Genomic DNA, 72,089 nt, shown 5'->3' on the forward strand with positions numbered 1-72,089 from the left:
AACCACCTATCAGGGCATACATAGATGACCTCACAGTCACCACAGAATCAGTCCCAGGCTGCCGGTGGATTCTGCAAGGACTCGAAAAGCTGGCGGAGTGGGCCCGGATGCGCTTGAAACCTGCCTAATCAAGATCGATGGTGCTGAGGAAAGAGAAGGTGTAGAACAAGATCCGGTTTAGCATCGCAGACACAGCCATCCCACCCATCACAAAAAAAAAAAACAGTCAAGAGCTTAGGCAAAGTTTTTGACAGCTCTTTAAGGGACACGACATCCATTCAGGCGACCTGCACTGAGTTGGATAGATGGCTGAAATCTGTGGACAAGTCTGGCCTACCTGGGAAGTTTAAAGCTTGAGTGTATCAGCATGGCACTCTTCCCAGAATCCTGTGGCCCCTCCTCGTCTATGCAGTTCCGATCTCGACAGTGAAAACTTTAGAGAGGAGGGTTAGCAACCACCTCAGGAGATGGCTGCGGCTGTCAAAGAGCCTGAGCAGTATCGCACTCTATGGACACCACAACAAACTGCAACTGCCGTTCTAATCCTTGGAGGAAGAATTCAAGGTAACAAGAGCCAGAGAAGTGCTACAGTATAGGGACTCAAGTGATCCAAAGTGAGGACTGGCAGGAAGTGGAGGGCAGAGGAAGCTGTTCAGGAGGCAGAGGCGAGGCTGTGTCACAGGAGGCTGGTGGGGGTGGTCACACGAGGCCGAGCTGGGCTAGGCTCCTTTCCAACTTCCCAAATGGATACCAGAGGGAAGGAAAGGCGTCGTGTTGTTCAGGAGGAGGTGAGAGCAGTAGTGGTGGAGATGAGAGCCTGCAAGGCAGTGGGAATGAAGCAACAGGGAGCTTGGACAAGATGGGAGAATGCGGTTGAGAGGAAAGTGACCTGGGCTGATCTTTGGAAAGCCGAACCACACCGCATCCAATTTCTCATCCATGCAGTGTACGATGTGCTTCCAAGCCCATGAAACCTGCACACATGGGGCAAGGCAGAGTCATCTGCGTGCCCACTGTGCTCCAAGAGAGGAACCCTGGAGCACATCCACAGCGGCTGCACAAGGGCACCTGATGAGGGAGGGTACAGGTGGAGGCATGATCAGGTCCTGAAGACCATCGCTGAAGCCACCAGCGCAGGAGTTGAGTGGGCGAAGCGGTCCCGACCCTCCAAGCAGACCATTGCCTTTGTCAGAGCTGGGGAGCAGCCAATACCCGCCAAAAGAACATCTGCAGGCCCTGACCTCCGCAAGGGACTGGCAGCTGTTGGTGGACCTCGAACGGCAACTGAAGTTACTCAACCATATCGTAGCCACCCTGCGACCAGACATTATCCAAGTGTCTGAGTCTACTAAGCAAGTGGTGCTGCTGGAGCTGACAGTCCTATGGGAAGATAGCTTGGAAGAGGCCTTTGAAAGGAAGCTCTCCAAGTATGCAGGACTGGTCAGCAACTGTCAGCAGGCTGGATGGAGAGCGGGGTGTCTCCCAGTGGAGGTTGGTTGTAGGGGATTCGCAGCCCGTTTCTTAGCTAGAGCCTTCAGCATTTTGGGCATCGAGGGAGAGAGGAAGAGGAGAGCCATCCACATTACCACCGATGCGGCAGAGAGGGCCTCAAGGTGGCTGTGGCTCAAAAGAGGGGACCCATGGAGTCATAAGTAGCTAACCATCTGGAAACAAGTTGGGATCTGATCAGCCCCGGCTGGGTCACCTGGAGGAGGCCGTATGATGTTGAAAGACCCGAAACACCCAATGATTCGAGGAACATCACTGAAGATGTGTCCAGAAGCATCAGTAGATGTCTGTACACAGCATGAATTTAATTTGTATATAACAGTGCCTCCAGTAGAGGGCGGGCGCTATGCAGATGAAGAGGCGACAGGAAGGTGATCAAAAAGACAAGAAATTTTGTAAATGCTGGAATTCCAAAGTAACATACACAAAACGCTGGAGGGTCTCAGCAGCAAATGGAATGAACAAATAATCGATGATACGGGCCGCGACTGATCAATAAAGTTAGGCAAATTAATAATACTGGACGGGTTATTGTGACCATCTTGTGACAGCTCATAAGACCAGAAGACATCGGGGCAGAATTAGGCCCATCGAGTCTGCTCCGCCATTCAATCATGGCTGATCCTTTTTTCCTATCTCCTCCTCAACCCCAGTTTCCGCCCTACTCCCTGTAACCTTTAATGCCATGTTCAATCAAGAACCTATCAATCTCTTTCTTAAATACACCCAACGAGCAGCCCTCCATTGCTGTATGTGGCAACAAATTCCAAAAATTCACCACCCTTTGGCGAAAGAATTTTTTTCGCATCTCCCTTTTGAACGGTCGCCCCTCTGTCTTGAGGCTGTATTCCCTTGTCCTAGACTCTCCCACCATGGGAAACATCGTTTCCAGATCTACTCTTAGGCCTTTCAACATTCGACAGCTTTCAATTAGATCGCCATTCATCCTTCTGCATTCCAGCGGGTACAGACCCAGAACTGCCAAACGTTCCTCGTATGATAAGCCTTTCATTACCGGAATCATCCTTGCTAATATTCTCTGGGCCCTCTCTAATGTCAACACATCTTTTCTAAGATGAGGGGCCCAAAACTGTTCACAATACTCAAGATGAGGCCTCACTAGTACTTTATAAAGCCTCAGCATCACATCCTTGCTCTTGTATTCTGGACCTCTTGAAATGAATGTTAACATAGCATTTGCCTTCCTCCTCACCGACTCTACCTGCAAGTTAACTTTAGGGTATTCTGCCCAAGGACTACCAAGTCCACCTGCTTCTCAGATTCCTGGATTTCATCCCCGTTTAGAAAATAGTTCCCACATTTATTTCCACAAGCAAAATGCTTGACCATGCATTTTTCAACATTGTATTTCATTTGCCACTTTCTTGCCCATTCTTCCAATCTGCCTAAATCCTTCTTAATCTTACCCGTTCCCTCAACGCTATCTGCCCTTCCACCAACCTTCGTATTATTTGCAATGTCATCTATTCCATCATCTAAATCATTTATACACAGCATAAAAAAGTAGTCCCATTACCGATCCCTCGGGAACACCACTAGTCACTGGCAGACAACCAGAAAGGGATCCTTTTATTGGCTCCTAGCAATCAGCCAATGCTCTAACCATGTTACTAACTTCCCTGTAACACCATGGGCTCTTAATTTGGTAAGCAGCCTCATGTGTGGCATCTTGTCAAAGGCCTTCTGAGCATCTACTGTATCTCCTTTAGCCATCTTACTTGTAATCTCCTCAAAGAATTCCAATAGGTTCGTCAAGCAGGATTTTCCCTGAAGGTGACTTTGTACTATCTTGTCCTCTGTCAACAAGTATTCCATCACTTCATCCTTACCAATTGACTGCTACATCTTCCCAACCACTGAGATCAGGCTAACTAGTCTATAATATCCTTTCTGCTGCATTCCTCCTTTAAGAACATAAGAATATAAGAAATAGGAGCAGGACCCCGGCCCACCGAGCCTGCCCTGCCATTCAATAAGATAATGTCTGATCTGTCCGTAAACTCAGCTCTATCTACCTCTCTTTTCCCCATAACCCTTAATTCCCTTACTATGTAAAAACCTATCTAACTGTATCTTAAATATATTTAGTGAAGAAGCCTCAGCTGCTTCTCTGGGCAGAGAATTCCACAGATTCACTACTCTCTGGGGAAAATAGTTTCTCCTCAGCTTCGTCCTAATTCTTCCATCCGAATCCTGAGGCAATGCACAATATGTCTAGTCTCACCGACCAATGCAAACAACTTTCCTATTTCTATCTTTATCCCTTTCAAAATTTTGTATGTTTCTATAAGATCCCCTCTCATTCTTCTGAAATCCAGAGAGTATAGTCCCAGGCGAGGCAATGTATCCTCATAGGTTAACCCCTTCATCCCTGGAATCAACCTGGTGATCCTCCTCCGCACTGGCTCCAAAGCCAGTATATCCGTCCTCAAGTATGGAGAACAGAACTGCACACAGTACTCCAGGTGTGGCCTCACTAGAACCCTGTATAGTTGCAGCATGACCTCCCTGCTGTTTAATTCAATCCCTCTCGCAATGAAGGCCAACATCACGTTTGCCTTCTCAATAACCTATTGTACTTGCAAGCCAACTTTTTGCGACTCATGAACAAGCACTCCCAAGTCTCTCTGCACAACAGCATGCTGCAATATTTCACCATTTAAATAATAATCTGCTCTTTTATTATTCTTTCCAAAGTGGATGATCTCGGATTTGCCAACATTGTATTCCATCTGCTAGACCTTCGCCCACTCACTTAACCTATCTATATCCCTCTGCAGACCCTCCACATCCTCTGCACAATTTGCTTTTCCACTCAGTTTAGTGTCATCAGCAAATTTTGTTCTACTACACCCAGTCCCCCTCTTTCAAATCATCAATATAAATGGTAAACAGCTGTGGGCCCAGCACCGACCCCTGTGGCACCCCACTCACCACCGACTGCCAACCGGACAAACATCCATTTATACCAACTGTCTGCCTTCTTTTGGTTAACCAATCCACCATCCATGACAATACGCTTCTCCCGACTCCATGCATCCATATCTTATTTATAAGTCTCTTGCGCGGCACCTTGTCGATCGCCTGTTCGCCTCTATCCACTGAATTCATTATGTCCTCAAAGAGCTCCAGTAGGGTTGTCAAACAGCATCTTCCCTTTCTGAATCCATGCCGCGTCTATCTAATGGAAACCACCTTTCTAACTGTTTAGCTATTTCTTCCTTAATGACAGCTTCAAGCATTTTCCCGACTACAAATGTTAAGCTAACTGGCCTATAGTTGCCCCTCTTTTGCCTACATCGTTTTAAAAAAAAGTGGGGTGACATTTGCTGTGTTGCAGTCCGCCAGACCTACCCAGAGTATAGAGAGTTTTGATAAATTATTACCAGCGCGTCTACTATAACCTCCACCAATTCTTTCAGCACCCAGGGATGCATCCCATCAGGACCAGGGGACTTATTTACCTTCAGGCCCTCTAGTTTGCTCATCACTATTTCTTTAGTGACAGTGATTTTATCTGAGTCCTTACCTCCCATTTCGTCCATAACATACTTATTTGGCATATTGGACGTGTCGTCCACCGTGAAGACCGACACAAAATAGTCGTTCAATGCCTCAGCTATTTTCTTGTCACCCAAAATCAATTTCCCCTTCTCTTCTCCAAGGGACGTACGTTGACTTTATCTACCCTCTTCCGCTTTATACGTTTATAACAACTTTTGCTATCTGTTTTTATATTTTGTGCTAATTCACTTTGATACTCCATCTTCCCTTTCCTTATTTCTCGTCTAGTTGTTCTCTTTCTTAAAGAGTGGAGTAACATTTGCAATTTTCCAGTTCTCTAGCACCATGCCAGAATCCAATCATTTCTAATGCCAGAACAATCTCTAAAGCTACCTCTTTCAGAACCCTAGGGTGCAGTTCCTCTCTCTGGGTGACCTATGCATCTTTAGGTCTTTCAGATTTTTGAGCTCCGTCCCCTTTGTGACAGTAACTGCACACACTTCTCTTCCTTAACACAGACTGACACAAACTACTCATTTAGTTCATCAGCCATTTTCTTGTCCCTCGTTATTGTTTCTCCTGTCTGATTTTCTAGTGGTTCTATAAGCCCACTCATTTCTCTTTTATTTATTTAAGATACTTGAAAAAAAACTTTTGCTCTTCACCTTGATATTATTTACTAGCTTGCTTTCATATATCATGGTTTCCCTTCTAATAATTAAAAAAAAATTGTTCTCTGGACGTTTTAAAAAAAAAAAGTTCGCAATCCTCTTTCTTCCGCCATTTCCTTTGCAGCCATCCCACCCTGCAAAAACTCATTTCAGGAAGGTAGCACCATCAATTTGCGGGAGACTGCCGGGAGAGGTGGGATGCCTGCAATAGAGTAGCTCCTTAGCAGCCAGCCAGCTAGTTTAAATAACGTTAGCTATGCTAATGACGAATGACACCTGTTAAACTCACCTCAACATGTCTTTTACATTTTAACCCACCATGGGCAATAGTAAAGTCACTGTTGCAAACAGTGCAGCTAGAAACACTGTCATTATTTTTGACCCCTATTAGGCAGGGGTACACTTTAGTGTAGTCTGGGGTGACGTACGTTTTATATATTTTTTGGAACACTCTGCCACTCTGACTTTTTTTTGAATTATCTCACTCTTGCTCTTGCTCTCGCTCTCTCTCTATCGCGCACTCTCTTGCTCTTGCTTTCTCGCTCTTGCTCTCGCTCTCTCGTGCTCTCTCACGCTTGCTTTCTCACTCTTACTCTCTCCTGCGCTTGCTTTCTCGCTCTTGCTCTCGCTCTCTCACGTTTGCTTTCTCGCTCTTGCTCTCGCTCTCTCTCGGTCTCTCGCGCTTGCTTTCTCGCTCTCTCTCTCTCTCGCGCGCGCGCTCGCTCTCGCTTTCTCTCTCGTGGTCGCTCTCACTCGCTCTCGCGCTTGCTTTCTTGCTCTTGCGCTCGCTCTCTTGCTCTCTCTCGCGCGTTCTCTCACATTCGCTCTCAAAAATATCAATTTCTGGGATATTGGACATAATTTGCTGGCATCGGGGAGCCACTATTAAAATGCAGGAGACTCCCGGAACTTCCGGGAGAGGTGGGATGTCTGACTTTGCTTTTAAAATAGCTTTGATTTCCCTTGTAAGCCATGGTTGTACTATTTTACCATTTGAGTATTTCTTCATTTTTGGAATGCACATGTCCTGCACCTTCCTCATTTTCCCCAGACACACACGCCATTGCTGCTCTGCTGACATCCCCTCCAGCATCTCCTTCCAATTTACTTAGGCCAACTACCATAACGTTGCCCTTTTGACTCGCCTTTTCTATTTCCCATTGCAACCTGTGGTCCACCTCCCAGCCACTGTTGGGAGGCCTGTATATAACTGCCATAAATATCTTCTTACCCCAGCAGTTTCTTAACTCAACCCACAAGAATTCATCATCTTCAGATCCCATGTCACCCCTTTCGACTGATTTGGTGCCATTCTTTACCAGTGGACCATACCACCCCATCTGCCTACCTTCCTATTCCTCCGATATAACGTGTAAGCTTGGACATTCAATTCTCAACTATAACTATTCTTCAGCCACAACATTATAATTAGAAAGCTGAAATATTGCAACATGATCATCCACCATATACAATGTGCGTTTAGATACAACACCTTGAGTTATATCTCCTACTAAGGAAACATCGTATAATTCCATTCACACTCCAGTTATCTCCAAGAGAAATAGAACACGCACCACCCCAACTCCACACATGCCAGTTATACGACTTGTTTACTTTTGCCATGAAATGCACTGAGTGGCCGGTTAACCTTCTGGCAGGTTATATGAATCTTGCAACAAATGGAAGGATACACCGCTCACGGAGGTCAGCATGGAAGTCCATCTCCGAACTTGTGTGAGAACAATGGAACTAACTACACCACTACCAGGCAAAAAAAAAAGGCTAATAACCCGACGATTTGCATTTCAGTGGTTTGAAGAAAGAGACTATAGAGCTGATAAATACTCTGGATTCATAAGTGGTGCTGTGAATTGACTGACAGAAAATGCGACACTCTATTAAATCAAGCAAGAACAGGAACCTACTTAACGGTTAGACAAATGTTTGTGATGAGAAGATTGCTAGCGTTGGTTATGATGCATATATTTTTTTTTATTGCACACCATGAAAATAATCAGAAGCTCAAGGAGATGGTAGCCTGGTTACATGAAATGGAAATTGTTTAACTAATACATTGCATGTTCTTTGGGAATGTAACTAAGTGAGTGGATAACAGGGAACAACTTGATGTGGTGTATTCTCAATTTTCGAGGGCGTTCCATATTTTCCAATATACTGACATATTGAAGATTGATTATAATGTGGAACACAAAGAGAGGAGATCATCGGATCTTTCTCAAGGTGATCGGCAGAATATTGCTTTATACTGCGTTGACCTGGATCCATATCAATGATTTGGCCGAATAGACCATGTCCCATAATTCTGTATTGTCTAACGACAGATAAATGGGAAAACCTCTTCTGCACCCTCTCCAAAGCCTGAAAATTTTTCTTTTAATGGGGTGACCAGAACTAAGTGAAAATTTTCGGAAGCAATGATACTATAATTTTCTAAATTTACTAACCCTAAACCTAACCCTAATATGACTTTCCGACTCCGAAACTTATTGTGTTGACTTATAAATGCAAGCATGCTTTATGCCATCTTTATTACCATAACAACTTATGCAACCAATTTCAGGGAGATATGGACAGATCTCAAGAGCCCTTTGAACATCTACACTGTTAACGGTCTTGGGATTAGTAGTGCGCCGCCCCTTTAAGATACATGTGTCAAAGCGAAACACCTCTCATTCAGTCAGATTAAACGTCATATTCTACAGAATTCTGACCTCACAAGCCACTTCATTATGAACTTCACCTTGACTGCTTCACTGCACTTTCTCTGTAATACTTTATTTTGTATCTTCTTATTATTTCCCTTGTATGCCGTAGATGTACTCTTGGGATGAATTAATCTGTACGCATAACACGTAAACGGAATTTTTCACTGCACCTCTGCAGATGTGATATTCGTAATTTGCAAACAAACACATTTATCAAATTACATCTGCAACAGATTGATATCCTCCCATATCATCTAGTAATCTTCTGCATTATGCATAGCATCACAAATATTTGCTTCGACTAAGAACTAACTAGCACACCCAATGAATCTACATTTTCATCTAGGTCACATATGATTTTTAATATGAATATAAATAAACAACCAAGTAATAAGTGTGTACTTGTGTATAAATGCATAAATAAATAAACCAATCTTTCTCTCTCTCTCTCTCTCTCTCTCTCTCTCTGTCATATATACTATAAAGAGAGAGAGAGAGATATTATGGTGTATACACACACACACACACACACACACACGGACATATACATATATAACAAAGGACGCATCACTTTCACCAATCATTTCCGTCAACTCCTCGAAAATCTCAATCAAGTTAGTATGACACAATTTGCCCCCCATATAACCATTCTGACTGTCCCTAATTCTAAATGCTCATGGACCATAATCCATAGAACTCTCTCCATTAGCTGACCTACCACTGACGTGAGCACCATTATTATATAGTTTCTACGGTTACCCCTGTTTCCCTTCTTGAAGAAAGAATAGCTCTCCATCCCAGAGAGAACACAGAGATCTTGGTGAAGACCCAATCAGGTTTGCCCAACCCGAGGATTGGTTAATCAACGGAAGACATAGAGTGTGTAGATTGACAGTGCTTTTTATTCCCAGAGTGGAAATGTCAAATAATGGAGGGTATAGGTTTAAGATGAGAGGGAGAAAGCACAACAGAGATGTAAGAGGCAATTGTAATCACAGAGAATGGCTGGAAATTCTGCAGGGCCTACGGCCTCTAACTCCTTTTTGTTCATTGAGTTGTTTTGTACGAATAAGTTCTTCTGGACGGACAGATAGAAGCAGGATTGGCTGTGATGGTATATAACGAAGAACATCTGAAAAATTATTCCTTGGCTAGCATTATTTTCTTATCAACAGCGTGCTGATCAGCTACAGTCATTATGGACATGGATAGGTTTAACGAGGTTCCAGCAGAATGACCAATTCTGTTTCTCGCAGTAGAAAATGGGACGAATTTTTAGAAACTGAAGTTGTTCCGAGATATTGGAGTGTTGTTGCTATTGATGGCAGTTGTCTTTCAGTTCTCAGCCATTGAACAATATTGATTAGCTGGTAAAACCAACATACAAATGAAAAAAAATAGAACGTAGAAAATAGCATATTACAGACCATTTTTGATACTTCTATCATTTCATAGTTCCTCTTTTTACTTGTCTTCATTTGTGGGTACAATGGATCTAATATTTTTTCATAACTGAATGGCATTATTTACAGTATCGAAGCCATCGTTAGTAGCAGTAGCGAGATTTTTAGGCCTCTTCCGTGGATCAATTGAAAAGCGTCGAGCTACAATGCTAGAATAATGGAGTAATAGCAATAGAATAACAGGTACTGCGGTAAATCTATGTTATTCCCCTTTATAAAATTGGCCAATATTCTTACAAATCATTCTAATTAACGTACTTGTCCAATTACACTTTAAGCGTTGATTGTGTACATCCCTCAAGCAAATCCTATGGCAGCTTATTACATATATGGACCACCCTCTGTGTGAAAAAGTTCCCTCGGGCACCTTTAACATCTTTCACCTCTCACTGTAAACATATACCAAACAATTCTTTATTCCATAATGGTGGGATGAAAACAGTGGATTTTGTCCCCATCTACTCCCTCATAAGACTTTGTGTGATAGACTCTCATTCTTCTATGCATCAGTAAAAATAGTCCTCTGAAGTCTTTTCACTTTAATATATATTCCCTGTGGCAGTGCAATCAAAGCTGAACACAAAGTTCCAGCCTTCCCGCCGACTCCTGGTGACAATCCCTTCTTCTCCGCCACCCCGGCTTTCCTCAATCCAGGCGGCTGGGCACACGATCGTCCAAAACATCAGGACAATGCAAATGTAGATAAGGTGAAACACAAGGCCAGATAAACCAGGGAATCCAAGATAGATGAACAAATAAACACTGAAACTTGAATACATTGGCATCGATAGGTCCTTCGTCTCCCTGCGGCAATGCTGGCCTTTCCATATTGACTCCATTCGCTGAACCCCAAATGCCTGCTGTTTCAGGTGCTCATCTAGTATCTCACAAATGTTGTAATACTGCCTGCTTTCATCATATCTACAGTTGGTACCTTCTGGACTCTTTCCGAACTCCTGCGTTTAAGCGACGATAGATCATACATTTGCATTTGCAAAGATTAGAAGGATAAGGTCCTATAGAGGCAACTGGTATTCCGAAAGAGTGGCAAACAGAGTCGACATGGGTGTGGTGGACAGAAGGACCCATTTCAAGATTGTAAACCATGAATGGAAAATAAATAATACATTGTTTATTCTTAGTGGAAAGTAGGAGGCTGAGGTGAATTTTATAGCAGTTTATTAAATCATGAGGGTAGTAACTAAAGTACTTCGGTTGAGTCTGTTCCTTCAAGAGGACCACAACCGTGTCGCGGTGTGGAGGCTTGCGTGCCTCAGTGACACGGAGAGCTCTGCTACCGGGAGTCAGGGCTTTTCGCTTTGGCTTTTGGTAATATCACCGGTAACAAACAGGCCAGACTAAGAGTCGTCCATGAATCCTCCAAGTACGGGGGTTTAGCTCAGGGCTAACGACCCTGAGTGGTCAAACAAAACTGTGACGTAAACAGAAATGACGAAGTTTTCTAATTCTGTGTGCGACATTGTTCCAGAGTCCTACCCGGGACTTGCTTGATGGGCAGTGAACCGAAACGAAGCTACTGACACGATGAAGGAAGCCATGATCGCAACCAGGGATAGATGGAAAACCTTCATTGCCGCCCAAGAACGCCAGCGACGTAATGGGCAAAAGAAGCAGCCGGAGTCAGTTAACTTTGGTCTAGGAGGCTAGAATTAAATGCATACGTTCAAGATGAGAGGTAGAAAAATCATTCAGTTTGAGGAGAAAAATGTTCACAAAACTGCTATTCGGTATTTGTAATGGGCGGACGATAGAGTATTTGGACGTGTAATTGAATAAGAATGGAGCAAAGAGATGCAAGTGCAATGAAGGCAGTTTGGATTAGTGCACATTGGCATCTTTGTCGGTATGGGAAATGGACGACGGGTCCGTTTCTGTGCAGCATAATTCGTGACTATCGTTGACGCTTTGATACCCTTAAAACCTACTATTTCTGAAGTGAACCTCGGCGATTTGGCCATTGACAACCGTATACGGCAAATATTCATCTCTATCTCTTTACCCTCATAATTGTGTACCATTCCACTGGGTCCCTCCTTCCCCGCCTTCTCCGCCCCAAGTAACACAGACTCAGTCTCCCCAGTCTCTCTACATCAGTCGAACGCTCCCTCCCGGGTAAAATCATTTTCTCCTTTGCACACTATCTAATTCAAACAGATCCTACCTATACTGTAGCAAAAGAACAATCCGTCAGCCATCTAATGTTTTGAATGATATTTCTGCTCCTACGCTTCAATACTCCATCTAACAAAGGCACCTAAGCAGCTGTCTTCCTTGACTCCTTATGTACCTGTCCTCTACCATCAGTAATCCTTGGATTTATGATCTTCTTCGGCACACGCTAATCGTTCTTTGCACATGTCATTACTCTCCCAATATGTATAACCGGATTTTCCACATCAATTTCAGTTCTGGTCATGTTACTACACGAAAGATGTGTATACTACAGACAGAGTGCAGAGGAGATTTACAAGGATGTGGCCTGGATTCGAGGGCGTACCTTATGAAAATAGGTTGAGGGTGCTTTGCCTTTTCTCTCTAGAGCGACGGAGGATAGGAAATGACCTGATAGAGGTGTATAAGATGATGAGGGTCATTGATAGTATTGATAGCCAGAGGGTTTTCCCAGGGCTGAAATGGCGAAACCCAATGGGCATAGTTTTAAGATGCTTGGAAATAGGTACCAAGGGGATGTCAGGGGTAAGATTTTCACACAGAGAGTGGTGGGTGCGAGGAACGCACTGCCGGCGGTGGTGGTGGAAGCGGATACAATAGGATTTTTTTTTAACAGCCTCTTAGATAGGAACACGGAGCTTGGAAAATAGAGGACTATGCGCTAAGGACATTCTAGGCAGTTTCCAGAGTAGGTTACATGGTCGTCACAACATTGTGGACGTAGGGCCTGTAATGTGCTGTAAATAACAATGTATCTTTATATCAATCAGGTTCATATCTCCTCACAGTACAGAAATAGGTAATTCGGTCCATCTGTATCTTTCGAATCAGAGCCACACTTACATCTTTGTCACCTTCTCTTCCTCATGGGCCAATTGACTCCACTTTTATCCTTCAGCCACCTAGAGGAAGGAGAACTTGCTTTGACCACTTTATTTGGCATGTTTTTGAGATGCAGAAGTCTTTGAGACGGCGATATCCAGGGAACTTATGCAACCTCAGGCAGAAAGTGTGAACTCGTGGTCAGGATTGAACCGCCAGCTGGAAACTTGAGGCAGCTGTGTCAAACTTACTTTGATTTTGCACATTCATACAGTATGGCCACAGGAATCTCCGAAGTCAAATGCTTTCACTGTGCTATCTCCAGCAAAGAAGAGTCCGAAATAAGCATCAGTTTCCAGTTTCATTACATGTGGGCGGCAAAGCGGCATACTGATTAGAGATATTTTCCCTTAATACCAATAACTGACGTTCAAATTGATCTCGGATTCTCTCCATATGGAATTTGTATGCTGTTCGTGAGCCCGGTTTAGTTTCATCCCACATCCCAAAGGATGTGGAATCCCAAATAAGCTCAATGTATTGCTCCATGTGCAGCCGAGTGCGTGGGTCTGGGAGAGGAGGGTGTTAATGAGAATTGGCCAAGTATAAAATATAAGCTTTATATAGGATTAGAGTAAATAGGTGAGTTGCGGTGGAGCAAAGGGCCTCTTTCCACGCCATGGAATTCTGTCATTCTACACAGAAGAACTATCTGCTACGCCATCGTGCATTTTGTGATCTCATCCTTTGCTGTATATACAGAGAAATGTTCAACGCAGAACACTTGAGTGTTTGCACAAATGAGCTCTTCAAAGATGGCGAGGTAATAGGGAGCTAAGAGGCACTGGTTTCTGGAGGCAATATGTTGTGCAGTCGATAGGATGCAGAAAAAAAATAAGGTACAACAGCTCCGGTTTTTGATCTCCCCAGATTAACACTTACATTGCTAGTTTCGACTGGCACGCCATGCAGAAAATACACAAATTGAGCATAACTTTGATTCAAAGTATTCCCCTTAAGTAAAAATGATCACAGTGAAAAATCATGGAATTCATAACATATATCTCTGAGTTGCAAATGACAAGGCGTGTCAAATCAGGCAATTTGAATGCAACCTCACAGGTCGCTTGTGAGGCGCCTCGATTGCTGTGTACAGTTGTGGTCACCAGGATAAGGAGTAAACTGGTGAAATTTCTCTAGTGGTTGCGCATAGAATTTCCAGCAGATTGCCTTCTGGGATTGCGGAAATTATTATGGAATCCCAGAATTACAGAGTCTGGGTTTTTAATCAATTGATTTTGGGAAATTGCAACGCTAAGTTTTGAAGGAAACATGTTCAGCGAAGATGTTGGTTACACAGTTGATAACTAAGATCGGCTGTTACATAGCACCATTCACGTCCTCTGCGAAGATCTCAAAGGAGCTTACAGCTATTAAGATCTGATCGGCATCACTTTAGCGAGGTAACGTTGATTGAAAAAAAATACAAAACTGTCCCATTACTTCGCAACACACATCCTTTCGTTGCCCAGACTGCTTTTCACAGTAATGCCAGTTTGAAATTTAATAATAAACACAGAAAAAGGGATCTTATGTATAAGACCTAACACAAGACTGCACTGCCTCCTCAAAAAAGACAGATTTTTTTTTAAAGCAACAGTTGGATGAGAAGCCTTATGACACCGAAACAAAAAAAAACAGATCATGTTTAAGTGTTAGGTCCCTTTGTGTTTGAGTATTATATCTTCTTTCTGCAGGGACCTGGGAAAAGGGCAGGGGTTAAGTCGAAGCAATATACGTTAGCGCTACTACTGCGGACGAACAGCTACCATTTTTGTTTCACATTATTAGATTACTTGATTACATATTTTAAATTATTTTTACTGCATTGAATTTATATTTCATTCTTTATATTTATAAATAAATGTAGGGGCTGCAGACAATTTAAAAATAGGTGTAGTGAAACATTTATAAATATTAATTTGATTCTAATGTTTTACCATTTGGAGAAGCTTGATTACATAAAGAAAATAATTAGTATCTATTTGGTAAAAATAAATTGTTTTTAAATAACTAGGGAGAATTTTTCCTTCATGAAAAAAAAATAATCTGTATTTCACAGAAATGAAACTGGGGAGAATGGTTCCTTCATGAAAAAAATAATAATCTGCGTTTCACAGAAATGGAATATAGCCATGTGATAATTAATTCCCTTTGGTTGTTGCTAAGAAGAGATAGGTTTGATATGTATAAAAACAGTTCTGTTGCAGGCTGACTTTTTAGTTAATCTTGAAAATATTTTGTTTTCTTGCTTATTGCAGCATCCGTCCGCAATATCCCTTGCCTTAACTGCTATCTCGCTTCTCTAGTTTCTATTCGAAGCTGATGAAACCGCAGTTTTTCCGTTTGTGCAAATAGACTCATTTTGCCAGAGCATTTGCTAAAACCGCACCTCCAATATATTTCCTGCTGCCGTTGGTTGTCATGTCAACCAGGCATCTGGTTCCACCAATCAAGGCGTAGCTCCTCTCTCCTTATCAGCACCCTGTTGATGTCGAAACCTGTTAACTCTATTGCTACCGGTTGGTTTTAAAGTAAGGTTTACAAGATATATTATCTTATTAGTCCATGAGCAGATCTAGGCCACAGAGACCGCAGTCTATTAAATTAGGCGAATGATTATAAAAATGTTTATTTAGCAAGTTAGTTATCCTTCATTTCGCATGTCTAAAACAGTATGCAATTGCATCATTTCTTAATTTTATAAGTAGGCAATTCTGTTTAGTTTGGATATTGGGGTCGATTTCTATAAACGTTTAGCTGGATAAAAATAATGGACAACCGGAAGGACTACCAGAGCAACATAAAATGACCTTTTAAAAGAAGAAGTGAAATATCCCGCAGTTTCTAGAAATTTGATACAAATACAGAACATGCTCAGAAAGTTCGGCAAATCAGGCAGTATCGCTGGAGACAGAAATAGTCAAGGTTTGGAAATGAAAAACATAGTGATGCAAGTTTGTTTTCAATAGGACAGACTGCCGAGGTTGATTAAAGGGATGTTTGTGTTACAACAAGTCGAAATGACTTGATGGTGGCTGTTGTCAGGACATGGCTTTGTGCGTGGTAGGTCAGGTTTGACCAATCTATTGGAGTTTTTCGAGGAGGTTACCAAGAAAGTGGATGAAGGGAAGGCAGTGGATGTTGTCTACATGAAATTCTGTAAGGCATTTGACAAGGTCCCGGATGGGAGGTTAGTTAGGAAAATTCAGTCGCTAGGTATACATGGAGAGGTAGTAACTTGGATTAGACATTGGCTCAATGGAAGAAGCCAGAGAGTGGTGGTAGAGAATTGCTTCTCAGAGTGGAGACCTGTGACTAGTGGTGTGCCACAGGGATCAGTGCTGGGTCCATTGTTATTTGCTATCTATATCAATGATCTGGATGATAATGTGGTAAATTGGATCGGTAAATTTGCTGATGATACAAAGATAGGAGGTATAATGCACAGTAAAGAAGGTTTTCAAAGCTTGCCGAGGGATTTGGACCAGCTGGAACAATGCAGATGGGGTTTAATACAGACAAGTGTGAGGTATCGCACTTTGGAAGGACAAACCAAGGTAGAACATACAGGGTAAATGGTAAGGCACTGAGGAGTGCAGTAGAACAGAGGGATTTGGGAATTCAGATACAAAATTCCCTAAAAGTGGCGTCACAGGTAGATAGGATCGTAAAGAGAGCTTTTGGTACATTGGCCTTTATTAATCAAAGTATTGAGTACAAGAGCTGTAATGTTATCATGAGGTTGTATACGGCATTGGTGAGGCCGAATCTGGAGTATTGTGTTCAGTTTTGGTCACCAAATTACCGGAAGAATATTAATAAGGTTGAAAGAGTGCAGAGAATGTTTACAAGGATGTTGCCGGGACTTGAGAAACTCAGTTACAGAGAAAAGTTGAATAGGTTAGGACTTTATCCCCTGGAGCGTAGAAGAATAAGGGGAGATTTGATAGAGGTATATAAAATTATGATGGGTATAGATAGAATGAATGCAAGAAGGCTTTTTCCACTGAGGCAAGGGGAGAAAAAAAAAAACAGAGGACATGGGTTAAGGGAAAATTTTAAAGGGTAAATTAGTGGGGGCTTTTTCACACAGATAATAGTGGGAGTGTGGAATGAGCTGCCAGACGAGGTGGTAAATACGGGTTCTTTTTAACGTTTAAGAAAATTTGGACAGATATATGGATGGGAGGTGTATGGAGGGATAGGGCCTTGTGCAGGTCAATGGGGCTAAGCAGAAAATGGTTCGGTACAGCCAAGAAGGACCAAAAGGCCTGTTTCTGTGCTGTAGTTTTTCTATGGTTTCTATGGTTTCTATTGTCAGGTCATTGGCTTGTGTAATGCGTTGGTTAATGGTAAACTGGTGGGATATATTTGTCGGGGAGGCTGATCCACATAGGATAAGATAGTAGGACCTGCTCAGCCAAACGTAGCGCCGGAGAGCGATACAGCATGGAAACTGGTCCTTCGGTCCACATAATTTACATCAACAAGTAACCATGCATTTACATCCATTAATTCCATTGTTATATTTTCCCCACATCATCGTCAGATCCCCCTCTCTTGGATTCAACTACTCGCCTAAGAAGGGCAATTTACTTCAGCTAATTAACCTTCCTTGGAAGTGGGAAGAGATTGGAACACTATTAAGAGAACCCTGTGGTCACAGGGAGAACGTGTAACCTCCGCGGAGACAGCACTAAGATCAAGATCGAAGCAAGATCTTCGGGGTGAGAGGTTCCATTGGTTAGAATTCGCCCATAGTAGCGGTAGGGTAAAAAAGCCAACGTGATGTGTCGAATATGAGAACTGCTGGAAAAACTCAGCAGATCGGGCAACGTCTATGGAAGAGAAACAATTAAAGTTGTTAAACTGGGGATATGGAATACATAAGAGATCTAGATGCTGGAACTTGGAGTAACAAACAAGCTGCAGGAGGACCAGAGCGGGTTGAAGAACACCTGTGGGAGAGGGGAATTGTTCGATGCACTCAAAACTGGGAGTAAGCGGGATGAGACAGAACTATCAGAATATAAGGCAAGCATAACAGGTTTAGAGAACCTTGCTTTTCGAAGGGTATTGAGGTCCTGATTAAGAAAAAGTTGGAGGTGCATAAAAGGTATAGGCAGAAAGGAGCAAATGTCGTGCTCGAAGAGTATAAGAAATACAAGAGAAGAACAGAAAGAAATCAGGAGGGCTAAAAGAAGGCATGATGTTTCTCTGGCAGACAATTTCAATGAGCACGGGCTCCTGCAGATATACTAAGAACTAAAGGACAGTAAGGGACAAAACTGGAAGATCAGAGTGGTCATCTATGCATGGAGCCCAAAGTTATGGGGGCGATCTTAAATTGACATTTTGCATCTGTATTTAATTTGGAAACCGATAGACAGTCTGTAGAATTGAGGCAAAACAACTGTGGATGCCGTATATATGTTCAGAAAGACCTTTGAAAATGTCCCGTAAATGAGGTTGGTCAATAAGGTTCATTTAAGCTGAAGTAGTAAAGTGCTTCAGACATTGGCTTCGAGGAAGAAGCCAGAGAGTGATCGTCGATAGTTTTCTTTATGACTGGAGCCCCGCGAATAGTGGTGTACAGCAGGTATCTGTGCACGGCAGTTGCTGTTTGTCAACAGTCAAAGATCGAGACAATAATGTAAAATGGATTAGAAAATATGGGGATGGCACCAGAATGGGGTATGGTGGACAGTGAGGAAGAATGTCAAAGCTCGCAGGAGTATATGGACCATCTCGAATATGGACTGAACTATGGTTTTGAACTGCGTGTGTGCACTTTGGGACGGTAAAGCAAGGCAGGACTTGCTCAGCGAACGGCAGGACTCTGAAAAGCGCAGTAGAACAGAGGGATATTGGAATACAGATCCAAAATTCTTCGGAAGTGGTCTCACAGTTAGACAGGGTGGTAAATACAGCCTTTGGCACATTGGGCTTCGTAAATCAAAGAATTGGGTGCACGAGTGGTGCTGTTATGTTGAAGTGCTATAAGACGTTAGTGAGGCCCAATTTGTAGTATTATATGCAATTTTGGTCACATTCCGATAGGGAAAGCCGTTAATAGGATTGAAAGAGTGCACAGAAAAGTTGCAAGGGTGTTGCCAAAAACCGAGTTAGAGAGATGTAGGTTGCGTAACTTTAAGCAGGCTTTCTCTACTGCGATCGGACAACACTACAGTTCATGAGTTAGGGGTAAAAGGTCAAACGTTCAGGAGAGCTTGACTCAGAGGTGCTGAAAATGACGAAGCAGCTGTCAGCAGAAGTGATAGATGCGGGATCGATTTTGAACATTTTAGAGAAATCTGTGTGGGTACATGGATAGGATGTTTATGGAGGCCTATGGTCCCTGTGCACGTCGATGGACTAGGCAGATTGGCAAACAAGTGAAAATCCGCCGATGCTGGAAATCAATGCAACACACACAAAATGCTGAAGTAACTCAGAAGACCAGGAAGGGTCTATGGAAAAGAGTAAACAGTCGACATTTCGGGCCAGGTGAAGGGTCTCCGCCTGAAAACTCGACTGTCCTGCTGAGTTCCTCCAACATTTTGTGTGCGTAGGCAGATTAATAATAGATGAAAAGAGTCAGAAAATGCAGGTAGAGTCAGGAAGGGAGAGTGGAAGGAGAAAGTAGAAGGTGTTAAGCTGGAACGCAAAAGGTAACAGTTCTGGAATGTGGTAATTAACGAAGGCATTCCCATCAGTCATTAAAGGAGAGATGAAACCAGTGCTAGACGGAGAAGAAGAAAAGTGAGACGGCGGTGACCTGTGATGTTGATACATGGACGGAACGAGTAAGAGACGGAGAGCTTCTAGACATAAGGAACGATGTCAGTTCATTGGAAAGTCTAGGGAATAAAAGGTGTATGAAATGAACCGAGTTTAGTTAGAGAATTCGCTGTCTTCAGAGTGTAGAAAAAGTTAAGTGGTGGTTTCATATCAAAATGCATAGAGTTCAATGGAAAAGGCAACTCATTGCCATTGAAAGTGCAGAACAGACTGAACAGCATTCAACAAGTGCTCAAAGTGCGTCATATAATTGGCATTCCCACTACTTATGTAGCGTACTTGTAGCGTTCCACATGGTAGGCTTATTCAGAAAGTCAGAAGGCATGGGATCCAGGGAAGTTTGGCCAGGTGGATTCAGAATTGGCTTGCCTGCAGAAGGCAGAGGATCGTGGTGGGGGGAGTACATTCAGATTGGAGGATTGTGACTAGAGGTGTCCCACAAGGATCTGTTCTGGGACCTCTACATTTCGTGATTCTTATTAACGACCTCAATGTTGGGGTATAAGGGTGGGTTGGTAAGTTTGCAGACGACACAAAGGTTAGTGGTGTTGTAGGTAGTGTAGAGGATTGTCAAAGGCGGCAGAGAGACATTGATAGGATGCAGAAGTGGACTGAGAAGTGGCAAATGGAGTTCAACCTGGAGAAGTGTGAGGTGGTGAACTTTGTAAGGACAAACTCCAAGGCAGAGTACAATGTAAATGGCAGGATACTTGGTAGTGTGGAGGAGCAGAGGGATCTGTGGGTACATGTCCACAGATCCCTGAAAGTTGCCTCACAGGTGGATAGGGTAGTTAAGAAAGCTTATGGGGTGTTAGCATTCATAAGTCGAAGGATAGAGTTTAAGAGTCGCGATGTAATGATGGAGCTCTATAAAACTCCGGTTAGGCCACACTCGGAGTACTGTGGCTAGTTCTGGTCGCCTCATTATAGGAAGGATGTGGAAGCATTGGAAAGGGTACAGAGGAGATTTACCAGGATGCTGCCTGGTTTAGAGAGTATGCATTATGATCAGAGATTAAGGGATCTGAGGCTTTACTCTTTGGAGAGAAGGAGGATGAGAGGAGACATGACAGAGGTGTACAAGATAATAAGAGGAATAGATAGAGTGGATAGCCAGCGCCTCTTCCCCAGGGCACCACTGCTCAATACAAGAGGACATGGCTTTAAGGTAAGGGGTGGAAAGTTCAATCGGGGATATTAGAGGAAGGCTTTTTACTCAGACAGTGGTTGGTGCGTGGAATGCACTGCCTGAGTCAGTGGTGGAGGCAGATACACTAGTGAAGTTTGAGAGACTACTAGACAGGGGTATATGGAGGAATTTAAGGTGGAGGCTCATATGGGAGTCAGGGTTTGAGGGTCGGCACAACATTGTGGGCCGATGGGCCTGTACTGTGCTGTACTATTCTATGTTCTATTTGTAGTGCGTACATCATTCATAGAATGGACTGCTATAAGTCCTCTCCATCAGACTCCCCATAACGTGCACCGTCCATCTCCCCGGAAGGCAGCCTCAACATGCGTACGAGGAGACCATCAATCCCAAGTACTCTGTCAAGCTACTCACCATCCCGATTGAAGCATATCTTTGATACGTCACCGTGGTTGGGTCAATATTCTGCAACCCCCCGCCCTATCCTGTAAAACTGGGACTGAGAACGCCGTTAGCGTCACCCTCATCATCCCATTAAGAGATCAGCATCCAACATTTCCAAGGGCTCCAACATGTCTCAATGTGTTGGAAGTATTACACAGTTCCCACGTCAATGACATTAATTCAGTTCAGTCCATTTTGAATAGAGATAAATGGAAATCAGGAATCATTAAAGATAGCATATTTATTCATAATCGCAAATAAAAGAACAGAGAACATATTATTACTGGACGCAGTCACTCAAAATATTGGAAGCACTCCTTTTTCCCTGAACAAAACGTTAAATACATATTTGATTTTCAGCTGTGTTGACGGTAAAAATAAAAGAGACAGGCAATATATTGACGGAGCTAATTCCTTAGAAAAAATTCTAAGCATTTACAAAATCAGAAATTGTTGTTCGGCATCCAGCAATTCGTTTAATTAGATAGAACGGCAGCATAGAAAGGAAATACGAGTGATTGCATAGATACGTTGAATGACATCACATTTCCCGCCTGATGTGTAACCCTAATTATGCTCATTCTTTGTCTGGTTGACGTAAGGAAAGGTTGAATGGCCTAATTCTACCCTTACGTCTAATGATCTTCTTGGAAATATCCCATTTTCTAGCCATCGTACAGGTAGCACAAGGCAAACCCTTTAAAGCTCCTGCAAATAACAATATCGCGATAATTTGTCCATACTTTCACTGCAATTCAGTGAAGAGTTTAATATTTAGCCTGATTTCTAAGGCAATGAGAGAAAGACATGTAGGACAATGCCAAAGGTGGGCTTGGTGGGATGGGAGTGGAAGATGAGCTTTAAGTGACCAGCAATTTCAAAACTCTGCTGCGGCCGAATTGAATGAAAGAGCATCCTTTGATCTATACGTTTCTATAACAATAATAAACAACATATAACTTGAAATATGAATGCACTGAGTCTAAAATACAAATGGCAACCCAGTTTCGTCTAGGAAAGAAAAAAGGCATGTTCATCTATGGTGCTTACGCGAGCATTTAATTTTCTTTGGTGAATATTTGACATAAGGCATTCAAGAAATAATACAAAGCTACTCCATCACTGCACTGCATAGAAATTAGACAGAGATATCACTTAGACGCTTTGGATAATATTGGATCAGTTATTTCAATATGCACATGCACGTGGCAAAGGGACAGTGTTCTGATGTGAAGTGTCCGGCACGGGGCTCCCAGCGGTTTGTGTCGAAGCACCAATCCATTCCAGCGGAAATAATTCTTATTTGAAATTTAAAAAAAAAACAACACTGGCGCCGATAACTAGAGGGGAAAGAGAGAAAGGATACAGCAAATTAAAAAAAAAGTTTAATTTCAACAATACAATAATTCTCCTCTTTATCTTGTTTAGTACCTTGGATTCCCAAGTGTCTAGTGTCCGGAAGGACAGTTTAGAAATCGCAATATTTGGGATCAAAAATGGCCATGAGCGTCTCTCGAGATTTCAACGCCATTCCAGGAAAGAAAGGAAGGACAGGGAACCCCAAATCTACTTTGACATGCTTTGCAGCCGCCCTTCAATTTTGCTGCCTGGCACATATACTCTGACTTGTGCTCATTGATAATTCACAAGGCACGCAAAGAAATTCCGAGTGCACGGAAATTAGCCTTTCAAACAATTCTGAGGTGATGCAATTTGGGAGGACATATCAGTGTAGGACTTACACAGTGAATGGTAAGGCACCAAGACGTGTGATAGTACAGAGGGATTGGGGAATACAAATTATAATTCCATGAAGGTGGCGTCACATATGGACACTTTATGAAGACAGATTTTGGCACATTGGCCTTCAGAAATAAAAGTATTGTCTATAGAGTTGGAATGCCACGCTACAGATGTATACGACGTTAGCAGGTATCACTCAGAGTACTATATGCAGTTACGGTCATCTACTTATAGGAGCAACATTAATAAGATTGCAAGTACTAAATGACATACCCGATTTTTATCGTTGGTACCAATCTCTATAGCCAGGGAATCATCACTGCATCTAACCTTTGAAGCCTCATTATAATGTTTCACGTTTCAGTAAGACAACTCCACATATCCCTTTTTTCTAGAGAAGGAGTCCACAGTCTACGGTACCTATTTTTACAGGACAAACCTGTCACACTTGAAGACATTTTGGTACTGCTTTCATAATCCTGCTTGAAAATGGGGTGGAGGTCACTTTGTTGGGTGCGGAACTGAAGCCTTCGCAAGCGTGATTTTTAAAGCATTGCCATATAAGATTTTCTGCAGGAAAAAGCCTCTGTTCTATGAATTTATGCCAGGCAGCCTTACCTTAAATGATCCAAGCTCTGGCCGTCATCATGACATTGAAGGCAACGCTCTTCAAAAAGAGAATTCGCAATCCAATCACCGTCAAGGACCTAGAATTCTCTTCCGGTACATCTAAAATGATTTTCAAAATAAATCATCAATTGAGCTGAATTTCATTTTTGTGTTGTGACCTCAATCATTTTCCTGTAGCTTAAGGGGATATTTTGCTGTATTTCTGTTCCCAGTTCACATAATTATGCCGGTAAAACTGTAAGATGATTTCTTTATGCATTAACTTAATTACACAACTGCCTACATGTCGGTCTTTCTATAGACTATCATTGCCACCTATCCATATGTCTGTCCATCTCCAAAGATTGATCTCCCTTCCCCACTGTGTGATCCTGCCTCGGTGTTAAGACTATAACTCTACATAAGTAATCATATATCTGTACTATTGGACATTCTAGCTGTATCTGCCTGCTTGACTCTCCCCCCTCTCTTTCTCTATGTATCGTTCTGAATTATTCTGTATATCTATATATTGATTGCAAGCTAGGTACAAACGTTGCCCCTCTGATTCTGAATGAACTATTGCGTGCTTATATGTGAGTCCTATTAACTAATTATGCTACTTACTTATAGTCCGAACATTCATCTGTCTCTCTCTCTATATATATAGGTATGTATGTACAGTATTGTGCAAAAGTCTCAGGCACACATATGTAGCTAGGATGCCCAATGCTTTTCTACAGTACTCTATGTGTTAACATGGACCGGAGAGCAAGTTTGTAAATCTAGCAGGAGAAAAGAATGTTGGCAGTAGCGAAGGTGGAGGACAGCGTGGGGGGGGGGGGGAATGTTGGGCAGGTGGCAGAGAAAGTGTGCCGGTGCCGGGAAGGGGGCACGGCCTCAGACACACCCAGCCTTGCGTCACCAGGCAAGGTCAATTGAATGCAAACCGTTGATCTTACACAAAATCTTTCTGGTGCTTTCTTCTGTCGTCTCCTCCCCGCCATTTCCCCCCTGTCCACAATAAAGATCTATATCAGAATTTGATTCACAATTAGTCACGCATGTTTTTTTTTTTGTTGCAGCACATGAACAGTCCAATACATACAATGAATACAGTGCTATTCAAGAGTTTCAGGGAACCCAGCTATATATATGTGCCTAAGACTTTTGGCGACTGCTGAAAGTATGTATGTATAGCCACCCCATTCCTGTGTACCCCAGCGTATTATCTATCTAGCTTTGTGACTATCTGTTGATCATCTATCGCTCTGATTACCACCTTTCGTCGTACTGTTGCCTGTCCATGTTTGGCATGGTTTTTCCTTCACTGGAAAGAAAAAAAAGAGAAACATGAATTATTAATCGCGACTTTGACTTCTTATTCATTACTGCCATTACCAGTGCCATTCCTACTCGAATGGCTGCGACTTCACTTAAGCATGAATAGTCTTACCAATGTTCTGATTATTTTGCTTTCATTAAGTTCAATTAGTTTTGACTGAGAGTGCTGTGGCTCTTTTGCCGCACATTAGTGAACGAGTTAATGCTCCGCTTTTACAACAGGCTGCCTGCACATTCCATATTTAACGCACAAATACCGAAGGAGCACTTCTCTTACAGAAGGGTTTGCAGTGTGAGAAGTCAATCTACGTCCCAATCTACTTCCTTGCAACATTTAGTGCAACAATGATGTACTGGCCAAATGATTTTCATTCTAAAAATCTTTACTGCTCCCGATTACACTGCTGCTTGTGGTCTCGGGTTGTACACAGGTTACGTGCCTGGTTACCCTGCAAAGGATGCTTTTTTAGCATCAGCAATACTTCTTTAATTGCAAAATCCAATTCTTTTTCACATAATGTATAACACTCACCTCGTGCAGGTACATCGATGTGGTGCCATCTCTGGTTATCTGAATTACCAGGGATGGACTGACACGTGATGTTTGAGGGATCATCATTTCTAAGAGTCGGAAGGTAAGTGGAACTGCTGTAATATCCTTCATCTGTCACCACACTTGTATTGGTGGCTTCGGACTGTAAACCAGCAGAGATATTGACTGTAACGCTCTTGGGGAAAAACTTGGAGGCCAGGCACACTGCTGATGTTCCTTTTCCTGCGGTTTCCGGTGCCCAACTCACGGCCGGGTAAAGGAGTGATAATTTTGGTTGTTTGGCAGGTTTATTCTCTAAAATTCCAGAAAAAGAAATAAAAACCACAATCAGAGTCCACTCATGGCAGACTGTAGTGAAAATTACACCATGGTTTGTTAACCACTTGTAACATAGATACTGTAACACAGAAGTTGGTACCGGGACATTCGGCTCCTCAGTCTTCTCTGCCATTTATAGCCGATTATTTCAAATTCAGCATCCTGTCTTTGCTTTATTGTCCCTTCACTTGATTTATTTTTTTCGTTTTAGGTTTGTATGTGAAACTTCTTCAATATTAATTTGCGCCAAATTTATTGTGTTGTAGAAAATTTACAACACAATAAAACAGGTTTAGGTGAGGGAAGTTCTACTCTCTGTAGCCCTAAGTGGTGTTTGATCCCAAATTCTGGACTTATCTGAACTGAAAAAGTCGGTCTTGGAATTATACGTTCTTTTTGTTAGGATCCGGGGACATCTTTGGTCCTAGTGCCAGAGCAGATTATTATTATTTTTTTTAAAGGTAAAATCAGTTTCAATTGACCAAGATATAAGGGCCAGGCGATAGATAGTCATTTATTAAAAAAGAAAATCCAATTGTAATTTGAATAGTTTTGGAGCTTATAAGAGGAAGACACAATTTTATTGAACTTTACAATATCCCAGGGAACATGTTATCCGCATCCTGTCCCTCGCCAGGATTGTGTGAGTTCCAATGAAGTCCCCTCTCTTCCCTAACTGCAGTGAATGCCAACAATGGCAAGGCATACATCTCTCTCTCTCTCTCTTTCACTGTCTCTCTCTCTCTTTCTTTCTCTCTCTGCCCCTCTCTACCTCTCTGTCCATGCCCCACTGCACCACAGACATAAACAGATATCTGTCTCTATCTATAGCTCTATTCATTTATCTGTCTACCTATTTATCTATCTCTCCCTCACTCTGTACGTAAGTTTGTCTTTCCCTCTTTCTGTCTTTATCTGTATCTTTATTTATCTATCTACCTATCTATCTATCTCTCCTACACTCTGCATGTGTATGTTTATCCTACCCTCCCTTCTCCTTGCTTCCCCTCTCTCTATCTATCGATCTATTTCTATCTCTATATCTCTCCCTCTCTCTCTACCAAGAAGCTCGACACCATCTCATACAAAGCAGCAAATTATCCTGCCAACTCATGAACCATGCTAAATCACCATTACCAACACTAGTAGCACATTCTCAATGAAAAAGATACACTGCAACTTATTTCCCAGAGCATTCTGAGAGCTCTCAGACTCACAATTTATATCTTCGAACATAGCTTATGAAACCACGGAAAAAAATATATATACTCCGTAGTCCCCTCTTCAAGTCTCGCTGTATTCTCATCAATACCAGGCCAATTTCCCTTTGTTGCTGGGACTCACTCCTGAAAGTCTACTTCCACCAACATTGTGGACATATCTTTGCCAGCCGCTTTGCAATGAAAAAAAAAATGAAGAACCCCACTCCATTCTCTTAGGAAATTGAGGGAATGAAAGTAAATGCCGCTGTGTAAGAGAAGCCTAGGCCCTGAACGCGCGTTGAATTAATCGGGGCTCGTACATTGGTTCCTGCGTTACATCGGCATCCACAGCCGGCTGGTCTGAGAAAGATCCGTGTGTTCCCATTCTCTGCATTTTAGCTAGAACCAACCCTCATTCAACTCTAATAAATTCCCGACAAATGCACATATCTGATTTTGTTGCCCAATGTGTATTCTAGAGCATCAAAGCGCTCTGTTTTAAAATACAAATTCGGGCTTTGCAAATTCCTTCCTTATTTTGTCCATTAGGACAGACAACGGTGGTTGGCTATTGTTTATGTTCGTACTGGAGGAGGGTAAATCCGAGTGTTCTCCTGTAACTATTGTTGTGGAATTTAGTTTTCTTTTAGTGTATACCACATCTTCTAAAGTTATGGGTAGTAGAACATTTGACTGCTTTTTAAATATTGAAAAGAATATGTAGTAGGATTTAAGTTGGGTAGTGAAACGGGCAGCCATGCGGTAAATATTTTTAAGTAGATAGAGATGTTATGTAATAGGTACTGATCGAACGAATGAGGCAGTGGAAAAAATATTCTCAAAGGTATGCAACAATTAGTGAACGCTGCAGGACAGCCTAGCTAGGGCTATTTAATGACATAAATTGTGAGCTTTATCGAGAAAGGCATTAGACGATAAGTAGTGCATCGGTGGTAACTTTTATAAAACACTCATAGAATCTTATTTAGCATACCAGTCGTTCCACTATCAGACAGATTCGAATGTATCAGAGAAGGTCTAAATTTAGGACATTGTTTCCTGTTCTGAGGGCAGGAGTTACAAGGCTAGAACAGGAGAATTGGGTTAGATTCGCCTGGGAAAGAAAATATTGAAGCGAGATTTGATGGAAATAAATAGCCAGAAATCTGAACACCATGGGTCATAGAAAGTTGATCCTTGTTGTCGACGGAAGAAATACTAGAGTTCATAGCACAAAATAAAGGGGAAGAGTATGCTTTCATGAGGGGAATGTATGTGGGTGACTTTTGAAATCTTGTAGGTATGTTGCTTCTCTCAATGGGAGATTAAAAACCTGATAAAGAAAATTTGGAAAGGTTACAAGATATGGGTAGGTCGATCTGTGACAGCTGGGACGGATAAGATGTGTCGAATCTCTTTCTGAGCTGTAGCCATTTTGTGATTCTAAGGGATACTTTCTCAAAGATATCCACGTAACTTTTCAACCAAAAACTTTCTTTCATGAATCCGTATGGATTCTGCATAATCGAAAGGTTAATTTAAGTGGCTTCATATTATTTGTCTATTACACACTCCAGAATTTAAGACCTGATGTCTGATAAACGTTCAAAGCTACATGAATTTTCTCTCATTTAGTGGGTTAATTGGTCATATGGTCACGTTGAACAAGAAGGGCTGTTAATTTGCCGTATCTTTAAATTGGAAAATAAAAAAAAATAACATACAATAGGGAAATGCTGTTACTGTCACCCTCCCTGTCACCTAAAGGTTACTTTCCAGTCCACACTATTCAAATCCAAACCAGCATCCATAGAAATTTGGAAGACATTAAGCAGGGCAGCAAATCTATTTTAAATCTACAAGCATTCGGACAGCAGTTACTCTACTTCCAGAGAAGGCCAAAGAAAATTTGCATGTCTCCTTTAAAACACACCAACTGTTTTGCAACTGCTCTGCTGGAAATCGCAATAAACTGCAGAATGGTGGACACAGGTCAGCAATTCACAGAAACAATGATCCTCTCAATGGAATGTGTTTGCAGTCCATTTTGTACGCAGCTAACATATTCTAGAACCCTTTCCACCCCAGTAATTTGCCTTCACCTCACCACGTCGGCAGATGATATGAAACCCGTAGGCATATACCACCAGATTCAAGCGATAGCTTCTACTCCCACCATGTTAAAAGACTATGAATGGTTTCCCAGACGATAAAAAGATTCTTGACCATACAATCTACTTCCTCGCGGCCTTGCATCTTGTTATTAACCTGCACTCTCTCTGTAACCACAACATCAATTCTGCATTCTGTTATAGCTTTTCTTTCCAGGTACCTCAATGCATTAATGTAATAGAAATTATCTATGTCGATGACATAAAAGAGATTTTCATTATTCCTCAGTACACGTGATAATAATAAACTCATATACTAATTTACCAATTCGTTACATTGAGGTTGATTAGCTTTTCAGGTGTCTTTTTAACTAATACAAATTTATTTTACTCCCTTTATTGAGGAAGGTCCTGCGTTCTACTGTTTTCCTCAGAGGCACCTTAAAAAAAAAGGCGGACAAGTAGGAGTCTTATAAGTCATCCGCATTTTACTTGTTTCTCATTATAAATATTCCCACCAATTTATACCCTCGGAGATTTCTTTTCACTTTTGACACATATCAATTGAAGATCTTAATGCCCAATTCACTCCTACTTGATAATGTACTCCCTTGTTCTATGTTTCCTTGATTGTGAATTTCGGTGTAATTTTTCCTGAATTTGGTAATTTTCCTAATACCTCTTCATTTTTTTTTGCCACATTTCAAATCAGAATGTAGGTTAATTGTCTGCTGTGAATTACCATAGCGCAGGCTGTGTGAGGAGAAAAAAGATGGAGTTGATCCATTTACGAGAAGTACGATTTTGTGATCTATTTTTGGATAATTGTTTAATGTCCTTTGAACAATTATCTAATAAATATAGCTTGCCTAGATCACATTTTTTACAAGATATTTACAGATTAGAAACTTTTAAAATATTGTTTCTCCTACCTTCCCGAATTTATATTCATCGGATATTTTGAAAAAAAATAGATTTAAATCCTTTTCAGAAAGATGTAATAGCAATTATTTATTATATAATTATGAAAATACGTCCAGACGTATCTAATAAAGTTAAGACTGATTGGGAAAGGGAACTTAAGAATACTTCACCGTTTGAAAAATGGGAAAAAATCAATTATTTAACTCATCCTCTATATGTGCTAAACATGCGTTGATATAGTTTAAAGCAGTGTATAGGGCTTCTATGTCTGAGGATAAATTAGCTCGTTATTAGTCTCATATAAATCCTGTATGTGATAGATGTCGCTTTGAGGTAGTTTCTTTAGCTCATAGGTTTTGGTTATGTCCTTTTTTGAAAAAAAAAATGGAAAGATATTTTTGATATTATTTCAACTGCTCTGAATATTGATTTACATCCTCAACCTATCATTGCAATTTTTGGGTTACCAATGATAGAAACAAGTCAATTAACCTCTTCAGCTCGTAGGATGACTGCATTTCTTATTAATGGCTAGAAGATCCATTTTGCTGAGTTGGAAAGAGATTAATTCTCCCACCACAGTTTATTGGTTCTCTCAAACTATGTTGTGTGTAAACTTAGAAAAAAAATAGGGGTGTTATTTATGATACCTCTATTAAATTCGAAAAGACTTGGAGGCCATTTATTCAACATTTTCGTATGATTTAATTTGACCTTTCCAGACTTATTCTATTCCTTTTTAATATATGTTGAGAGGAGCGGAGTCGACGACACCATTAGTTCTTTTTTTTGATGTTCTATAAAAGCCCATGTCTTTTTTTTAACCTAGTTTAGTTGATTAACACTGTTCAGGTTAGTTTTTCTTTTAGGGTATATATATATTTTTTTTCATTTTTCATGATTTTTTTTCTATATATATACTTTTTTTTAATATTACATTTGCTTCCTGTATGATTGGGAGGTTTAATACCCATGTGTCAATTGGGTTTATATTTAACTATGTTAATCATAACAATGTTTCCCAATAACTTTGCATAACTACTATGGTATATTTATCATTAGGAAACTAATAAAAAGTTTGAGTTAGGAAGAAAGATATATGAAAAGTAATGGGTTGCCAGCGAATAATTTGGAAAGTGTATTTGGTGGCATTTCTCCGAAATGGCATTCACTGAAATGTCAGAAAGACCTAATTGTGTAACAGGGACAAGCTCAGAAAAATAACAAAGTCAGGTTAATGTAATTCCCGCTTACATCAGTTCTGCACACCTCATCTGACAATTTCCTATTATGCTTTCTTTTTCACCTTTTAGTTGCACATTACTTGATGTAATTGAAACCCCTTTACTGTCCGTTCATTGCCTGAGCAGTTAGATTCCTTTCTTCCAAATCCTGCCTGCTAGTGAATGCCTCACTGTTTATTATGTTTAGATTCAACGCCCTGTCTGAACGCATCACTTACAGAACGAATAGAATAAACTATCATTTCCTTGGAAACCATGAGCACAATGGTCAATTTAAAACATCTCCTTTAACGTTTGATCTTGTACAATATAATGGAATCTTGACCTCTCAATCTATCTCATCGTAGCCTTGCAACTTATTGTAAGACCCTATTGCACTTTTTATCCACTACGGTTATCAAGACTTACATTCAATTGTCTGTTTTTATTTTCTCTCTTTCCCTATCAAAATTCGGTGTGGGTGGGGGTGGTGGTGTGGGGGATGGTTATATTTACGGCCCTATAATTCCAGGACCCTATGGAGCTTTGCAAGGTAGTAAGTAGAGAAGTTATTCTCTACAGTCAACTGTATTTATTGATGTGAACTTTACTCTTTCTTAACTCTTTACTGTTTTGACAGTGATACATTGAATAATTTCTCAATACGAAACAATTCAGTGTATGAACTTATCAGGTGGCTACCTTTTATTTTGCTGGCAATAGCCGTGAATATTCTATCCACAGCTGCCGAATAGTAAGTGATGAAAATTCTTCGACATAAAATGTTAAACCTGTTTCTTCCTCCACACCCACTACACGAACTGCTAATTCTTCGAGCACATTTGTGAAAACTTTCTGACATACTGAATATTTCACAACAAAGTAACTTCACTGAAACTTTATCATTTGGCCTCAGTTTAAAAGTAATCTGAGAAAATAAATCAAGAAATTTTATTTTCAGTCGTAGTTGGCTGGTAACAGGATATAATTTAAAAAAAAAAATAATTGAGACAGGGGCGAAGCGAGTCGACTTTAAGGATCAAATGCAAAGTGGTTAGGACCAAGAATTTTATAAATAGTAAATAAAGAGTAACATTCCAGGTGGATTTAATTCTAAAGAACATAAATAGCATAGGAGAGAACATTGGAAATATATATGAAAGGCGCAAAGACAAAAGAAATTCATGGCGGATTTATTCTTGATTTTGCTGCATCAACATAGTCATAGAAAAGTGGACACCGACAAAAGTTCTTCGGCCTAGTGGCACCCCGCTGATCATTAACCAGACATTTACAATGCTTATGCGCTGATCCTATTCTAATTACCCTGCATAAGATCTGCACAGACCTCACTGCAATCTTCCGTCAACTCACCTAATATTCTGCAGCTCATTTACACACTGAGAATAATTTAAAATGTTCAATTAACCTGAAAATCTTCATGACTTTTGGAAGTTAGCAGGGGCGTTAGGAACGGGCATCCAGAGGAATCCCTCGTGGCCTCAGGGAGTGTGTGAAAACTCCATGGATACTGCCCCGAGTTCAGTATTGAACCATGGTTTCTGTCTTAGTGAAGCAACAGCACTACGAATGGAGCCATTGTGTAAAGAGGTCTCGAATTTCGTGTGCAATGCAGTCGCTACATGGGTGGCTTACAGTTCCACTTAGAATGAACTCTAAGTGACTTAATTTCCATCTCAGCTTCTCTACTCGCTGTTAGTTAACAGCCAGCAAAAAAAAAAAAAAAAAAAAAAACGAACATATACATTTACCGGAAGGAGAGGATGCTCGCACTTACTTGGCACAGCTGTTAGCTGGGCCATGCTGCCAAATATGAGTTTGTAAGTATAATATTCTCACAAACAATAACCCAGCCCAATTTTTTCATTAGCCTTGAACTGAACAACTTTACAAATACTCCATGTGTTGTGGAAATCTTTGGCATCCGTGCAATCAGCCAGTGACGGGACGTTCTATACAAAACATTGGGCGTTTCTCTGCCTGATAGCTATAACACAAGCCCAAATCCAGAATCGTCCCGGTTAGGAGGACATTTTTGTGCAGGAACCCAGGAATCAATCGCCAGATGTTTATATATTATTTGGGCTACTACCCTTCATTAGAATGGGAGTGAAGGTTCAGCGTGTATGCCAGAGCTCACTTAAGAAGCGAAAGAAGTGGGTTAGAATTCGATCATGGAGCCGTTATCACCAGGACGGGCTGAACGACCTCCTACTCCAGGAAGGCTTCAGGAGAATAGTTGTCATGCGGCATATTGACACAATTCTCCCACTAACCACCAGGACCATCAGCAACAATTTCATCCTGTTCACCCACACAGCCAAATTCCCTTCCGCAAGTACGATTTGACAGCACCGAACTACTTTGCAAGTAAAATGCGATAGAAAACACGAGTGCTACTTAAATAGGTTTGTGAAAAGCAAAAGGCGATGACTTACTGGGTTCAACGGTGAGTTTTGTGCCGCTTCCAAAGATCATCCTCTCTGTGTCACGGTGTATTCAGCTGCTACAAATACAGCTCTTACCACATGAGAGACCCTTCTATGCTTTCTGAGCAAATTACGTTATTCTGCATTTTGAGGGCACTTTCAGGCTACATTTGCTTGTAATATACAGTGGAACAGACATATTTCTCCCATCCTTAGCGGCATCACAATGAAGCGCCGTAACACCAAAACACTAATTTACTTGTCTTTAATCACCTCTACGGTGATATTGAAATGCATGACATGTTCCGAAGTGGTAGAGATGGGACATAGATGATTTGGAATGGGGTAGTGATGACTTTCCAGTCATCGTATAGATGTCTTCCTGGTTCCCGGGAAAAGGGCACCATGGGGATGATGCTGAAGAATTTGGATGAGTGCCGATGTGAGACAGATTGGGATAGTTATGGTCTGGTCAAATACTGCAGACGCAGTGTTAAACTTTAAGGGGAGTTCAAAAGTAAGACCTGCAAGGTGCGACGACGGTAAAGATAAAATCATGGCGGATTCATTCTTGATTTTGCTGCAGCTGCCTAGTGTAAGAAAAATAAGACACCAACAAAAGCCCCTTGGGTTATGGACACCCCGTGATCATTAACCACACATTTACAATGCTTATGCAGGCAGCCCTATTCTAATATCCTTGCATTGGATCAACATAGACCCATAGCCTTCCACCAACTGACCTAATAGTCTACAACTCGCTTACGCACAAGAATATCTTAGAGTGTTAAGTTAACCTGAAAATCCTCACTACATTTGAAAGATAGGAGGGTCGAATTGAACGGCAACCTGGAGGAACCCTCGTGGCCTCAGTGAGCCCGTGAAAACTCCACGCATACAGCGCAGTGTTCGGTATTGAACCATGGTTTATGTCTCAATGAGGCAGCAGCACTAAGAGTTGAGCCATTGTGCAGAGAGTCTCCAAATATATGTTCAATATACTGGCAACATGCGTGGGTCTCTGCTTCCCTTAACATGAGCTCTAAATGCATTTGACTTAATTTCAATAGCAACTTTCTCTCTCCACCGTCAGCTAGCAGCCGGCAGCAAAAATATACATCTACCAGAGGAAGAGGATGCCAACACTTACTTGGCCCAGCTGTCACCTGGTTCCTGCCGCCAATTATGAGTTTTTTAAGTAGAATATTCGCACTTAAAGAATAACCCAGCCAAATCTTTTCACTAGCGAAAAATAACCATGAATTGAACAACTTTACAAGTACCCCCTCCCCTATGTTGTAAGAATTTTTGGTATCAGTGTGGTTAATGGAATCAGCCAGCGAAGCTTCGTTACATATATAAACAATTTCTCTGCCTGATAACTTAAACACTACTCAAATTCAGAATCGTCCTGAATAAGGAAAAAAATGTGCAGGGTTGATTGACTAGGGGCTTAATTTTTTAAGTTCGAAATCCTGCCCTTTTTGCTATCTTCACCAGAATGGTAACGAAGTTTAGTTTGAAAGGAATTTATTACAAGTACCTGAGCTCACTCCGGGGAAGGTGGTGGTGGAATGAAGTAGATTATAATTCTATGACCTACATGGAGCCACGACGGGCTGAACGACCTTCAAAGTACAGTGAGACTCTGGGAGAGTTGTTGTCATGGGCTATATTGACGCAATACTCCCACTAACAACCAGGATCATCACCAGTAACTTCACCCTACATTCACCTGCACAGCCAAATTCCCTTCCATGATCAAAATGTTACACCACATAACTACTTCGCAAGTAATACATGATGGGAAACACGATTGTTACTTTAATAGGCTTGTAAAAATCAAAAGAATACGACTTACCTGGTTCCACCGTGAGTTTCGTGCCATCTCCAAAGATAAGCTTATCGTCACTGTGTGAACAGCTGCTACAAATACAGATCCCACCACATAAGAAACCTTCACTGTTTTCATAGCAAATTGCCTTCTGCTGTATTTCTGTGCAATGGACATTGGAACCCATATAATGCTCCTCTCTTTTCCAACATCACAGAAAAGCTCCGTGACTCCAAAACTTCAATTTATTGTTCTATCAGCTCTACTGTGATGCTGAAATGCATTACATGCAGTGGGCTAGTAGTGACGGGACAGAGATGATTTCAAGTGGCAGATTTCCAGTCCTTGTCATCGTATCGATGTTTTCCTGGTTTCACGAAAGACAGCACCATGAGGATGATGTTGATGAATTAGGAGGAATACAGGTGTGAGAGAGATTGGAGTTGGTGCAGTCTGGGCAGTTACGGCAGATGCAGTGTTGGACCCTTAGGTGCAAAAGGGGGAGTTCAGAAGTAAGACCCCGAAATTGGAAACTCCTGGTTTGCTGTCAGTAATCAAACACACCACATCCATGTGCCACCCTTCATCATTCCGAAGAAAAGCATAGCAAGAAAATAACGGGGGCATTTCGGCGATTGTGGCAAACTGCAAGGTGGTGGGGATGGTTCTAGGATTCTCGAGGCATTGGGACCAGCCCTGGTGCAAGCACAACTATTTGAAAAGAAAGGCTTGCTTTTGAACAGGACGGGACTGACTTCTACGTGGGGAGTGAGGGAGTTTAAAGTGTGATGCTAGTGGTGGGGTAGTGATGTTTAAGTTATAGAGTGTTACATTAAGTAAACAGAAGTCGAAAAAGACTAATAACTAAAAAAGTGATGAATGTTGCAGAACTTGTCCTACCTTCAGAATATTTTAGATGGATAAAAAGGAATACATAGAAACCTATACAATATATGCCGGCAAGTGCAAGAAGTGTAGGGAATAATGTTGATAAGTTAAAAGGACATATCTCTGTTTGGGAATATTATGTGGTAACCGGAACAGTAAATTGGTTTACAATTGGTTGCCTTGATATGTTCACTGTCGTATCTCTGTACTTAGATGCAGATTGTTGAGAAAAACATGGGCTGTCAGTTTTATAAAGTGACGATATTACCTAGTCATAAAGAGTTACGCCAGGAAACAGGCACTTCAGCCCACTGACCTCCCCTCCCCCACCCCCAACACCCGAACATTAACCACCTATTTTCATCAATATTACATTGATTTTTTTTTTAAATTCTCAAATGACTTTCTTTCGCTTATCCTATCACTACAGGCAAATTACAGAGGCCTGTTAACCTATCGGTTCCGTGTTGTGAGAATATGACACGCAGTTCGAGACACTCAGACAAAAGACACATTATCTGTATATTTCTTTCTGGAGCCCCATAAGAATATCATACATATACTTCAATGAGATCAGCTTCCGATTCTTTTTTCCAAATTCAGGCGAGTCTTTCTCCAGTTATTTTATTCCCTTGCAATAATACAATCCCGCTACAATAGAAATTAATCCCACGGACCTTCTATTTTAACTTTGTCAGTCCACAGGACTTGTTTCCAAAATGCATTAGGCTTGTTTAGATGTTCCTTTGAACCTTTTGAATAGAACCTTTTGGCTGCAATGAGCAAAGGTATGTTTGAAGAAAAAAGGGTGCAGAATTTCGTGAAAAGAACTCTTCTCCAACTGTTAAACACGGGGGTAGATCGATCATGCTTTGGGCTTGTCTTGTCGCCAGTGGCACAGGGAACATTTACTGGTAGGGGAAGAATGAATTCAATTAAATACCAGCAAATTCTGGAAGCAAACATCAGACCGTCTGTAAAAAAGCCGAAGATGAAAAGAGGATGTCTTCTACAACAGGATAATGATCCCAAACGCACCTCAAAATCCACAATGGACTACCTCAAGAGGCGCAAGATGAAGGTTTTGCTATGGCCTTCACAGTCCCCTGACATAAACATCATCGAGAATCTGTGGAAAGACCTCAAAAGAGCAGTGCATGCAATACAGTCCAAGAATCTCACAGAACTAGAAGCCTTTTGCAAAGAAGAACGGGCGAAAATCCCCCAAACAAGAAATGAAAGATTCTTAGCTGGCAAGAAAAACCGTTTACAAACTGTGATACTTGCCAAAGGGGGTGTTACTAAGTATTGCCATGCAGGGTGCCCAAATATTTGCTTCGAGCCCTTTTCCTTTTTTTGTTATTTTGAAACTGTAAATGCTGGAAATAAAAAAAAAACAGTTTTCTTGCTTAAAATATTAAATAAATGCGTCATCTTTAACTTTATGCCCTTTGGATATCAGTTCATCTTCTACTCACTTAGTTATTCACCCTAACATAAATTTTGACCAGGGGTGCCCAAACTTCTGCATCCCACTTTCTGTGCTTGATAAGTGAAGTAGAAATAGAAATTGGGGGCCATTCAGTTGATCAGTGTTTCTGTTTCAAGACCGCTTAACTTACATTAATTCGACTTCTCTTTTCTCATACGCATCTGATATACTATGACCAATACTATGACCTGTTTCTATTACTTTGCATTTCATATTACTTGACCCAACCCAAGCAAGGCTGCAGGTGCGGATGGTGTCAGTACCAGGGTGCTCAAAGCCTGTGCCCCTCAGCTATGTGGAGTACTTGGCCACGTCTTCAACCTGAGCCTGAGGTTCTGGAGGGCTCCTGTGCTGAGGAAGACATCCTGACTCGTCCCTGTGCCGAAGACGCCGCGCCGCAGCGGCCTCAATGACTACAGACCGGTGGCATGGACCTCCCACATCATGAAGACCCTAGAGAGACTTGTTCTGTAGCTGCTCCGGCCTATGATCAAGCCACACTTAGATCCCCTCCAGTTTGCCTACCAGCCCCGACTAAGAGTTGAGGATGCCATCGTTTACCTGCTGAGCCGTGTCTACGCCCACCTGGACAAGCCAGCGAGCACTGTGAGGGTCATGTTTTTTGACTTCTCCAGTGCGTTCAACACCATCCGCCCTGCTCTGCTCGTGTAGAAGCTGACAGCGATGCAGATGGATGCTTTCCTGGTGTCATGGATTCTTGATTACCTGATTGACAGACCACAGTACCTGTGCTTGCAACACTATGTGTCCGACAGAGTGATCAGCAGCACTGGGGCTCCACAGGAGACTGTCTTGTCACCCTTTCTCTTCACCATTTACACCTCGGACTTCAACTTTTGATGACTCTGCCATAGTTGGATGCATCAGCAAGGGAGATGAGGCTGAGTACAGGGCCAGGGTAGGAAACTTTGTCACATGGTGTGAGCAGAAATATCTGCAGCTTAATGTGAAAAAGACTAAGGAGCTGGTGGTAGACCTGAGGAGAGCTAAGGTACCGGTAACCCCTGTTTCCATCCAAGGGGTCAGTGTGGACATGGTGGAGGATTACAAATACCTGGGGATAAGAATTGACAATAAACTGGACTGGTCAAAGAACACTGAGGCTGTCTACAAGAAGGGTCAGAGCCGTCTCTATATCCTAAGGAGACTGAGGTCCTTTAACATCTGCCGGACGCTGCTGAGGATGCTCTAGGAGTCTGTGGTGCCCAGTGCGGTCATGTTTGCTGTTGTGTGATGGCGCAGCAGGCTGAGGGTAGCAGACAGCAACAGAATCAACAAACTCATTCGTAAGGCTAGTGATGTTGTGGGGGTGGAACTGAACTCTCTGACGGTGGTGTCTGAAAAGAAGATGCTGTCTAAGTTGCATGCCATCTTGGACAATATCTCCCATCCACTACATAATGTACTGGTTGCGCACAGGAGTACATTCAGCCAGAGACTCATTCCACCGAGATGCAACACAGAGCGTCATAGGAAGTCATTCCTGCCTGTGGCCATCAAACTTTACAACTCCTCCCTTGGAGGGTCAGACACCCTGAGCCAATAGGCTGGTCCCGGACTTATTTCCTGGCATAATTTACATATTACTATTTAACTATTTATGGTTCTATTAATATTTAGTTATTTATGGTGCAACTGTAACGAAAACCAATTTCTCCTGGGATCAATAAAGTATGACTATGATTATGACTATGACTAAGCTGAAAACTAAATGTGCTAGGTTTTCTAAAATTGACTCCTTCTACCTTAGGCCATGAACTTATCAATCACCGCTCATAGGTAGACAGTCGGGAATGCCGGCGTTGGGCACGTTTGCCTTATGTAGGACATTGATTAGAGAGAAGGGGTGGGGAGTGAGGGGAATGAACTCAGTTAATGGGATGTATGAAGTGATGTGAGGGTCTTTTGGATTGTTTGAGAACTGACTTCGTATTTAAACTCTTGAGGCATACATTATGAAGTATTGACTTGACGTAGAATAGCAGGTCAGAAACGATTTTTTAAATTGTCTTATGCTATTACTGAAGACCAGGATTTAATACCTTCACCCTCTTTCAAATTATGCGGTTTTGAAGGCCTCTACCCTAGAGTTGAGATACCACCACATTTATTCTCTGCTGCCTAACTCTGGTACTGTTCAGCAGAAAATAGCATTTCTCAGAAGGGAAGGAAAACACTTACTTGACACAACTGCCAGCTGCGTCCCACCGCCGAATATTAGCTTCCTCTGTCTCAGTTACAATTGTCCAGGCACAAACATTCCACTAGACCAACCTGCCCATACACCACAGTCTTTCATGCTGCGTGACACTATAGTTTAATCGTGCTGTCAGTGAATGATAAAGCCCTTTACTAAACAATTAAAAAATAAAAATTAAAACGTTGAACTTAGAGCGGAGAGTTTGGGTTTTGTTCAAGAACGATCAATTAGCAGAGTAATTAAAAAAAAACTCGAACTCAGGTGGCAAAACTGTTTCACCGCCATGCGTTAGCTTTTCCCTCTCATCTATTCTCGCAATTCCAATCACCCAGATGGAAATATCCCACTACACAACGGAATAATTTCTAGCTATTGCTTGGGCCAAGCATTTGCAATTTTGACTATAGCCGAGATCAGCAAATGGACCTGGTGATGTGCATACAGATTTCATCCGAACCTCATTAAACTGTTAAGTTAAGGGGTAGTAATTTTACCATACTACTACCAAGCTGAAGTAACTTGAGAATTACTGCTTTACAAAGAAAGTGTGCCTTCATCCCAGCGTATTTGTGCTGATGATCTTGAGAGCAGTTTATTATTATAAATTTCCTTCCTTTATTTCTCCCACCTTCTTCTGTGTAATATTCTTCTGTGTAAAGAGTAATTAGGGAGATACAGTAGAGCCCTTCAAATGCCAACGTCGACATATTTTTTATGGAGATGCAGTAAATGTGCAAGGTCCTTAATGAATAATTCCCTGTTTACCTTGGAAAGCTTAAAAAGACTTCTGAACGAGATAATCAGGGGACATCTTGAGGATGGTCTGCATTGCAGCTGTCGAATTATTGGATGTCATAAATCTCATGGACCTGCCCCATATATTCATGGAAGTGTAACGATTTGCACGATTCTGTACAGCGCTAACACCAGCGAATTGTATCGACTCGCGCTTAGGCACCCGCAATGTCTTCTCTAGCTTCCAAAAGTTTTTTAAAAAATATATTATTAGTTTGAAAACACAGCACGGAACATTCCGGCCCTTTGAGCCTCGCCACGTAGATACCCACCGCTTTCACGGGATTTTAAACCAATTGACCTACTAACCGTTACGTCTTTGGACTATGAGAGGAAACCGAATCAGGCCAGGAAACCAACGTGCACACGGAGGGAATGTGCAAACCTGCTTACCGAAATTGTGGGAGCACGGACTGAGACATTTTCATCAGTGTTTAGTTACATGAAGTCAGGAGGGGCATAGATAGGAATAATGCACACAGTCCGCTTTCCCATGGTTGCACAATCATGAACCAGAGGACATAGGTTTAAGGTAAGATTGAAGAAATTTACGAAGAATCACGAGGGCCAAATGTTCACGCAGAGAGTGGTCAGTATACGATACGAGCTGCCATATAAAGCGGTTGGGGCAGGTACATTGACATGTAAAATGGTACATTGACAGGTAAATGGACATGAAAGCTTTGGAGAGATAGGAAACAACTGCGGACAAACAGGACCAGGTTAGATGGGAATCTTTGTCTAGTTGGACCAAGATGGCCGAAAGGCTTGCTTCTATGTGCACTTTATATGAATCCCAAGATTCCACCTGCTTTATTCACCTGTTTCCACAGTCTCTGGTTCGCTTCGAAATCTTTGTAGTGCAAATCCATGGCTTTGCATTCCTCTATAGTATAACTCTACTGTTTCTCTCAATTTTGTTTCGAAATACTTTGGGCAGATTTAACTTACTTCTCACGTTCGTTTATTAGATTTCATTTGACTTGTGGCTGCCCATTTTGTTTCAATATGTGACCCTGATTTCTCCCGTTTCGCAATCATTTGGATCTTATCAGCATAATTCTGTATTTAGCGCGTACCCTGCTAGAAAGAAGTTTTAAATTGTGCAGGAATCGAAGTTCAGGAATTAGAACGCAAATCTCTCTTCCCTAAAACACTTTAGAGAACTTGAAGCTATTGCTAGGAAACTTCAGAAAGTACTGCCTCCGGATTACTCTTTGGAGAGAAGGAGGATGAGAAGAGACATGATAGAAGTGTACAAGATAATAAGAGGAATAGATAGAGTGGATAGCCAGCGCCTCTTCCCCAGGGCACCACTGCTCAATACAAGAGGACATGGCTTTAAGGTAAGGGGTGGGAAGTTCAAAGGGGATATTAGAGGAAGGTTTTTTACTCAGAGAGTGGTTGGTGCGTGGAATGCACTGCCTGAGTCAGTGGTGGAGGCAGATACACTAGTGAAGTTTAAGAGACTACTAGACAGGTATATGGAGGAATTCAAGGTGGGGGCTTATATGGGAGGCAGAGTTTGAGGGTCGGCACAATGTTGTGGGCCGATGGGCCTGTACTGTGCTGTACTATTCTATGTTCTATGTTCTATGTTCTATATCGTAAAGCTGCATTTTGACCAAAAATGAATAGTTTTTCTAAACAATCAGCAGATCGAGCAGTGTCTGAATCTGACTAATTTTCTATGATCTGGAATATTAACACTATTTCCTTCTCCACCGATATGACATAGCATTCTGTTTCCTTGACCAGTTATATCATGCCATCCAATCAATGCAAATTAATACTCTAAGCAACTATTTAAATTCTTAGTGTCACTAAGTTATCATAGACACAACATCCACAGTACTAATATATTAAAAGCCGACTTTGCTGGATTCATTTTGAACAGACGCAGGAGATGTTCGATGCTCTTGGCTTGAGATAGAGCGCTAGTGGTGTTCAGTGTGCGGTGAGGGTCTTTACGTGTGCGACTCTCTTAATTGATGACTTCCTACTTGTGCATTCCAGGCATGTAACAAGAAACCACTCAGTTAAAATAAATACTATCTTGACTTCACCTTCAGGACAACAATACATTCAGTAATTCGACCTTTTGCTGCCAGATCATGTCACTGCAGCTGAGGGATTCAATATCTCTAGTGCATATAATGGCTGATACGGATTGGATAACTTTCACCCTCCTACTAAGTTGTCGCTACCATAACGTTCTAGCGACAATATTAAGACGCCATTCATCAGAATACGTAAATTCTCAGAAGGAAAACCAACTCACCCTCTTGACAAAATCATCGCGTGTACTGCCACCAAAGTTCAGCTTCTAGCTAGATAATAGCAATGCCCAGGCACAAAGCAGTCACTAATCATCGAGACCATTTGCCAATTATTATATTAATGGCCTCCGAGCATGTTTTTTTCAATGTCTGCGTTTTTCGTACGATCTGTCACTGACTGTTGAACCTTCCCACAATCTGATAAAGTAAGCTTAAAATAACGCAACAGAGGATGCAAAGGACATGTTTTGTATAGGGAAAAGCAGAAAATAGCATCAACCAGAAGCAAATGGAACTTACTTGGCAAAACCGTTAACTGTGTCCCACTGCCAAACGTCATTCTTTCTCTCTTGATATCGTAATATCACAGACATAAACGCTCATACAGAATCCTGCAACTTGACCGGCGAGCTAATTTCGAAATATTGCATGGGCTAACGTGTTTGTAAGCCTTAGGATATTTAAACACACACCAAAGAAAATTGAACATATAACAATCACAGCACGGAGCAGACCATCTCGGCCCTTCTAGTCCGTGCCGAACTCCTACTCTCACCTAGTTCCACCGACCTGCACTCGGTCCATAATCCTCTATTCCCTTCCTGTTGGAATATCTATCCAATTTAACTTTAAACGACAACATCGAACCTGCCTCAACCACTTCTGCTGGAAGCTCGTTCCACACAGCCACCACTCTCTGAGTAAAGAAGTTCCCCCTAAACTTTTGCCCTTTAACTCTCAACTCATGTCCTCTTGTTTGAATCGCCCCAACTCTCAATAGAAAAAGCCTATCCACGTCAACTCTATCAATCCCCCTCATAATTTTAAACACCTCTATCAAGACCCCTTCAACCTTCTACGCTCCAATGAATAAAGACCTAATTGTACAATCTGTGGACTGATTGCATCTAAGGTAGCATTACAATATCTTCTCCTTGAATAAACCGTTAATTCGAAGGAATTATTTTAGCCATGTCAACAAAACGCTTGGCAGAGTTGCTGCCTGACTGAAAGAGACCATTCGTACCAATGAACTTAGGTTAGCTTGTTCAGAAGTTATCTCATTGTTTCATATTTCCCGGTTCTACTCTCAAAGCTGAGCAAATTAATTACCATATTGTCAATTCAACCCCCTTTTGGAAATCTGATGGAGTCTGGCTTTAACACTTCTCGAGGGAGCTGACACATCGTATTTGGATGAATTTTCCTCTTCCGCACAGCTCCTTCTTTGGTCAAAGAAAAAATTCGGCATATCCTCTGCCCTCAGATATCCTCTATCTCCCACAGTTCTCTCCATCCAACCATTCTTTTCCAGTAAAAGCAGTTAATCCTTTCCATTCCTTCAAACCCATCCACAATAGGGAAAATATCCAGCAGCAATTAAATGTCAATGGCCCTTTGGAATATGGGAAAACATAGGAACATTGTGGGGATGGGGTGGTCGGGGGTTCGGTGGTGGCTTTAGAACACAAATGATCACAGGAAGAACAGGAACTCCTCAGGGCAGCACTCAAGTTCGTAGAACCATCCTCCAATTGGAATAACCTCTCTGCATATACACTATTCAAGTTCCCAGTCTGTCGTATCCGCTCAGTTCTCTTCCCAGCATCATTCTTTGGTGTGGTATTTCCCCCTAAATTCCTCATTATAGAACCATTCTAGTAAATCTTCCCTACGTCCATGAACTTCAGCTCTTTCCTTCCAGGAAACCACGAGAATACTTTATATGTGGCCTAATAGGTCACTCGTACGCTCCAAATGTGGCCGATCACAAGAACAATTCAGCTTGTTGTTAATTTACAAATAGCCGTATGTGGGAAGGATGGTGACTTTGGTTTTCGGGGACGAGGGGTGGTGAGGGGTGCAGAAATTATGCAGGTCGCGTTGTGCAGAGATCAATGAGCGGTTTTATGTCGTGTGCCTGCCTTCAGAGTCTAATTCCAATTTGTACTTTAAGGTATGTTTGAGGGCAATTAAGGCCTTGAGACTGAATGTGATCGCGGATTCCCTGTCAGTCCAACAATACACGGAGCAGCATTTTGCTGGCATATTTTGAGAATGAAGCTCAAGGTTTTATCAACTGGAGTACATTTAAGCTCTGATAGTGTTTGAATGACTTTTTCCCTACAGCTAGGTTCTCATTGCCTTAACTTTCTGACAGCAATAGCAAAGCACCAGTCAGCAGTAAATAACACATAGCCGAAATAAAGGAAACTGACTTACTTGGCACAACTGTCAGCTGAGTGCCGCCGCCAAATATCATCTCCCTATTTCTACACAGTAAGAATGAGTACGGCAAAAATTTGCTAATTCACTAGAGGCCCCAATTACAACAATGACACCAACGGCCTTTTGTGCTGTTTTCTGATCGCAATATGTCAGTGTATTTTAAAACGTTGTACAAACTGATAAAGCAAGTATCAAATGCTGTAACTTTGCACCAGAGTGAGTGTTTTATTCTGTTAGTCGCAGAAAAGGACTTCAAACGTAAACATATGGAATTGAAACTTGCATGTAAGACTGTCAGCGTAGTACAACTGCCAAACGTTGTCTTAACAGTCGCATCAGAGTAAATCGTACAACAACCGCCCGTCCAGAAAGACGCCAGTGAACCGAAGAGACATTTAAAACAAGAGAAACTCTGCAGATACTGGAAATCCAAGCAGCACACACAAACTGCTGGAGGAGATCAGTAGGCCAGGCAGCAACAATGGAACAGAGTACCGTCGAGCTTATGGACCGAGGCTCTTCAGCAGGCCACTGCTGCATCCTACTGAATGGTCTCGTCCCGAAAAGTCGACTGTACTCTTTTCTAAAGATGCCACCTGGCTTTCTGAGATCCTTCAGCAGTTTGTTTGTGCTGTAAAGAAACATTTATTGTTCATGCTCGGGCTCGGAGTCTGCAACAGTAACTGAAGCAAAGAACCATCAAGGAAAATAATAATGCATCCGTATAGTTTTATTCTTAAGACGAAACTGCAAATTCAAGGACAGTTATTTAGTAGTATAATGTAATACAAATTATGCGCTTCGTTGAATCAGAGAAATACATTCTGCCGAAAGCAGCCATTTGTCCTTATAAGTTCACACTCACATATTCACGGTTATTAGGGCGGAAAAAGACTCTTCGGCCCTTATCGTTTATACCTATCAATATGTACCTTAAACCAATCCCATTTGTCTGTCTTTGTCCCATATCCACCGGAACATTTTCTGTTTATGTACTTGTCCAAACGTCTACCTGTGTAGGCTCTTAGAGGGAACTATGTACTTGTACTCCAAGGTATCCTTGTCCAATAACTCCCCAGGATGTACCATTCAGTTCGCATATCCGTGGCTGGTTTAGCTTCCCAAAATACTCAACTTCACTATTTCACAAATTAAATGCCATCTGCCCTTTCCTTGCCTACTTTCTCAGTGGAATTATATTTTCAGGTATCCTTGGACAACCTTCTTCAATCCCACTACCGCACGAATTGTGGCAAATCTGTAAACTCGCTGATCATGTCACCTTATTTCAACGAGAAAAGGTTGCATTCAGCTTGCTGCATCACTTTGGATTTGTCGTTCTGACCTTCCAGGCCAGTCATAGGGCTTGCCTAAGTTCATATGGGCAACGTGCATCACGTTGTCCTCGTGAATCTACTTGGTCACATCCTCAAAAAAGTAATCTAGTTTATGAGATACTTCCTCCTACAAAAAGGTCATGTATACTATCCCCAATCAAACTTTGGCCTTCCAAATAAATAAATCAATAAATAAATTATATATATATATATATATACACACACACACACACACACACACACACACACAAACATATATATATATATAATCCTTCAGAATCCACTGCAGTTTTCTCCGTGCTACGGTTGTTCGGCCTACTGGACTCATGGAGTCATGAGATCAGAGTTATAGAGCAAGGAAACACGGGCATCCTTCTAACGTGTTTTTCCCGACTAAATATCCATCCATGTTAGCTGCAGTTTTAAGGGCTCACGTCCTCGAAATCCTTTCTATATGCACATTGCTATATGTCTTTTAAACATTCTAATGAAACTGATGTATTGAGATTCCCCTTGCAGCTCGTTCATATACACACCATCATCTGCATGACTACTTGCCATTCAGCTCCATTTAAATATTTGACCTCACACTTTACACCTATGTCTTCTCGTTTTATATACCACTGCCCTGGAGAAAAAGACTGTAATCAGTCACCATATCAACCCTCCAGCAATAAGGCCGACCCTTACCTCCTACAATCTTGGCAGAAATAAAAATCTCATCCTATCCATCCCTTCTTATCACTAAAGCGTGCACACAATGCTTAGCAGCACCATTTCCAGCTTATTGTCCAGGTTTGTCTTTTTGAAATAGAAACACATTAGCATTCCTCCAGATTTTTGATATGTTTAGAAAAACTCACCATTTTCACTTGCCGGTGTTCAATTCCCGGAGTTTTGCAACTACATGATTCATCTTCGTCAGTGCAATTTTTCTAGCCGAAAACCCACATCTCTGGAAGGGTCCTGATTAGCTTTCCCCATTCCAAACCAGTATACTTTACCTCTATATGAATCTCAAGAGTCCTGTTCTATTCTTGAGTCTTCACGTGTCTCACTACTTTCAACAATATCCTCCTGTGCAAACCCAGGAGCTTATACTCACATCCTTCTTTATTACTCTGTCATTTTCCTCCTATCGTGGCTCAGCATTCATTTTACAAAAGTTATTACTTCATTAAATTAAAGTATTTAAAATTGTGTTTGACACCTGTGTACTCATTTTACTTCAATTCTGCAACCCGAATTTCTTTCAGTCGACAATCACGTTGATCGTATATATTAATGTCAGTACCCATGTTTAGACGAAAAGAAAAAAAAATCGAAATTGTGCAGAGTCCCAATTACTGGGATGATAAATATGATGTGGACAATAATAACAAAAAAATACTTAGCAGAAACATCAAAGAAATAAAGTAAAGTCTGCATTTAAAAAAAAAAGGAGAAAATATCATGAAACATTCAGCAGACCAGGCAGTATCTGTGTGTTGAAAGCGTCTTATATCTAAAATATGAACACTGTTTCTCTTTCAACAGATATTGTCCGACATGATGAGTGCTCCTATTATGTCCTGTTTTTGAATTATTATTTTAAGAGAATATCTTTAGCTATAGACTGACAGACATATGATATTCGTTCCTCAGGGACCACTGTCAAAATTGGTGATAGAGGGAACGCCTGTTCGGAAAATGAAAAAGAAAGTGCAAAATTGAATAGGTAACACAGATTTTACTGTGAAGAATGTTGCAGAAAGTATTAATGCTGGCATAGCGAGGGGCATACCAACTGGCAATTAGGCAGCAGAATCTCTTTGAAATTATACAGATTCAAGCAACCATATATATTGGACTTCTTCAATTTCTGAAATATCTGACTGTAGCCCAAATCAGAAAAGCAATGATTGTGTAGAACCATACTCTCTGACAAAATGTACAATCATTGCAGAATGGTGTCTTTGGATTAATCAGGGACATTTAGTTAAGGATTTTTTTTGTATTTTCTTTTCATTGAAGAAGGATTTAAGTGGGCAAACCATAACAAAAACGCAGTACTACCGCAGCGAGTAGTATTCTTGCCGAAGGGTTAGATTGTCCGAATGGACATGAGCAGTCGAAGTCCGATTTCCCTGGTGTACACGACTGTGACTAAATAACTCTTCCATGGTTATTCACTTCTAATAATGGTGCAGAGATACGGTTTGATAGGCACATGAACGTGAAAACGAGTGGGCTCTTGAGACTTGTAGTGCACATGGAATTGATTGGCTGAATACATTTTTGCAATATTATAGGAACATGGGAGGAAACATGAAGTAACCTGAAATAGTGAGGGGGTTTGGCAATTAAATTCATACCAATGAATTATATTGATTTGCTGAACACTGTTGTTGGCAGTGCCGTATAGCACAACCTTTGTTATGATTACTACTTTCATCGGTCAGGATGCTCACTCACACGACCCTCCCCACCACCATGACCATGTGATCAGATGCAAGAAAAATAACAACATTGCATTTAATATTGATTTACTTACTCGGTTGTACGGTCAATTGAGTCCCACCGCCGAATATCAACTTCTGTTCATACACCACATTAACCCCCCACTTGAAAACCCAGAACCAGATTACAACAAGCAGCTCCCTAGTACCATGCCCCAAGCAGGTCCCCCAGTACCATACCACAAGTATCGTGTTCTTTGATGCAATCCAACTTAAAATGCATGGTTTGCATAGTCAAAAATTTTCAACCTGAACAGCTGTTTTAATGCATTTTATCCTAATTCAAGTGAGAACCAGAGTGGCAAATTCAATTCAAACGGGCAAACTGATACTGGTGGATCCGCCCCACCCCCGACGTATTTTGGAATGTAGCTCTCAACGGAGCCATATCAGATTAACAATAGTTGTAATAGTAGCAGCAGCAGTAGTAATAATCATAATAGCCACTTCAATAGTCGGAAGGTTCCTAGTAACTGTTAAATGAATGTGTCTTGCTGTGTCCGTACCTCATGTTTTACCAGCCTGGGAGAAAACAAAAATAGGTTTGCAGAATCGGAGTCGTCTTGACTTCGATTCCTCTCCCAAGGATCGCTCTGTCAATTTATCTCGTATATGATGGAACTTTATGACTCAGTCGCTAGCATAATACTTTAAACAATCAGAAACACAGCGCAGTGGTTTGTATTTGGCAAGAAATGGCTAGATGCCATTGCAGTACCTAAGCGTCACTGAAATCAAAGTTATGAACGACAAAGAATACTCATAATATGCACAGGGATTGTACTTATCAGCTATAGCTTACTTTTGTCAAGTGCACCAGAGGGGCGAAAAGTAGAAAAGCAAAAGCAGACCTATCGATAAAGGTTTGAGAATTCATGTGACAAGGATCTAGTTTCAAAGAAACCTGAAGGGACAGAAACGTGTCTCATACACGTGTTGTTAAGTTGGCAAAGTGTTGCTAAATTGCACAGATAATTATGTTCACTGGTCAGTGGAACAGTATTTATCAGCACATAGACAAGTCCGTTCTAGGTATGAAGAATTGTAGAAAACATAGTATATTATTCTCCGAAACATTATCACTTGGAAAACTGGAGACTGACTATCAAAGCAGTTATCTGTTTCCCAACCAATTGCATATCTATCAGTTACATAATCGGCCATTCTATTGAGTTGAGCAAACAGATAGGAAAATAAAAGAAGAGCAGCATGTTAAAGTTTGAGCACTTACTTGGTTCAACGATCAGCGTAGTCCCATTTGCAAAAATGAGCTTAGTTTCCTTCGTGTTACACAGAGTTATATCTTGTTACAAAATCCTTTGGGATTCCCTCCACATTTCCAGGTAAACGGATGTCTTGTCTTCCGATGATAAAGCCGGTCAGGAAAGCACGACTGCCTCTACCAGTCAGCGACCCATGTAATAGGGTCGATGCCGTGGATATTCAGCGGTTAATAAAGAACCGAGAATGGTCATTAGGTACAACGAAAAGACTCCGTTTGCTAATGCTTCTTGATATTAACCGAACTGCTGTCTGGACATCGAGGTGCTGCGGCTGGAAAGTTAATGTATGGCCACGGATCGCATTTCAACTACTGTGCGTCCCGTACACAGTGTTACACCGCAATACAAAAACTCTTTCCTAGATGTTACACGCAGGGACACGTGATGACAGGCTGCACTGCGTAGTGTATTCAACAGTGAAAAACTTCAAAGCGTTTCACATAAACGAACTCGAACATAATCTGAAAATCAAACAGCAATAGCGTACATGTGAAGGCAGTTGACCAGCGATGGGAGCCGTTCCCTCCAACGGAATAATTTTCAGTATTAACGAAATAGGCTATATGCAGTAATCATAGAGCAACGCAGAACGAGATGAAGATTAAAAGAAAAACCACAAGATTTCCGCATCTAAGCGGCGTTTGAAGAAAAACAGTGGGGATGTCAATGAATTACAACTAGGAGGTTAATGTACGGCAGCTGATGGCAATTCAATTACTGTGCGTATCCCAGTCCCACAGTGAAATAATTCAATACAAAAACCTTTCCCTTGCAGCACATGAGTCACATGACCATTTATGCATCGCTTTCAAGGCAGTGACCACGTACCGAAGCGCGTCATATGAGTGTTACTGAATTAAATCAAAAGTACATTAGAAGTAGCAACAGTAGATGTCTGGAATCAGTGACATTCCCATAAGAGACCAAGGCACCGAACAGTTAGTTGCAACATGCCGTTGCTACGCCATTCAATGTTCATGGGCGATGCAACCCCCATTTCCAAACATCCTTTGATTTGTTAAATGTTCAGCGAATTACTGGATTCTTAATTGCCGACTGAGCCGTTGCAGTCGAATGGGATTGCTGGATTTGTTAAATTAACCGTGTTCCCAGTAATTAATTTTCTGCCAATTCCAATCTGAGTATCTGTGCCCTTATTTCAAGATTACCCAGTCAAAGTAAGGAATGCTCGATATTACACTGTCTGTTCTACGCAGAATATTGTGTGCTTTAAAAGTATATGTAATTACTGTTTCAATCTCCTGTGACGCTCGGCCATTCATAACAACATCCATTTATTGGTGATTATTCCCATTCAAATAAACAAACTACTAATCCCAATAATTCAGAATAACTGATTTATACAACCGTCGTCAAACATAGCGTTGTCCTGAATACAAGGCTCTCTTTGCGGAAATGCAGGATATATTCTACCCCAATGTGCTCTCTCCGAAACTGCTCTGCATTTTCACCTCTTTGCACTCATTTCTTGGAAAGCTGAGAACATAGCAATCCTAGCTTACCAGGCAAGTCTTCCTTCTTTGCATTTGCGAATAGGTAAATTATTTTACTGAAGTTCATTTCTTCGTGTTTTTACTCTCTAGCTGTATCTATTCACCCTGTTACTAGACAGTCAGTTTTGCAGCTTATTTCTATAGTCAACCGGGTTTTTAACTCCCCACACTCCCACTTGCTCTGTCAACCTTCTTTTGCCTCGTTCCAGCTTCTGACGGAGGCTCGTTGAACTGAACCGTTAACTCACGTTTCTCTCTTACAATGGATACGGTCCGACCAGATTAACCTTTTTGAATTGCCAGCATCTGCATATATTTTTAAATTTTTTTTTAATGACAAAAGGGTGTTTCCAGGGGGAGATGTGGACTAAAATATTAAATTACATGGACAGTGCCTCGTGAGCTTAACACATGCGGTGCATCTCAGTACATAGAATATAGGACAGTGTAGGCAGAGCCCGTTTAGACCACCCATATCTGCGGCAAACATGATGATATATTTAAGCAGCATGTCTACCTGCATCTCTCCAATTCCTGCATGATGAATTATCCATCTAATTGTCTCTTAAAATTTGCCACCGTGTCCGCTTCCACAACTTCTCTTAAACTACAAGGCACTTTACACTCTCTGCATATTTTAAATGTCTCGTGTAATCCCTTTGTATCCTTACTCTCTTCTTAACACTTCTCCCAAGATAAAGCAATTGTAATTTGTCTAAACTACCCTCATAGATCATATACTTCAATCCAGATAACATACATGTGGCCCTCTTCTGCGCCATATCCAAAGCCTCAAATCCTTCCTAAAATGTGACGACCAGAACTGCACAGAATAATTAAAATGCCGTCGAGCAAAAATTTTATATAGCTGCAACATTACTTGCCAACATTTATACCCAATGACACAAAAGATAACGGGATATATGCTGTACGCTTACTTTAGCACACTCCTTTCACAGGACGCAAACCTTGCTTTGGATGCTTGTGGTTTGGAGGCTGGCGTGCCTCAGTGACCCGGAGGGCCTTGTGCTTTGGATCTTGGTAGGGTCACCCATGACAAACAGATCAAAGGGTGCAGGCCATACTATAAGTGGTCCACCTGTCAGGAATGATTCTGGCAAAGATTTGTGAAAGACCATTGATGTAAAACATTAACTCTGTTTCTCATCGCACAGATGTTGCTTAGTAGTGGCAGTGCAGGAGGTTCTGACAGTGCATATGCGTTGATGAGATTTGCATCCCGGGATCAGCAGGTTGTACGTACAGTCCTGTCTGGATCAGTGTTCCCCTGGGTTATTGGGAAAAAAAAAACAACTTAACAAACTGACAGCAGGGCGCTGGGGTGAAGGGACAGTGGTATCGGAGATGGGTAGGGCGGCAGGCTGCTGGGGTGCAAACAAGCACTGGAGCTGGGAGTGTCAGCTCCGTCGAAATTTACAATGAAATAACACTTGAATATTTGCAAAGATGATAGACGGTGATCAGGTGAGACTCGATCTGGTTATAGTAAGTGGATAGAATATCAGGTTAAATGAACATCAGGTGGGCAATATTATTTCTTCAGCATTTTGGATCTCGCCATTCCTGATAAAGTCAGAATCAATTACACGTCTGAGCTGCCATTCAGCGGGCTTTTGGAGGTAAAGACATTGATGGGTCGGGAGTAATAAATAGACTCGAAAGTTAAGGATGGGAGAGCTCCTACACTGAGGGACTCCAGTAAAACTGAAGGGTCAGCATTTTTAATGACCAAATTTAAAAAACAAAATACGAACAATTAAGATTTTGGAAATCTGAGACAAATCTGCTTCTGATCATTACTAACTGAGTTTAAGTTTGACAGTTTTGTTGTGGTGGTATCTGTGGACTGTTCATCCATCCCTCTGCACTACTCATCTGTTTTAATGGACTCTTCTCACCATCCCTCTGAATCCAACACTGTGCCTGTCTATTGGATCACTGTATCCAATGTGTTCTGAACAATAATTCTCATTCCTGCACAATATTACGTCACCAGAGCAGACTGTCTAATTGTTAACAACTTGACGTTTGTGTATTCTCTTATATGCAGAGTTGCACCAAATTCTCTACTGTACAACAGGGCTGTACTTTGAATCTACTTCGTTGCCTGTAAGTGCTCGGGACATTATGAAGGGCCGTCTGTAAGTTTTAGCACTTTATTTCAAAACCACTTTTACTGACAACCAGGAACATTGGTTAATGTAGGAAACACTTGTTAAGCAAACCCATTCATGTCATAAGGGGGCGTTGGGAGTGGAACCAAGTGCAAGACACAGACACTGAAGTACTGGGAACTGGACTGGACTAGAGTTAGGGACGGGACTGGACACAGACTAGGTGCTAGACAGGAGCACAGACTTGGGCCAGGACTTTGGCTGGGAAGGCAGGTCCAGGGCAATGAACTGGGAACTAGGGGCCTGTGTTTGGTCTGCGAGTCAGAGACTGGACAAGGACCCAGAACCTAAGTCTTGACTGGGGCTCGGACCACGGAACTAGGCGAGGGCATGACGTAGCTACAAGACTGGATATAGCTAGGGCTCTTCGAGGCTTGGCTACAGGACTAAACGAGGCTTGGCTACCGGACTAGGCGAGGCTTGGGTTCTTTGAGGCTTGGCTACAGGACTAGGCGAGGCTTGGCTACAGGACGAAGCGAGGCTTGGGTTTTTCGAGGCTTGGGTTAATCGAGGCTTGGCTACAGGACTAGGCGAGGGTTGGGTTCTTCGAGGCTTGGCTGCAGGACTAGGCGGGACACTCCAGGGCAGGACGTCGCACTCCTTCTTGGAACCCAGGGCCGGGCCCCTCCTTGGACGCCGGGCCGGAATGCTTATTAGGATGCGGGACCGGGATGACTGCCGAAGTAAACCGCCGAGGAAACTGTCAGGGATTCAGAAGGAGAGGGGAACGGAACAGACCAGCCTCAGAGTAACGGCAAAGACAGCCTGACTTACTCAACGGAGGCGAGGACGGGAAGACAGCTCAATCATGGATGGCTCCAAGTCTCGGAGCGTCCAGCAACCTTGGCTGGCTATGGAAACGGCCGAATCTATACCACGATGACTGCTCCGACAAGAGACAAAATGGGTCCATGAAGCGGCGCTCCTCCAACCAGGCCTAGATATCACGAATGTCTGCTCTAGCCTTCCATCGGCGGGTTGCTCCAAGGGGATACTGACGAGACGAACCAGCACCCACACTCGATCCCAGGGCCGCTTAAATTCCCAGCCTCAAGACGAGCATCAGGTGCCTATGATTAAAACCAACTGAAGCAAAGGACAGCCGGAAGACCGAGAAGAAATTACAGAGGCTTGTCTGTCTGTGAACTGAGAATAAACAGTTCATTTAAAAATAAAGTTCAACTCATGTCTGTGATTGTGTGATGGAACAGGTTGGAGGAAGCTTCCCTTTCTGTCTATGCTCTGGTACCATGCGCTGGCCAGGATGCGAGAGTGCAGAAGGATCATTGTAACTAATTCATGGCTGCCAGAATACCACATGGGAGCTGGGAGGATGGGGCCGTGCAAAAAGATCTTTGTATCTCATCCGTGACTGCCAGGACTAGGCATGGGATCTCTAATCTGCATTTTGCCTTATGCTCTGTATACTCCGAGTGCTTGAACGAATCCCTTTGATGAAGAACTTCGCAAATTTACATGATAAATACTAGTTCAATTGAAAGACAGAGCAGAGAGTGAGGCTATTCATCCGGACTCGTCTGTTCTTTAGCTGAGTAGATCCAATAAACCGATTGGCATCTCTGCTCTTCTCTGCATCCCTACGAAAGGCTGATGTCCTGTTCTTTCGCTACACTCACTATTGGCCACGACGATCTTCCAGGCAGTGTGCTCCGGATCACAAACTGTCATCAACAAAAGTTCCATTAAATGCTGCCCTATTACACATTATTGACTAAAACGCTTCCTCGCCCCCTCCCCAAAACACCACCTGGAATACTACTCCCACCCACCAATGCAAGGCTGCCTAGAATGTATGAAGGAATTGTGCTTTCGATTTTCCGCTTTAGCTTTCCTGCACACTTCGCCACTGCCTTCCCAACTCTAACTTATCTTCCTCACCGCAATCAACCACCCAACCGATCAGGAAATAAAACTAAAACCTTAATACCATCAATTAATCCAGGGACCTCGCTTAGTTTCGCCGTGTCTTGGGACAGTCCTGACGACAGCCGACGGTAAAATCTAATCCCAATAACTTGACACTGAACTGATTTATTGTTGTCACTGACAGGGAACAAACTCAAATGCGCTGAAACGCTCAGCTCCTGAACGTGAATCAGTTGGTGCTGAGGATCAGAAGCCAGATTGAACCAAACAGTGAGCTCAGTCAGCACAACCGTTAAGTGTCAAGGCACAGTCTGGTGACAAGATCAGAACCCATTAGCCCATAGCCTGTTCCCAGTATGTGGACAGTTCACTGTATGTACCCTTGTACTGTTACTGAGCTCCAGAGAAACACGCCGGTTCGGGCAGATTCATGTACACTCTAAATATCTGACTAATGTCAGTGAAACAATGAATTCGCCAATACTGTAAATTAACAAACACAAATAGGCGATGGAATTCAGAAGCTGGTTGTTACTGAATTCACTGTCAACGAGGTTCCTCCGGCTCAGAGGTCAAAACCGTCACACTGCTCAGTGTCACTACTCACCCAATGCAATAACGGCACTTGGCCGTCACATCGAATAATCTTCGAAACGTGTCAGCATTAACCCCGTCTCGACCAGGAGTAGCCACCTCTTGAATTTCCAGCCCAAACTCTGAGCATGGCCCTTCTTGTCGTGTGAATAAAGGAGGCATTTTCAAAGTTTTCCTGTCTGTGGACACCCATTCCACTCATCCTCCAGAAATGCAGTCGAATCGTTATGGGCTTCTAATTACCCAGAAACAGACATTTGTCATGGCAGTCCGAGTCGGGCTTCAGTGATTTGACTCTGGAAGCAGTACCACAGAATTCCTGGAGACAGAATGCACTGCAGACGCTTGTTTGTCGGGACCAATTTCTGTTCAGCTCCCCACTGCTGAGGTCCAAGTCATGGTGTTTCAACGCAGGTCACAAAGCATCTTTATCCCATCCAGCCCGAAATGTAGTGAATCCCGTTGCCAGCCAGCGGCTTCAATAAACTAAACCCACTCCCCTCTAATGTCGGTCATCCCAGTGCTGAAGTGGAGACGGTATAACACAATGGGACGTTTTATTGGGCTTCCACTGACAGTTACTCTTCGGTGGCCCCGTTCCATTCCAAACACACCTCCAGTGGAAGCTGTACCTAGTCTCAGATGATCCACTCGGAATCTGATTTATATCCACAGGTCTCGGGGTAAAGTCCGGTGTAAAAGTCCGAATGCCCAATTTAAGGTATTTTGTTGTGGTAGATCTTTGTATGGAGGGAGACACCATCTCGCACGCTGTGCCACCCAGTATAGTAATCACTGTGGTATACTGCTGTACGAAATCTTTCGACCATATCATTGTTTCCCAGCATAGTCAAACCGCACTCGAACACCAAAATGACTTTCATCATTATTCCTCACATAGCCCAACCATTTACTGTCACGAAGGCCCGACAACTGACAAGGTCGGTCGGCCCCTCTATTCTCAATCACGGCGCTTGGTTCCGAGCTACCCTCTGAAGTGGTCAGGTGCGCCTTTCGGTCTACGCATCCAACATTCCTTCTCAGGAGTCCTCACTGAGAAACCACCTTATGTAACATGGACGACCGGCCGTGTCCAGAAAGATCGGGATACAACTGTGGCGATTACTGCTGCATTTCCTTCAGCACACTAAGGAAAGGCGCTCTTGCTGGGTTTTTGTCCCGGTCGAGTCCCGTACTCTCTCTCTGTGTCTCTCGCACAATAGTAGGTGGCCGTGTCGTCCAGTCCCAGGTTGTTCATTTTCAGATATACCGTGCTGCTGTCCTTGGAAACAGTGAACCGACTCTGGACATCAGGCGCGTAATATTTCTCATCATCATACTTTACCACGGCCACCCATTCCAGCCCTTTCCCGGAGACTTCTTTCATCCAATGCATGTTATAGTCGCCGAGGTTGAAACCACTGACTGCACAGGTCAGCGTGTGGGACTGCCCGGGCTTTCCCACCGCTGACTTTGGCTGTGTCAGCACGACGTCGGACCGCACGCCTGTCAATAAAAAATGAGTAAAGAGTAATAAAATGTTCCACGGACATACAGTAGATTGACAAATTCTCCGAGTAACAGCCGGACCCCGCTGGGCGACAAGCCACGGGATACACACCTGCTAGATAATACAGGATGACACAGGCATAAAACCCGACCCTCATCGCACTAAGGGCTGAGTCAGACTTGTACACTTTTGAGTTGTGCGGATGTATTGGGAACCGCAGAGAGCGCTGTTTAAATAGAGACGTGGACTGTGAGTGCGAGAGGGAGCAGCGGCTTGAATAGACTCTTACCTACCGAAACCAGAGACGCAGCTTCCTGTCGCCGCCTCCAGCAGGGGTTTCAGTTGCACAAAATATGGCTGTATCTTTGCAGGAGCCAGTCCAGCGACAGAGACTAGATCCGGACTGAAGATATTTCACAATCTGCTCAATGCATCAATGTCAGCATTGAACAGTTCTAGTAAACTAAGGCGCAGAGAATCCCAGCGTGAGCGAATGAGAAACACCAGTCGGTGGACAGGTAAAACCCTGAGATACAGAGACTAGGAGCCTCTAGTCAGTGGATAGGTATCGCATTGAGACAGCTGTTGAGAGACGCCAGTCAGTTAACAAATTTCACCCTGTGAGACAAGAAGCAAGGGGCATCTGTCACTGGATGGAATTCCACCTGGAAAATAGAAACCGAGAGGCACCAATCACTGGATAGTTATTCCCCTATAGCGGGGGCAGAGAGATGGATAACGCCCCGAGACACAGGGACTGAGAGACCAGTCAGTGGATAGCTACCCCGCTAAGAGACAGAGACTACAGACACCAGTCTCTGAACAGATATCTCCGTTGGGGACAGGGCCTGAGACACACCAGTCAGTGGATAGCTATCCTTCTGAGAGACATTGTCTGCGACACACTAGTCAATGGGTAAAACATTTTCTAATGGTCACGGTCTAAGGGACATCCGTCTCCACGGGAAGATGTATGAAGTAACATAAAGACTGACTACACAATCTTCCGTCTGCACCCCATACCGCGAGAATCGTTGAGCTTACTAACGATGTCTCGCCAAACTGTCGTCATTCCACACCACGAACCTCTGGAAGGTACCGTAGAGACAGAAATGAGGACCCAAACCACATTTGGGGGACAATAGATATGGCCAAGAACAGTCAGAAACAGAGGACCTTCATTACTGGCCTGAATGACCGCTGCATTACAGGTTGTAACTAACTAAAATCAGAACACCATGTACTGTTATTGCTGTTTCCGTCGAGATATGTACATGTACCATTATGTACCACAATGGTGCCAATGTTTCTGCCATTTATTGTAGACTTCTTCCTTGCATTTGTCCTCGCGCTTGGCCGGATTAAAATCTCATCTCCAACTCCCGGCCAAGTGATCTATGTCCAGATAAGTCCATTTTGCAATCCCCTTCGTTATTCACAAGTCTGTAATATGCACGTCGTCTGCAAACCTAATCATCCACCATACATTTTTGCTCAAAGATTTATTTCTCGCAGAAGTAGCGCCGTTCCTTGCAGAACACCACTGGTCATACTTCTCAAACACCACTACCAGCTGTCTTCTATAGGCAAGCCACATTTACACTCAATACACTATATCAAATCTCCATAGATCCCATGTGCCTTAATCTTCTGGATCAATGTACCACCAGAGATCTTGTCTGCTTTATTATAGTAATACAGACATTCTTGAGGATAAAATTGCTTGGGTGGCAGAGAAATGCAGCTTGTAAGGTTGTTACGTCAGAACTCCAAGAAGCGGCTTTCGTTCATGACCTCGGGTGCTGTCTATGTATGTATTTTTCCGGTTCTTTTTGTGACCTCCTGGGGTTCGGTTGGGTGATCCCGTTTCCACCAACATGCCAATCTTTTTCAGGCTGGTTGGTTAATTGAACACTGTAAATTACCAATGTGGGTGCTAGAATTTATGGCAACTTTTGGGGACCGTTCGGAGAATCGTGTAAGATCGCAGTACAGGCTGACTGACTTTTCCCCTGGAATTCGGGGATCCAATGTCCTCTGATGTTGTACTTCGCAAATACCAACTTTTCCTAATACACCACCGACTATCAAACTATAAGGGAAAAGACATGGGGAAAGTATCCCTGAAGGAAGCGGGTATGATCAAGGGCGACTATTCTATTTTTCTTTATTCACGGGCAGAAATTAACATGTGTAATAACGTAGCAAAATCAACCATGGTAGGTCAGAATAGGTGGAATCAACGGTTACACTTTGGTAGTGAAACCGGGTAAGTTTGCAAATACTCATAGATATCATGGTGTATATGCGATCATCCAGTTGTTGCCATATCATGAGATGTGTTGACAAGCACGCATAGGGCCACGAAAGGTTGACTACGACAGCTGATATTTTAATGAGCTCATGTTTACAGAGGGTCATTTCAAAGTCAGAAATTGGGCCAACGACAACATTGGGCATAGACATCATGGTACCCGGAGATCTTAACTGAATGGCTGTGTGATTCTGGAGTTGCCAGGAACGGAGAATAGATTTCACCTGGTATCTGAAATGGGGTATTTCATTTCAGGGAGGGGTTGAATAGGCTGGATGTATTTTCTCTGAAGTGTTGAAGGCTAAATCTAACTTTTGACAAGTATAGATACAGCCAGAGTCGGTTTCCCAGGGCACTGGAGTTAAGAACCAGGGGGCACGTTAAGGTAATAGGAGAGCAAATAAAGAGTGTCTTAGCGAAATTACCTCACACTCAGGGTTGTGGTTATTTGCAAAGAGTTTCTAGACATGATGATGCAGCTGATACAATACGTTTTTTTAAAGGTCTCTCTGCATGTTGCTGAATAGGCAAGGCAGAGAGTGATGGGGTCAAACAGAGAAAAATGAAGTTATGGTATTCCGAGAGGCCGAAAGATACCGTTTCAGTGCTTCAGGATACTGTGATTCTCACACTGTGTCTTCTACGCTCTGAAAGATTTCAATCTGAGTTGTAATATCACTGATCAGCACTCTCCATTCCCTCAGTACGTTTACGGAGTTGATAATGGCAACAATCTTTCCCTGCATTTGGCAATCGTTAGACTATTTTACGGAAGTTCATTTGTTCGTGCTTTAACTTTCTAGCCGTTCCTATTTTCTCAGTAATTGGACAGCCATTTTTTACAGCTTATTTCTGCGGTCAACTGGTCATGGCCCCGCCTTTTTTTAAATGTCTCGTTCCAACTACTGACGGAAGTTCTTTCAACTGACACGTTAAATCACTCTTCTCTCTTGCCATGGATACAGTCTGGCGTCGTGAGTATTTCCAGATTTCCTTTTGAAATCGCAGCTTCTGCATTTTCAATTATTCATGACTGAAGGTTGTTTCCAGGGAGTGATAAGGAATTAAGCATTAAATTCCATGGACAGCGCCTAGTGGACTTAAATGTCTACGATTTTAACATATCAGGTGTAGCCCGTTCAGCGCACTCCACGTCTGTGGCAATCACGACGGTATTTTTAAAGCAACATATCTGCCTATACCACTCTCATTCTCTGCATAATGAATGTCAAACAAATTGTCTCTTAAAAGGTGCCATCGTGTCCGCTTCCGCAACGTCTTCTGAAGTTGTAGGCACTTCCCACTCTCCACATATTTTATTATCTTGTGTAACCCCTTAGGTAGTCCCCCGTTTAAATCCCTCTGGTCGAGGATTTCAGGGTTCCACCTTGTCATAACGACAGTAATTACCTTCCCCATCATTGTCCCTTATTGTATATATTCCACCAGGTCGGTCGTCAGCCTCCAGTACTCAAGATAAATCAATCCTAGTTTGTCTAAACCCTCTTCTAGATCATACATGTGACCCTCTTCTGCGCCAAATCCAAAGCCTCATATTCTTCCTAAAACGTGACGAGAAGAACTGCTCGCAAAACTCAAAATACGGTCGAGCAAAGATTTTATTTCGCTGCAACTTTACTTGCTAACATTTGTACTCAATGACACGAACGATAACAGGATATATATTGTACGCTTCCAAAACCTTGTCGTAGGGCTTGGAGGCTTGTTTGCCTCAAAGACCCGGTGGGCCTTACGCTTTGAACTTGGTAGGGTCATCAATGGTAAACAGATCAAAAGGTAGAGGACACTCTAAAGATTGTCCACCGGCCCTCGGGTTCGGGGGCTCAGATCAGGAAGCAGCTCGTGCTAGTTAAAACTTGTCCCCACATGAAGGGACACACTGCCTAAGTACTTGCTGGGTTGGGAAAAGCTCTGGGATGTTCTGGGTTTATGGAAGCCAATGAAAAACAAAATATATGCAGAAAAATAAAAACAAAATGGAAATAGCGTAGTTGCCAGAAATTAGGGTGACAAAGTTTGATAAAAGGCTACCTGTGTGAAACATTAACTCTGTTTCTCACCCCACAGATGTCTCCTGAGTTGCTGATGTTGACAGTGCGGGTGGCATAATAATGTCAGTCGGTGAGATTTGCTGCTTAGGATCTGTTACATCCCAGGAGCAGCAGGTGGTTCTATCCGGATCAGTGTTCCTCTGCAGCTTTATAAAAGACACCCATCAAACTGACAGCAGCGTGCTGGGGTGAAAAGGGAAATTGAAGCAAGGTGGCTAAGCAGGGTGCTGGGGTGGAAAGGGAGCTGGAGCTGAGTATGTATTTGTGCAAACTGATCGATGGTGAATCAGCAGATCTGATGCGACTCAGTCATTTTAGTCTGTGTTGCAGCAAGTGGATAAAAAAATCTGGTATATAAACATTTGGTGGAAAATTACAATTATTCGTCTTTTGGGATACGGGATTTGCCGGTAAAGTCAGAGTGCATTGCACATTCGAGCTGCAATTCCGAGGGCAGTTGGAGACAAACACCTTGATGGGCCAGCAGTCATAAATAGGCTCGAAGAGTAAGGATGAGGACAATACTTCCCTGAAGGACATCAGTAAAACTGAAGTGTCATCATTACTAATGACTAGATAACAAATACGAATTATTGAGATGTTGGAAATCTGACCGTAAATCCAAATCTGTTGCACATCATTATGAACTGAGTTTACATTTGTTCAGTTTGTTGTGTTAACATCCATGGACTGTTCATCCATCCTTTTGCACTACTTATCTGCTTTGATGTACTGGTCTGTCCTCTATCTCTCTGAATCCAACCTTGTGTCTGTCGATTGGATTACTGTGTACACCGTGTCCTGGAAAATATGTCTACTTCAATAGCATCACCGGAACAGACTGTCCGATCGTTATCACCTTGCAGTTTGTGGATTCTGCTGTGGCCAGAGTAGCTCCATATTCTGGACTCTACAACAGGGATATAGACACATAGCAACATAGAAACATAGAAAACCTACAGCACATTACAGGTCCTTCCACCCACAAAGTTGTGCCGAACTTGTCCCTACCTTAGAAATTACTAGGCTTACCTATAGCCCTCTATTTTTCTAAGCTCCATGTACCTATCCAAAAGTCTCTTAAAAGACCCTATCGTATCCGCCTCCACCGCCGTTGACGGCAGCCTATTCCACGCACTCACCACTCCCTGAGTAAAAAAACTTACCCCTGAAAAAGTTACCCCTGTACTTTGAAACTATTTCATTTCCTGTGAAGAGCTCGGAGACACCATGAAAGGCACTCTGTAAACGGCAGCACTTGATCTCACAACCATTTTTACTGAATCGCCAACAACACTGGTTAATACAGGAAAGCGCTTGTTAAACAAACCCAGTCGGGGGAGGAGGAAGGCAAGAAATTATAGAGGTAACTATGTCTACGAACTGAGAATAAACAAATCATTTGAACAATAAAGTTCAACTCATCTGCCATGTGTGTGTGATGGAGTAGGTTAGGGCATACTTCACTCTGTATCTAAGCTTTGCCTCTCCTTCCCTAGCTGGGACGAGACAGTGCAGAAGCAGCTTTTTATCTAATATGTGGCAGCAGGACACTATATGGGACTTGTAATTCCCATGTAACTCACGTTCTGTGTACTCTGGGGTGCTTGATGGAATCACTTTGAGGAAGAATTTCCCAGATCTACGTAATAAATACGAATTCCATTGAAGAATAGAGCAGAGAGTGAGGCAGTCCATCCGAGATTTTCTGTGCTTTAGCTGAGGAAATCCAATAAACCGATTGGTCTCTCTCTGCTCTTCCCTGTATCCTTACAAAAGGCTGATCATTTCCTGTTTCCTCTCTATACTCAGTATTCCGCAACAGGCAATGTTTCCAAAATTGCAAAAGTTCCCTTAAATGCTTTCCTATTACACATTATTGTCTTGAACGCTTGCCTCCCCACACCACTTGCAGCACTACCCACACCCCACCCAATAATGCAAGCCTGCCTGGAACGTATGAAGGAATGTTGCCTACAATTTCCTACCTCAACTTTCCTGCACCATTTCCCCACTGCCTTCCCAACTCCAAGATTCTTCCTCACCATACCCACCGCATCGCCCATTAGGGAATAAAACTAAAAATACAATTAATAAACCCTGGGATATCGTCGATACTTTTGTTGTATCCCATAACGGATCTCACGCCGGACATTACATGATGGGACTGACATCCACTTGTACCCTGGGGATATTGAGCCTTCAACCAGATCGTACATGGTGACACCTTTATCTTAATCCCATTACCTTCAACATGAAGGCAGCCGACAGTAAAACCTTGATAGCTGTCACTGACAGGGAACAGGTTAAACTGCGCTGAAACGCCTAGCTGCTCAACGTAGTTTCGGTTGACGTTGAGTATCTGAACGCAGACTTGAACAATCACTGAGCTCACTCATCACAATTGGTGTCATTAAACAGTTTGACGACATGGTATGACCCCATTCCCCTGCAGCCTATGCCCAGTCTGTGGACATTTCACTCGTGTTGCGGGGTATGTATCCTTGTACTGTTAATGGGCTCCAGAGAAAACCACCGGTCGGGGGAGGTTCATGAGCTTGATCTAAATATCTCACCGATTTCAGGTGATTCACCGAGCTCGCCAATACCGTAAAATAATAAAATACAAATGGGTACAAATGCACTTGAGAAGTTGGTATACCTGAAGTTACTGTCTGCGAGGTTCAATTTAATTTCACTTGCCCGTCACATCCACTAATCTCAGAAAAGTGTCCAAATGATCCCAGAATGGAAGCAGCTACTTTCTGTAGTTCTACCCGAAACTCCAAATTTGGTTCTTCTTGGCTCTGAATAAAAGAGACATTTCCCGCTATTCCGCAGAATCAGATTCGAATCCATTTGGGCTTTTCCTTGCCCAGGAATGGACATGTGTCCTAACAGTATGAGTCAGCCTTCAGGAATTTGATTCTGGGAGTCAGTAATGCGGAATTCGTGGAGGCAGACTGCGGTGCAGACGCCCATTTGTCGGGAGCAGTTTCTGTTCAGCTGTCCATCACCGTGATCCAAATCACGGTATTTTACTGCAGGTCACAATCCGACTTCGTCATATCTATCCCGAAATCCAATGGTTCGCAGAGACGGCTAGCGTATTTCTTAATACCTCCCTCTGGGCCTGCGTGTCCTACACAGCCGGTCTCAATCTCGGCTATCCCAGTCCTGAAGTGGACAGAATATAACAAACGGGAGCTTTCTCTGGGCTTCAACTGACAGCTGCTTCTATGTGGATACGTTCCCTTCCAGACACATCTCCAGCAGAACTTGTACCCACTCCATTTTAGCACATCACTCCTCAGTCAACTCGCACCAGAACACCAATGTTTCTCTGGACATTAGTGGTCCGCATACCCCCACCGTTTACTGTGACTTGTAGACGAAGGATCGATACTTGACAAGGTCGATCGGTGACCCCATTCCGACTCATGGCGCTTGGCTCCGTGCTGCCGTTTGAAGTCCTCCGGTGAGCCCCTGGGTGCATCCATCCGGCATCTCTTCTCAGGCATCCCCGCTGACAATAAGCCTCCCACTGAGTGGTGGACCGGACGTGTCCAGAAGGACCGGGTTACAGCTCTGGCAATCGCTGCTGACCTTTTCCTCTGCGCCCTAAGGATTTTTGATCCGGTCCACTCCCGACCTCGCTCACTGTGCTCTCGCACAGTAACGGGCATGCGTGCCGCCCAGTCTCAGGTTGTGTTGATAAGCGGTGCTGCTGTCCTTGGAAATCTCGAATCGGCCATGGACTCCGGGAGCATGGTACGTTCTACCGCCTCCCAATACAACGGCTAGCAAATCCAGCGGATTTCCAGAGACTTGCTCCATCCAATGCATGACATATCTGCTAAAACTGAACCCGCTGGCTACCCAGGTAAGTCTGTGAGACCGTCCAGGCTTTAACACCGCTGACATGGGCTGCAGGATATCGGACTGCACGCCTGTCAATAAAAAAAAAGAGCAGAAATTGATAAAAATGTTCTACAAGCATAGCTTCACAAAGCCTTCGAGAAACAGTCGGCTTCGGGTAGGTGATAAATTGCGGGACAGATATCTGCAAAGCAAAACAGGAGGACACAGAGATAAGGAAGACCCCTATCGTGCTGAGCACTGAACCTGACTTGGACATTTTTGAGATTGGGGATTTCAGCTGAGACCGGATTTATCGCTTGCCGCCGAAGCACTGTTCAAATACAGACGTCGACTGTGAGTGAAATAAGGAGCCGCGGCTTGAACAGGATCCCGCCCAGTGAAACCAGAGGCGCAGCTTCCTGTCCCCGCCCCTAGCAGAGATTTCAATTTTCCAAAAGATGTTCGTCTCTGCACTGGAGACAGGAAAGTGACCAGATCCGGATTGCAGATCTGTCACACTCACTTTTTTCGGCCAGGAGCTGTTTGTGTTAACTGAAACGCAGAGAACCCCGGCGAGAACGAATGAGGGACTTCAGTCAGTGTACAGGTTTACCCCAGAGTGACAGGCGCTGAGGGACACCAGCCAGTGGACAAACATCACTCTGTGAGAAAGGAAGTGTGAAACACCGCCAGTGGACAGAGATTCCCATGAGAGATAGGAAATTCGAGATTATAGTCAATGGACTGGTGGGTCCCCAGAGACAGCGACTGACAGACTTGTCGGTGGACAGATATCTCCTGAGAGACACCAGTCAGTGGACAGATAACCCCTGGGTGACAGAAACTGAGAGACACCAGTTAGTGGACAGATATCGTTCTGAGTGACAGGGGCTGAGCACCTAGTCAATGGGCAGATGCCTTCTCAGGGACACAGTTCGAGAGACACTAGACAGTGCACGGAAATGTAATAAGGAATAAAAAGGTTGCCCTACAGTTTTTTTAATCTGCACCCATAGCACGAAAATCAATATGAAGCACAGATCCCTGCGTGGAAAAGGATGTGATATTTTCTGAGAGCAAATGATCTTTATCTGAGACCTGACAAGATGAATTTCAGTTCCAATTCCTGGGCACATTTCCCCTCACCATTATTAGAAAACGCTTTGACCTTTTTTCAGGCGATGGGAAGAACAGAACCATCGATGCAGGGAGCTCAGGTGCAGAAACCATTAGTAGGAGAAGTAGTTGTGGTTTATAACAGTACACTCCTCAGTAGGTTAGCAGGCAAGTACTGCTGAATCGGTCGTTTTGAAGGGCAACTCACGGGGAAGGGCATCCAAGGTACAGATCATTAGGGTGGGTTGTTTTGTTTGCCCACCCTGGTGATAGTAGCACTGCGTGTCACAAACCTTGCAGCCTCACTCAAATATAAAGCGCGCTGATAGAATTACTAATCAAATCAAAGCTCACCCCTACCCAGGTGTTTTTCAATCATTAAGCAGGTTTTATTTCTGGACAAATCAGTACAGTGTCCGCAGATAATGAAGTACTTTCTGAAGTGGAGTCAGTGTTGTAACTGGAGGAAGGTGGGTTCCAAATTACATATAACAACCTCTCTGAAATATCAATGGCGTTTAAAGAGATTCAGCGTTCTGTGATGCTGTTTGAGGGATCAATGTTGGGACAGACCGTGAAGAACATTCCAAACCATTTATGTCCACCCGACACAACAGCCCATCATGGCAGTAATCAAAGTGGTGAACGTCAAAAGGACGACATCCTTGTCGTAGCGGTTGGACACTTGTCTGCTACAATGACTCGGAGATCGATGTCGTCTGGCGCTAGAACATAGTTCGTTGGTTCTTAGCAGGGTTTCCCATGACATGCAGCTCAGAGGTTAGAGCCTAGATTAAGAGAGGTCCACTGATCCTCCAGGATCGGGTACTGCACAGGCTTACGAACCCGGACTGCACAAATAATGTTCTGGAAAGTGTAATAAAAATTATATCTGTGTACGACGGTACTTCTGAATCTCCACCGAGGATTTGCATGACGGACAGGAATGAAAACTGAGAAGAAGATACAGTTACGATGAAGGAAACCCCGAACACGGTCATGATCAAGACCAAAATTGTTTTTCGAAATGTATGAACTATGTCTGGCTAAGTTATCATCATTCCACCTACGAGCCGCCGTGGGAGCAGAAATGTACCAACCGTAGCTGGGGCATTATGGAGGAGATGGCCAAAAACTGACACACTTCACTTCAATGGTAAAAGTGTTTCAGCCATTTATCGTAGACTTCCGACTTCCATTTTTCGGCAGAAGTGCAATGTCACACGCTTGCACGGATTAAAATTTAATCTCCAATTTCTCGGCCCAATAATTGTCGATATCTCGCTGTTTCAATTTGACAGACTTCTTCGTTGTTCACAGGTCGGCAGTACGTCTGTTGTCGGAAAACCTAATCAGCCACCTTACATTTTTCTCCAAAGATTTACATATAGCAAAAACTGCTGAGACCCTTGCGCCGTTCCTGGAAGATTGGCAATGGCCATACTTCTCCTACATCTCCACCCTCTGCCTTCCATAGGCAAGGCAATTTAACATCCAATCGATCACGTCTCTTTGGATCATGTGTCTTAATCTTCTGGATCACGTTACCACCAGTCCGCTTTATTATTGTACATGTAGATGGTGTCCCACCAGACCGCCCGGACCGCACATATTTATTCAAAAACATGTTTTCTTTCATAAGACATGGTCTCCTCTGCATAAAGCAGTTCTGACAAATAGGGCACCCGCCTTACTGACTCACATCAATAGTGTGATAATATGTATCATTTTAATATAATGCCAACAAACATTATCGGAGCCAACTTGCTTCAATCAGTGCTTTCGCCGATCCTGTGATTGCTTTTCCAGAGAATAAAACTGTTTGGGTGGCCGAGCCAATCAACTTGTAGTGTTGTTAACTTAGAGCTCCAACAACCGGCTTTCGTTCATGACGTCGGGTATAGTCCATGTGTACAGTTTTCAGTTCTCTTTGTGTCCTCCTGCTGTCCTGTCGGGTTATACGATTTCCACCAATATGCCAAAGATTTTTTTTTTCAGGTATACGTTTAATTACTAGCTGTAAATTAACAACGTGGGTGTTTTAAGTTATGATAATTTGCAGGGATTGTGTGGAAAATAGAGGGAGATCGCAGAACATGGTGACTTATTTTTCGCCGGGGATCCAAGGTCTTCTCTTGTAACACTTCGTAAATTAGCATCTTTCATAACATTCCACTAATTATCAGCCTATAAGTGAAAATTAAGTGTTCATAAAAGAGGCGGGGATGTTCAAGGGTGATTATTTTCGGTTCTTAATAGGGCGGAATCAATATGTTTAATAGCGCAGCAATGTCAAACGGGGTCAAAATGGATGGAATGAATGGTTGTGGTTTTGTGATCAAAGTGGGATAAAATGCAGAAGTTCATGGGGGTGCGGATAGCATGGGGTATACATGCGGTTATCCAATTGTCGCCATGCTAGGACCAAGATTGGCAAGCATGCGTAGGGTCACGAAATAATGACACGGGCAGCTGATATTTGAACGTGCTCATGTTTACAGAGGGTCATTTGGAAGTTAGAATTGGGCCATCGACCATGAGGGTGCAGTCATAAGGGAAGTTAGAGATATTAACTGCATGGGTGAGTGATGCTGGAGTTGCATGGAATGAAGATTAGATTTCAGCTGTCGGCTGAAGTGGAGGGCGTTAGATAGTTATCGGATCCACTTTTACAACGTCTGCTGTAGTTCCGGGTACTTTCAGTCTCGCATTTTTTTAATTTCTCATGTCTTATCTTTGGTATTCTCTCTTTTATCTAAGACACTGATTATCGTCCCTATCATTCTCTCTGATATTACTAGGTCGCTAGGTCGCCTTTAGTGCTGAAGACTGTGCAATCCTTGCTTGCCTAAACTCTGCTTGTTTACCACATAAGCCAATTCAGATCACATAGAAACATAGACATAGAAACATGGAAAACCTACAGCACAATACAGGCCCTTCGGCTCACAATGCTTTGCCGAACATATAAACCTAGGGTTACCCATAGCACTCTAAATTTCTAAGCTCCAGGTACCTATCCAGGAGTTTCTTAAAATACCCTATCTTATCTGCCTCCATCACCGTTGCCGGCAGACTATTCCAAGTACCTTCCACTATCTGCATAAAAAAACGTACCCCTGACATCTCCTCTGTACCTACTTCTAAGCACCTAAAACTGTGCCCTCTCCTATTAGCCATTCCAGCCCTGGGGAAAAAAAAAAGCCTCTGACTATCCACACGATAAATGCCTCTCATCATCTTATACACCTGAATCAGGTCACCTCTCATCCTACGCCGCTCCAAGGAGAAAAGACCGAGTTCACTCATCCCATTCCCATCAAGCATTCTCCCCAATCCAGTCAACGTCGTTGTAAATCTTTTCTGCACTCTCTAGAGTTTCCACATCCTTCCTGTAGTGAAGCGACCAGAACTGAGCGCCGTACTGCAAATCGGGTCTGACCAATGTCCAGTCCCAGCTGTAACATTACTTCTCGGCTCTTAAACACAATGCCACGGTTAATGAAGGCCAATGCACCGTATGCTTTCTTAACCACAAAGTCAACCTGCACAGCAGCTTTGAATGTCCTATGGATTCGGACCCCAAGATCTCTCTGATTGTCCATACTGCCAAGAGCTTTACCATTAACACTAGATTATGCCATCATATATGACCTACCGAAATGAACCAGCTCACGAATATCTGGGTTGAACTCCATCTTGCACTTCTCAGCCAAATTTTGCATCCTATCGATGTCCCGCTGTAACCACTGACAGCCGTACAAAATATCCACAACACCCCGAACATTGGTGTAATCAGCAAATTTACTAACCCATCCCTCTACTTCCTCATCCTGGTCATTTATGAAAATCAAGAAGAGAAGGGGTCACAGAACAGATCCCCGAGGCACAGCACTGGTCATTGACCTCCAGACAGAATATGACCGCCTACAACCAATCTTTGCCTACCGTGGGCAAGCCAATTGTGGATCTACTAAGAATAGTCCCCGAGGATCCGATGCATCCTTGCATTCTCAAAAAGCCTTACATGGGGTACCTTATCAAATGCCTTGCTGAAATCGATAAACACTACCTCGACTGCTCTACCTTCATCAATGTGTTTAATCACATCCTCAGAAAATTCAATTAGGGTCGTAATGTACGACGTGCCTTTTACAAAGCCTGATTGACTATTCCTAATCATCTTATGCCTCTCTAAATGGTCATAAATCCTGCCTCTCAGGATCTTCTCAATCAACTTACCAACCACTGAAGTGAGACTCACTGTTGTATAATTTCCTGGGCTAACTCTACTCCCTTTCTTGAATAAGGGAACGATATCTGCAA

The 72,089-nt window shown here is 42.7% G+C and overlaps 2 gene segments (V, D, J or C); both read right to left on the reverse strand.

Annotated features, from left to right (window-relative positions):
• Positions 1 to 21,590: 21,590 nt before the first annotated feature.
• LOC140203922 (T cell receptor delta constant-like) lies at positions 21,591 to 34,779 on the reverse strand. The segment is given in 5 exon segments: positions 21,591 to 22,707; positions 23,729 to 23,839; positions 25,002 to 25,049; positions 25,596 to 25,910; positions 33,854 to 34,779. Coding segments are annotated over 4 exon segments (513 nt in total).
• A 23,086-nt stretch (positions 34,780 to 57,865) lies between these two features.
• On the reverse strand, positions 57,866 to 58,630 carry LOC140203923 (immunoglobulin heavy variable 3-30-3-like). The segment is given in 2 exon segments: positions 57,866 to 58,396; positions 58,512 to 58,630. Coding segments are annotated over 2 exon segments (405 nt in total).
• Between the last annotated feature and the right edge of the window lie 13,459 nt (positions 58,631 to 72,089).

Source organism: Mobula birostris, chromosome 10 (assembly GCF_030028105.1).
Source record: "Mobula birostris isolate sMobBir1 chromosome 10, sMobBir1.hap1, whole genome shotgun sequence".
Lineage (NCBI taxonomy): Eukaryota > Metazoa > Chordata > Chondrichthyes > Myliobatiformes > Myliobatidae > Mobula > Mobula birostris.